We start from the raw sequence: 72,089 nt of genomic DNA, 5'->3' as shown, positions 1-72,089 counted from the left end.
GTCACCTTTTAACATGGCTCCTGTCTATCATGAAAAGATAGAATATCTATCACCTGTATAAAGTTACAGACTTAACCACATTGATAGGTATTCTCTTCGAACTTGATGGGCATCTGTATGACCCAGTAGTGTTTCTCCATGGTGTTTTTCCCAAGGCTCCATTTACCACTTCCTTTGTAGCTCCTTTGTATTCTACATTGTTATTCTCTTCAAGCATCTTTTGGGAATAATTTCCAATTTTTCTCTTTTCTTGTGAATTTCACGATTGAGTTTCACGGGTGCAGCGGTAGGCTTGCTGCCTGCCTTACAGCGGAACCCGACTACTGGTGCTGTCTGTGCGTCTGATGGGTCTGGGAACAACTAGGTTGGAGGTTGTGGAGGGAACATTCTCAGAGGGACGAGATCTGTGATGGTTTGGGAGGTAGTGGTCTGGTGTTTGTGGCAGGATCATGGTCAAGGGGAAGTTATGAGGAGGTGTACAAGAGCTGATGCCAGGCCTTGGCACAGTAGAGTTCTGTCAGCCACATTATAACAGCACCATCCTTGTCCGTTCCCTCCATATATGCTGCCTGCTCGCTGACTTCCTCCAGGACTTTGTCTTTTACTTAAGATTCCACCATTTACAGTCTCTTTTGTCTCCACATTCAGAACTACTGTTGTTTGCTATCTGGGGCCACATGATTATCATCACAGCACAAGGTGATTGATCATTGCCCTGAGAACTCTGCACCCACCACCCATGCAGGAATGTGCAGCATTTTCTGTTTGTATTTAAAATCTTCAACATCCACAGTATTGTTGGTGGAGCTACAGCCATATAATAATAATAATAATAATACATTTTATTTGTGGGCGCCTTTCAAAAGTCTCAAGGACACCTTACAGAATTTAACAAGAGTAAAAAACATATAATCGGAATAAAATAAATAATAAAGACATCACCAATACACAAATTAAAGACAGAATTCGATCCAAAGACAAAAAAATCAAAAACACAATGTGAAGAGAGAGCAGCAGCAGCTAAACCGCGCCAGCGTCCACTCTCCCTTCCGACAGCCATCTTGGACACAAACTAAAATAATCACTTACACACAAAAATCACAATGGTTGCCACTGTGGGGGAAGGCACAATGTCCCGTCCCCATCCATAGTTCTCCCAAAGTCAGGCCTATGGAGGCCTCCGCTATTGCCTCTACGGAGGCCCGATGTTCCTGGCCGTTCTCGCCGGGTGCTGTTGCCCCGGCGTCGGGAGAGTCCTCTCAGCGGCTGGGCCACCTGGAATGGCCGCTTCCTGACTGGGGACCGCGGCTTCCGAAGCCGACAAGGCCGCGCCATTTGGAGCTCCCAGGCTCCCGATGTTGAAGTCGGCGCCGCCCGCTCCGCTCCGCAGACCCGCAGCCCGGAGGTGTTGAACTCGGCGGTCACAGCTCACCGGAGCTCCAGCGCGTCGACCCAGGCAAGGCATCGCCCGCTCCGCGATAGCGCTCCAGCGCTGTGCCGCCACCGAAGCCGAGGTGCTGGGCGGTCCCCGCCAGGAAACGGCGCTCCACGCCCGCTGGTAGGCCACGAGGACGGGTTGACTGCTGCCTCACCGACCAGGTAGGGACCTAGAAATATAGTTACCCCCTTCCCCCCACATTAAAAAGTCTATTTCTCCCACAAACAAAACACAGGACTCACTAGAACTACAAAAAAAAAGTGAATTAAACGGACGGCTGCTGGTTAGCAGCCGTTCCCCAAGATGGCTCCTCCTCTTATAGCGCCGGATGCTCGGGTTCAATCCTGACTACGGGCACTGTCTGTACATTCACCATACAAAGTTAATGCTAGCTGGGTTATGGGAGATTTCAACATATAGGTAGACTGGGAAAATCAGGTTGGTACTGCCTGGACTCCAAGAAAGGGAGTTTGTGGAGTGCCTCCATGATGGATTCTTAGAGCAGCTTGTACTGGAGCCTACCAGGGAGAAGGTAATTCTGGATTTAGTGTTGAAGAGGAAAAATTAGTTAAGACAAATGTGGGTCCCTTGAAGACAGAAACAGGTGAATTTATTAAGGGTAACAAGGAAATGGCAAACGAGTTGAACAGGTACTTTGGATCTGTCTTCACTAAGGAAGACACAAACAATCTCCCAGATGTACTAGTGGCCAGAGGAACTAGGGTGACGGAGGAACTGAAGGAAATTCACATTAGGCAGGAAATGGTGTTGGGTAGACTGATGGGGCTGAAGGCTGATAAATCCCCAGGGCCTGATGGTCTGCATCCCAGGGTACTTAAGCAAGTGGTGATCATCTTCCAATATTCTGTAGATTCAGGATCAATTCCTGTGAATTGGAGGGTAGCTAATGTTATCCCAGTGAGGGAGTGAGAAAACAGGGAATTATAGACCAGTTAGCCTGACATTGGGGAAGATGCTGGAGTCAATTATAAAAGATGAAATAGCCGCACATTTGGATAGCAGTAACAAGATCGGTCCGAGTCAGCATGGATTTACGAGAGGGAAATCATGCTTGACTAATCTTCTGGAATTTTTTGAGGATGTAATGAGGAAATTGGACAAGGGAGAGCCAGTGGATGTAGTGTACCTGGATTAGTGGGCAAAATTAGAGCAATGGTATTGGATGTAGGGTACTGACATGTATAGAAAATTGGTTGGCAGACAGGAAACAAAGAGTAGGGATTAACGAGTCCCTTTCTGAATGGCAGGCAGTGACTTGGGGGTTCCATAAGGCTCGGTGCTGGGACCGCAGCTACTTACAATATACATTAATTATTTTGATGAAGGGATTAAAAGTAACATTAGCAAATTTGCAGATAACACAAAGCTGGGTGACAGTGTGAACTGTGAGGATTCTGAGGGTGCAGAGTGATTTGGACAGGTTGGGTGAGTGGGCAGATGCATGGCAGATGCAGATTAATGTGGATAAATGTAAGGTTATCCACTTTGGTGGCAAGAACAGGAAGGCAGATTATTTGTCTGAATGGTGTCAAGTTAGGAAAAGGGGAAGTACAACGAGATCTGGGTGTCCTTGTCCATCAGTCACTGAAAGTAAGCATGCAGGTACAGCAGGTAGTGAAGAAAGCTAATGGCATGTTGGCCTTCATAACAAGAGGAGTTGAGTATAGGAGCAAAGAGGTCCTTCTGCAGTTGTAAGGGCCCTGGTGAGACCACACCTGGACTATTGTGTGCAGTTTTGATCTCCAAATTTGAAGGACATTCTTGCTATTGCGGGAGTGCAGTGTAGGATCACAAGGTTAATTCCCAGGATGGCGGCGGGACTGTCATATGTTGAAAGAATGGAGCAACTGAGCTTGTATACACTGGAGTTTAGAAGGATGAGAGTGGAGCTTATTGAAACATATAAGATTATTAGGGGATTGGACACGCTAGAGGCAGGAAACATGTTCCCGATCTTGGGGGAGTCCAGGGACCACAGTTTAAGAATAAGGGGTAGGTCATTTAGAACCGACATGAGGAAAAACGTTTTCACCCAGAGAGTTGTGAATCTGTGGAATTCTCTGCCGCAGAAGGAAATGGCGCCGATTCTCTGGATGTTTTCAAGAGAGTTAGATAGAGCTCGTAAAGATAGCGGAGTTAAGGGATATGGGGAGAAGGCAGGAACGGGGTACTGATTGTGGATGATCAGCCATGATCACAGTGAATGGCAGTGCTCCTGCACCTATCACCTATTAGATACACAGATCCAAAAAGTATATTGTCTAAATAGTTGGAGACTGCACTAATGTATGATTCACAAAAAGCTAGTTTGCAAATAGAACGTAGGAAAGCTGATAGAATAGTATTATTTATTGCTCAGCAGACTAAAAACAAAAGTAGAAAGGTTATGAAGTTATATGATGGATTTGTGAGTCAACAAATGGAGTAGCATGTATAGTACTGATAATAATAATAATAATAATACATTATATTTATGGGCGCCTTTCAAGAGTCTCAAGGACACCTTACAAAAATTTAGCAGGTGGAGGAAAAACATGTAAGGGGACTGAAATAAATAGTAGAGACATGACTAGTACACAAATTAAAGACAGAATTCAATTCAAAACACAATATGAGGCAATTCATGCACAGATGAAAAGGGAGGGGGACGTGGGGCTAAGGATAGGCAGAGGTGAAGAGATGGGTCTTGAGGCGGGACTGGAAGATGGTGAGGGACACGGAATTGCGGATCAGTTGGGGGAGGGAGTTCCAGAGCCTGGGGAGCTGCCCTGGAGAAGGCTCTGTCCCCAAAACTGCAGGAGGTTGGACTTGTGGATGGAGAGGAGACCGGCTGATGTGGATCTGAGGGATCCGTGAGGGTTGGTAGGAGGAGAGGAGGTCAGTGAGTATGTGGGGGGCCAGATGGTGGAGGGCTTTGTAGGTGAGGACCAGGATTTTGTAAGTGATCCGGTGGGAGATGGGAAGCCAGTGAAGTTGTTTGAGGACTGGAGTGATGTGATGCCAGGATTTGGTGTGGGTGATGAGTCGGGCGGCTGCGTTCTGGACCAGTTGGAGTCGGTTGATGTAGGTGGAGCTGATGCCAAGGAGAAGTGAGTTGCAATAGTCCAGTCGGGAGGAGATGAAGGCATGGATGAGTCAGCAGCGGGAGGTGTGAGAGAGGGTCTGAGTTTGGCGATGTTGTGGAGATGAAAGAAGGAGGTTTTAATGACATGGCGGATGTGAGGCTCAAGGGAGAGGGTGGAATCAAAGATCACGCCAAGGTTGCGGGCCTGGGGAGATGGGAATCAGTGGTGCCGTCGATGGTGAGAGTGGGGTTATTGATTTTGCTGAGTGTGGATTTGGAGCCTACGAGGAGGAATTCTGTCTTATCGCTGTTGAGTTTGAGGAAGTTATGTTGCATCCAGGTTTTTATAGCTGACAAATAGGAAGCAGGACTGGTAGCAGTCCTGCTGGAGGAACTGCATTGGACACAGTTCAGAGAATGCTTAGTCGACCAATACCAAGTTCAAATTCAGGTCTTCTATCATATGCATGAGTGCAGTGAAGTAGCTGCAAGAAAAAAATCTTGCTTACAGCAGCATCATAGGCACATACACACAAACTATGCATAAGTTATATATAAATTACACATACAATTTCTAAAAGGAAGAATGTGCAAGTACACAAGATATTCATGCAAAAACAGAATGAATAAAGAACAATTCTACAGTAGTGCAGGAGATGGGTAGTCGTGTTCTGGTGATGAGGTAGGGTTCGGGTTGTATAGGTTACTTCGAGAACCTGATTGTTGTAGGAAAGTAGCTTTTCTTGAACCTGGTGGTGTGGGAATTCAAGCATCTGTACCTCCTGTTATAAAAAGTGAAAATAGTCCAGATGGTGGGAATCCTCAATGCTAGCTTCTTGAGACAGTGCCTCATGTAGACACTTTTGATGGCGGGGACGGCTGTGCCTATGATGGACGGGGCTGAGTCCACCACTCTCTGCAGGCACTTATGTTCCCTGCAAAGGAATTGTCATGCCAGGCCCTGACGCAAGCCAGGATATTTTAAATAGAACATCTGTAAAAGTTTAGATAGCCACAAAATGCTGGAGTAACTCTGTGAGTGAGACAGTATTCTGAATTCTCTGGGGTGGAACCCACTCCAAGACAGACGTGAAGCTCACCGTTTGACCTGTTTTTACAAAATGTTAAATGGTCAGCTCGACATAGATTACAAGACCTACACCAAACCCAAACCAATTAGGAGCAGACGAGGGCATTCGATCCAATTTGTGATCTCAGCTACAAAGACAGATGTATACAGCAATTCGTTCTTCCCCCGCACAATTAAAGCATGCAATAATCTCCACCCAACTATAGTTACCCAACCAGATGCAACTAAATTTAAAGTAGCTCTTTCTTCCCAATAACCCTTTCTGGCTTAAGCCCTCCCTTCACCACCTCCAGTTTAAATTCCATTGGAATATTTTGGAGGACCAAGAAACCAAGAAGAACCAAGAAGAAGCATCTCTGGAGAAAATGGATAGGTGACATTTCAGATTGGGAGCCTTCTTCAGACTAATTTCTTCACTCCGAAGAATCGCAACCCGAAACATCACCTGTCCATTTCCTCACTGAAGAAGGGTTTCGACCCGAAACGTCACTCGTCCATTTTCTCCGGAGATGCTGCCTGACCCACTGAGTTACTCCAGTATTTGGTCACAACTTTGATGTAAACCAGCGGTTCTGCGGTTCATTTTTTAATACATCTGTAATTTATTTGAGTATTCAGAGGCATACTGAATCTCTTTGAAATTCTAAAAAGTAGTCACTGTCAGTTGGTCTCGGCGAGCTTCACGTGGTCAAAGTCTTCTCGAGCTGTGGCCATAACCCCTGGTCCTGGTTCTGTAGGCCTGGTTCGCCCATCACGGAAACGGGAGAGGGAAGCCATGAAACCCGGCCCCTGCTCACTCCCAAACACCGGGAAGGATGTGGAAGGAGTCGACGACAGCAGCAGACATTGGCCAAGAGACGGTAGGAAGACCCAAGGGAGCCTTACCTTCCTTGGCTTCAAGGTCAGCTGCAGGAGGTGCTCCAGGGCACAAAGGTTGAAGACGGCCGGGCAAAGAAAGAGATAACAATTCCGGGCTGACCAGATGGAGGCGACACCTGCAACAGGGCTTTATGGCCAGCTGTAGTTGGGACTGTGAAATGATGTCAAAACCTGCCGACTCTTGCATATGGACTCAGTGGGCTGTTTCTATGAATGATGTACGTAATCGGGGATTGTACTTATGCATGGCAATAATATTACTGATCGGTATACAAAAAAATCTCACTGTACCTTTGTGCGTATGATAATAAAGGAATCATAGAAACATAGAAAATAGGTGCAGGAGTAGGCCATTCGGCCCTTCGAGCCTGCACCGCCATTCAATATGATCATGGCTGGTCATCCAACTCAGTATCCTGTATCTGCCTTCTCTCCATACCCCCTGATCCCTTTAGCCACAAGGGCTACATCTAACTCCCTCTTAAATATAGCCAATGAACTGGCCTCAACTACCTTCTGTGGCAGAGAATTTCAGAGATTCACCACTCTCTGTGTGAAAAAAGTTTTCCTCATCTCGGACCCAAAAGATTTCCCCCTTATCCTTAAACTGTGACCCCTTGTTCTGGACGTCCCCAACATCGGGAACAATCTTCCTGCATCTAGCCTGTTCAACCCCTTAAGAATTTTGTAAGTTTCTATAAGATCCCCCCTCAATCTTCTAAATTCTAGCGAGTACAAACCGAGTCTATCCAGTCTTTCTTCATATGAAAGTCATGGCATCCCAGGAATCAGTCTGGTGAACCTTCTCTGTACTCCCTCTATGGCAAGAATGTCTTTCCTCAGATTAGGAGACCAAAACTGTACACGATACTCCAGGTGTGGACTCACCAAGACCCTGTACAACTGCAGTAGAACCTCCCTGCCACTATACTCAAATCCTTTTGCTATGAACGCTAACATACCATTCGCCTTCTTCACTGCCTGCTGCACCTGCATGCCAACTTTTAATGACTGGTGTACCATGACACTCAGGTCTCGTTGCATCTCCCCCCTTCCTAATCGGCCACCATTCAGATAATAGTCTACTTTCCTGTTTTTGCCGCCAAAGTGGATAACCTCACATTTATCCACATTATACTGCATCTGCCATGCATTTGCCCACTCACCCAGCCTATCCAAGTCACCTTGCAGCCTCCTAGCATCCTCCACACGACTCCTTCCCCCAGCTTTACTTCATCCGCAAACTAGGAGAAGTTGCATTCAATTCCCTCGTCCAAATCATTAATATATATCGTAAATAGCTGGGGTCCCAGCACTGAGCCTTGCGGTACCCCACTAGTCACTGCCTGCCATTGTGAAAAGGACCCATTAACTCCTACTCTTTGCTTCCTGTCTGCCAGCCAGTTCTCTATCCACATCAATACTGAACCCCAATACCGTGTGCTTTAAGTTTGTACACTAATCTCTTATGTGGGACCTTGTCGAAAGCCTTCTGAAAGTCCAGGTATAACACATCCACTGGTTCTCCCTTATCCACTCTACTAGTTACATCCTCGAAAAATTCTATAAGATTCGTCAGACATGATTTACCTTTCATAAATCCATGCTGACTTTGTCCAATGATTTCACCACTTTCCAAATGTGCTGCTATCCCATCTTTAATAACTGATTCTAGCAGTTTCCCCACTACCGACGTTAGACTAACTGGTCTGTAATTCCCCGTTTTCTCTCTCCCTCCCTTTTTAAAAAGTGGGGTTACATTAGCTACCCTCCAATCCTCAGGAACTACTCCAGAATCTAAAGAGTTTTGAAAAATTAACTAATGCATCCACTATTGCTGGGGCTACTTCCTTAAGTACTCTGGGATGCAGCCTATCTGGCCCTGGGGATTTATCGGCCTTTAATCCATTCAATTTACCTAACACCACTTCCCGGCTAACCTGGATTTCGCTCAGTTCCTCCATCTCATTTGACCCCCGGTCCCCTGCTATTTCCGGCAGATTATTTACGTCTTCCTTAGTGAAGACAGAACCAAAGTAGTTATTCAATTGGTCTGCCATGTCCTTGTTCCCCATGATCAATTGTTATCAATCAATTGCTAACTTCCTTGATTTATTTTTTTGCCAAACTGGGATGAACAATTGTTGTAGTTCATCCATGCAGTCTTTAAATGCCTTCCATTGCATATGCACCGTCAACCCATTAAGAATCAATTGCCAGTCTATCTTGGCCAATTCACGTCTCATACCCACAAAGTTACCTTTCTTTAAGTTCAGGACCCTTGTTTCTGAATTAACAATGTCACTCTCCATCCTAATGAAGAACTCAACCATATTATGGTCACTCTTGCCCAAGGGGCCACCCACAAGGCTGCTAACTAACCCTTCCTCATTACTCAATACCCAATCTAGAATAGCCTGCTCTCTCGTTGGTTCCTCTACATGTTGGTTTAGAAAACTATCCCGCATACATTCCAAGAAATCCTCTTCCTCAGCACCCTTGCCAATTTGATTCACCCAATCTATATGTAGATTGAAGTCACCCATTATAACTGTTTTACCTTTGTTGCATGCATTTCTAATTTCCTGTTTGATGCCATCCCCAACTCCACTACTACTGTTAGGTGGCCTGTACACAACTCCCACTAGCGTTTTCTGCCCCTTAGTGTTTCGCAGCTCTACCCATATCAATTCCACATCCTCCAAGCTAATGTCCTTCCTTTCTATTGCGTTAATCTGCTCTCTAACCAGCAACGCTACCCCACCTCCTTTCCCTTTCTGTCTATCCCTCCTGAATATTGAATATCCCTGGATGTTCAGCTCCCAGCCTTGGTCACCCTGGAGCCATGTCTCCGTGATCCCAACTATATCATAGTCATTAATAGCTATCTGCACATTCAACTCATCCACCTTATTACGAATGCTCCTTGCATTGAGACACAAAGCCTTCAGGCTTGTTTTTACAACACTCTTACCCCTTATACAATTAGTCTCCCTCTCACAATGGAGTCTCCCACCACAATGGCGTTGCCTGACTTTGGCCTTTTTGGTTTTGGCTCAACAGCCCTATTCGCATCGCAAGCCAGTCCGCCGCTCAGTGTAAAAGCGTCTTCTGTCCCGACAGCTTCTAATTGGGTGAACCTGTTCAAAAGAGGTACAACACCCGGGGACGTTTGCATTCCATGCTTCCCTCCCTTTCTCACTGTCTCCCACCTTCTCTCTTCCAGTGCCTTAGGTGTAAGAATAGAATAGTTTCTTTATTGTCATTGTAACATGAACCATGTACAACGAAATTGTAAAATGTCAGCCAGTCAGTGCACCATTCAAACATTTCTAAAAGCTAACGATACATACAAGGTAAAATATTTAAAAAAAGATAAACAACTAAAATAAATATCATGAAAATAGCACGCATAAACACCCAGCCCTACATCCTTCTGTCGATTTCACAGTCTCTTAGTATGTATCGCCCCTGCGTTCCTTGGCGGCTACATTTAGTGCCTTTATAGCAGTGGGGTAAAAACTGTTTTTAAGTCTGTTTGTCCTTGTCCTTGTAGATCTGTGCCGTCTGCCTGACGGTAACAGTTCAAACAGGGAGTGTCCGGGGTGGGAAATGTCCTTTATAATACTCTGGGATTTTTTGATGCAGCGGGAACTGTGTAAGTCCTCCAAGGTAAGGAGAGGGCAGCCGACAATCCTCTGGGCGTTGTCAATGGCCCTCTGGAGCGCTTTCCTCTGAGCCGCTGTGCAGCTGGTGTACCATACGCATACACAGTATGTTAGGATGCTCTCAATGGAGCACCGATAAAAGGACAGCAGCAGTCTCTGAGTGATGTTATTCTTCCTGAGCACCCTCAGGAAGTGCAGTCTCTGCTGGACCTTTTTCAGCAGCGCAGAGGTGTTCACGCTCCACGTCAGGTCCTCCTCAATATGGATTCCCAGGAAGCGGAAATCCGCCACCCTCTCCACACAGTCCCCTCTGATAATTAATGGTACCATGTCCGTTTTATTCTTTCTGAAGTCTATTATTATTTCCTTTGTCTTTAAGGTGTTGAGGAGCAGGTTATTTTCTCCACACCACACTGTCAGCTGCTCCGCCTCATCCCGGTAGGCGTACTCGTCCCCCCCGGAGATGAGTCCCACCACTGTAGTGTCATCCGCAAATTTGACAATGGTGTTGCTGTGGTGGGCGGGGGTGGTCATGTGTGTAGATGGTGTAGAGCAGGGGGCTCAGCACGCAGCCCTGTGGAGAGCCGGTACTGAGGCTGAGGGCCGTGGATGTGTGATGGCCCACTCTGACTCTCTGGCTGCGACCCGACAGGAAGCTATTTATCCACATGCAGGTGGAGTGTGGAAGTCCCAAGTCCCCCAGTTTGTCCACCAGTTTGTGGGGAAGGATGGTATTAAAGGCAGAGCTGTAGTCCACAAAGAGCATCCGCACGTAGCTCCCCCGCTGCTCCAGGTGGGACAGTGCAGCATGGAGAGCTGTGGCTACAGCGTCCTCTGTAGATCTATTCGCTCTGTACGCAAACTGGTGGGGGTCAAAGCTTCGGGGCAGGAGTGATGTGATATGACCCCGGACCAGTTTTTCAAAACACTTCATCACCACTGGTGTGAGTGCGACTGGCCGGTAGTCGTTGAGGCTGGAAATGTGGGGTTTTTTGGGCAAGGGGACTATGGTTGCGGACTTCAGACAGGGTGGAACAGTGGACTGGGCCAGAGACTGGTTGAAAATCCTCGTACAGACTCCAGCCAGCTGGTCAGCGCAGTCCTTCAGTCCTAACAATCTTACTGTAGGACTTGTCGAGGAACGACTCCATTTCTCGGACGAACCTGAGGTCATCCACTTGCTTCTCCAGTTCCCCAACACGGTCCTTCAGGAGCTCTACCTGGATGCACTTGTCACATTTGTAGCAGCCAGAGGCACCAGCAGTGTCCTTGACCTCCCACATACTGCAAGCATCACACTGAATCAGCTTGCCTGACATCCCCTTCTTCCGTCTCTCCCTCTGCAGTATTTTGCGTAGCCTCCTCTCCTCAGCCTCCTCGCCGAAGACTCACACTTTACTCACAGGGCCGCTCCCTCACTGCCGCTCCCTAAGAGCAGTCTTGCTTATATTGACTGATAAATTGCCTAATTTACCAATTTACAAACCAAGTTCCTCAGTTTTCAACTGTTTTCCCCGCTCTGACTCACTTCTATCCTCCCACTTGGGCTAGAAATCAGTGTTTTCTCTTGCTTATCTTCTCCTGCTGTTGCTTCCAAATCTACAGCAGCTCTGATCAATGATCATCTGGGATGTTAGCACCCAGGAATTTGAAGTTGATAACTCTCCCCACTACCAACCCACCAGTGAAAACTGACTGGTGGTCTGTGGACTTCACTTACTGAATGTAATAAAAAATAAACTTCAGATGCTGGTTTATACCAAAGATAGACATAAAATTTCAGCTCAGCATTTAACACGATAATCCCCCAGCATCTGGTGAGCAAACTGGCACCCCTAGGTTTCAATACCATACTATGCAACTGGATCCTGGATTTCCTTTCTGAAAGACCCCAGTCTGTGCAGGTGGGGAAGAACACCTCCTCGGTCATCACACTGAGCACCGGATCCCCTCAGGGCTGTGTCCTGAGTCCGCTGCTCTTCACATTGATGACACATGACTGTGTCGCCAGGTCCACTACTAACCATATCATCAAATACGCGGATGACACAACAGTAGTGGGCCTCATCCGCAATAACGACGACCAGGCATATAGAGAGGAGGTGGAACAGCTCGTGAGCTGGTGCAGCAGGAACAACCTTCTCCTAAATGTGAACAAAACCAAGGAGATTGTCGTCGATTTCAGAAGGAAAATTCAGCCCAGTCACACTCCACTTTGCATCAACAACTCAGCAGTGGAGCAGGTGAAAAAGATCAAGTTCCTGGGGGTGCATATAACGGACACCTTAAACTGGTCCACAAACATTACATCTCTGGCAAAACGGGCACAGCAGCGGTTGTACTTCCTCCGCAGGTTGAGAAGTTTACACCTCCACCCTCCCATCCTCGCCACTTTCTACAGAAGCACAATTGAGTCGGTCATGACCAGCTGCATCTCTACGTGGTGCGGCAGCTATACAGCTGCGGACTGGAAGTGCCTTCAGAGAGTGGTGAGGACAGCGGAAAAAATCATTGGGACTTCTCTTCCTTCAATCATGGACATGGGGTACAAGCGCTGTCTGATTAGAGCTAAGGGCATTACCAGAGCCCCCACACACCCACAATTCGGACTGTTTATACTGCTTAACTCTGGGAGGAGGTACCGCAGCATGAAGAGCGGGACAACCAGGTTCTGCAACAGCTTCATCCCCCAGGCCATAAGATTACTGAACAATCAACAAAACCGAGGCTAGAACTTTTTAAATATCGACACTTTTTAAAAAACTTTTTATATATATTTATTTTACAGAACCATGCACATGAGGCATTTTTATGGACGCACCTAGCACTTTTACTTTTACTATTTACCTGATTGGAGAGTCAAATGCAACGAAATTTCGTTCAAGGTGCACTGTGTCTAGGTGTATATCTGAATGACAATAAAGTTTTCATTCATTCATTCATTCATTCATTCATTCATTCAAATGCTGCAGTAACTCAGCGGGTCAGGCAGCATCTCTGGAGAAAATGGATGTGACATTTTGGGTCGGGACCCTTCAGACCAATTGCAGTGGAGGGGAGTGGAAGCAAGAAAAGACCAGGTCAAGTCAGGGCCGGCAGCAGGTGACATCAGGCAGGCTGCTTTGCCTGATAAGCCAATTGTTGGCTAGGGATGGTGTGATCCAAAGAGTTGCGAACTGTGGAACTGTTTCACCGACTTTTAGTGGAGGAAGAGGGGGAGGGGAGCTTGGGGTGGTGGGAGGAGGGTGTCTGTAGAAGTGACATTGAAAAAGGCACCACTCAACCTGATGTTCCATCTCTCGCCTGTGTGCTGACTCAGCACCACTGGCGACTTGGCCAACAACAGTGGTGTCGTCAGGGAATTTATAGATGCCAATGGAGTTGTGCTTAGTCGCAGTCATGGATTAAAAAAGAATAGAGCAGCGTGCTAAGCATGCATCCTTGAGGTGGCCCTGTGTTGAAGGCCAGTGAGGAAAATATGTTGAGTGATGCGCACAGATTGAGGACTGCCAATGAGGAAGTCAAGAATCCGGTAGTAAAGGAGGGTAGAGGCCCAGATCTTGGAGCTTGTTGATGAGTTAGGGAGAATTATAGTTGTGAAAGCCAAGCTGTGGTTGATGATCAACCGCCTGATGTATGTGTTCCTGTTATCTAGGTATTCTAGAACAGAGTGGAGAGCCAGTGAGATAGCAGCTGCTTTTGACTGGTAGTGGTGACAGGCAAATTAAGACAGTCCCAGATCACTTCTGAGGCAGCTATTAATTTACACCATAGCCAACCCTTAAAATTACTTCATTACGATAGATGTAAGTGCTACCAGACAGTTGTCAGGTCACTGTGCTCTTCTTAGGCACCGGTACAACAGATGCCCTTTTGAAGCAGATTTGAACCTCAGACTTCAGAACAGGGTGAAAATGTCCCCGAATATTCCAAGCATCCACTTATACCATCTGGGTCAGACACGTTCCGTGGATTTATCCTCTGGAAGGATGCTCTGACATCAACCTCATTGAGATCACAAAGGGTCCAAGTTCGTAGTTCCCTAAAAGTGGCAATACGGGTAGATAGAGTGGTAAAAGAAGGAATGTAGTATGCTTGCCTTCATCAGTTGTAGCATTGAGTATAAAGGTCTGGATGTCATGTTGCACCTTAATAGGACTTTGGTTAAGCTGCATTTGGAATATTTTGTGGAATTCTGGTCACCTCATTACAGGAAGGATGTGGAGGCTTTGGAGATGATGCAGAAGACGTTTACTAGAAGTTCAGTCAGTTTATTGTCACGTATCAGGGTACAGTGAAAAGCTTTTGTTGTGTGCTATCCAGTCAGTGGAAAGACAATACATGATTACAATTGAGCCATTTACTGTGTATGATAAGGGAATAACTTTTAATGCAAGGTAAAGTCTGATCAAAGATAGTCCAAGGATCACCAATGTCGCATTGTCCCGCCCCGCCAGCCGGTGCGTTTCGTACCTCGGGTTCTGGGGGGGGTCCTGTGGCGGCTCCCGAGGGTCGTGCCATCATACCTGTCGAACCCCTTGGCACGGGAGTGGTCCAGTCCGGAGGCGGCCCTTAGCCGGAGGGTTTAAAGGCAGGGGTTTGGGTGCCATCTTTCTCTTGTTTGGTCTTCCCGACAACCGGGAGGAACATAATTAAAGGTGCCTCTCAAAACACTGGACTTCGTGCTTCCTTTTGAGACCCACGCACCACAGGGTAATATATAAAGATGAAGTGCGGGGCCACATTATTTTGAGTGCTGCCAGGGGTAGGGATGTGAGACATATAAGATGGGGCTTATGAGCTGTATGTTTTATGGTTGTCAAGAGCTGAGTGGCCTTGGTAGGTGTATCACTGTTTAGTGTCCGTGTGCGACACCAGATTAGCTTGAAGTTGTCTCGTGGATTTCAGCAAGTCATGCCTGGACTTGAATGAATGAATGAATGACATGTGACAAGTCGCAGTGAAATTCTTTGCTTGCATACCAAAGGTATGCAAATAGTTGCCACATGAGGGCGCTGACAAAGTTACAAAGTATCTGCGCCAGGCCCCCCTCGAACGGCAGTCCCCCCACGCCGGATTGTCCATTGTCCTCCCCCAAGGCGGTCCACCCCACATCAGCTCCTCCTTTGTTCCTTTCCCTCAGCAGCAGCGTCCTCACTCCACGTGGTCCGTCCTCGTCCATCGGTACATTGACTGCTGCACCGACCTCTCCACTATCGCTGACGGGCCTCCGTGGCGCCAACCAGGCCCCAAACACATGGCTCCGTCGTCTCAGGGCACACAGGCTCCGCCGACCCAGGCTCCGACCTCGGCCATGGGCTCCATCAGTTGCAGGCTCCGACCTCGGCCATGGGGTTCATTAGCCGCGGGCTCCAACCGTGGCCATGGCCTCCGCTAACTTCGCTGGCCGCGGGCTCTGACCCACGGGAGCTCCGGCCTCAGCTACTCCGCGGTTCGCCAGGAGCCGTAGCAGCTCGCCGAGCGGATTCTTGTATGATACTTCTTTGCACGATATTGGATCGCCAGTCGTAAACAGCATAGATCTCGCCCTCTAGCAAAATACCAATCTCTTAGTTCATCCAGGGCTTCTGGTTGCAAAGACACAAAATGGGCAGGTTGTCTTATGAGGAAAGGTTGCACAGGTTAGGCTTGTAACTGCCGGAGTGAATTAAAGTAAAGTGGAGAATATCCTAAAGGGTCTTGATAGATTGGGCATGGAGAGGATTTTTCCTCTTGTGGGAGTAGCTAGATTTTTTGGGCAATTTTACAGCTTCCCACATTATTTTCTATTTGCCAGATCATTTCCTACTCACTGAACATCGGTATCCCTCCATTTCCAGCCCACTTACACCCTCTTCACAACTTTCCTATATACCTTTGTGCCATTGGGAAATTGAGCAATCATACCTTCAGCATCTTCACCCAAACTTCATTATAATCTCCTTATATCTTTCCAAAGGTATCTTTCGTAAAATACTTACTTATGTCCATTATTTTTCTTATTAACAAACCAATCCTTGCCCCCAATGCCATGTCATTTTATTTTCTTCAACAGATTTTGACACATTGCCTTGGACTTATATAGCATGGAAACGGGCCCTTTGGCTGAACTTATCCATGTCAACTAAGATGCCCCATCTAAGTTAGGCCCATTTGCCCGTGTTTGGCAAATATATGGGACCTCACTTGAAATTGCCCCCCCCCCCCCCACCCCCACCTATGCCAATCTCAACCTCATTGGGACTTTCGTGGCTAGGCTTCCGATCGGTGGGTTGAAATTCCCCCTTGCAGCCGGGGCTCTGGAACTCTGGCTCAGCTGGAGCCAGTGGATCCGTTCCCATAACCGACTTCTGAGGCTGACATTGCATTAAATCTTACCCCCCTCTACTTAAAACCTATGTTTTCTGGTTCTTGATTCCCCTACTCTGGGTAAAATACTTTGTGCATTCACCTTTATCTATTCCCCTTATGATTTTATTTATTTCTGCAAGATCGCCCGTCATCCTCCTGCGCTCCAAGGAATAAAGGCCAACCTCTCTCTACAGCTCAGATTTCTTCTGAAAATCTTTGCAGTGCATCCATCCCACACATTTATGTATTACCTTTGTAGAGAACTACAATAAATTAGATAACATGATTTTACTTTCACAAAACTGTTGATTTTTCCTGAATATCTAGACTTTCTCTAAGAATCCTGCTTCAACACGGAATCATAGTGTTACAGGACAGAAAACGCCCTTCAGCCCACCGTGTCTGCACTGACCATTAACACCAATCCTATATGAATCCCTTGTTTTACATTTTCCCCACATTCACAACTCGCTCCTGGTTCTCCAACTCACCTACACACTAGATGCAATTTACAGAGGCCAATCGATTGACCAACCTGCATGTGTTTGGGATATGAGAGGAAAGCAGAATACCTAGAGGAAATCCATTAGAGGAAACACACACAACACATAAGATGGGGAATGAACCGCGACGTGCTGGAAGGAACTGCAGATGCTGGTTTAAACCGCAGATAGACACAAAAAGCTGGAGTAACTCAGCGAGTCAGGCAGCATCTCTGGAGAAAAGGCATAGGTGATGTTTTGGGTCGAGAACCTTCTTCAGACCCATTCCTTTTCTCCATAGATGCTGCCTGACCCGCTGAGTTACTCCAGCTTTTTGTATTTATCTTCTATTATGTGTTGCTATTCTTTAATGATATCTATCTATTAATGATGTCTAGGCCTGTAGTTTCTTGCTTTCCTCGTTCTTTGATCCTGTTCTCCAATACAATGAAATATTCCCCAAATAAAGGGAATCTTGCGAAATTAAAACAAATACATCAACTATGTCACTAACAGCTGCTTGTAGGACTCCAGGATGAGTTGCAGAGATTTTTCAATAAGCAGCTTCAACAATTTGGTTCCCTGGTGATTGTATTTTTCCTGGGTTCCTGATGATGGATTTAGGTTGCACGGGTGATGGGGAGAATCAGATGATTGTCCTCCTTCAAAGCAGGAAGCTTGCAAAAGTACCCAACAAGTTGTGCAGGACGTGAGGCTGAGCGCAAATTGAAGGAATATCACCTCATATTTCACATGGGCAACTTACACCCCAGTGGTATGAATATTGACTTCTCTAGCTTCAAGTAACCTATGTATCCCATCTCCCTTCCAAGTTCTCCAACCAGTCAGTCACCCTGATTAAATTGTATCTCTGTATGCTTCGTTGTCACCTTCTCCTAACTAACAATGATCTATTCTACATTTTCCACCCCTTTAATGTCTCGTTCTCTCAGCTGTGTCTCCCTCTCCCCTGACTCTGTTGGAAGGGTCTCGACCCGAAACGCCACCCTTTCCTTCTCTCCAGAGATGCTGCCTGACCAGCTGAGTTACTCCGGCATTTTGTGTGTATCTTCTGTGTAAACCAGCATCTGCAGTTCCTTCTAACAAAGTAGCCAACAAAGTTGGCTGGTTCTTGATGCTACAGTGGCCGCTCTTCCTACTCCGGTGCCATAGATGGCGCTGCGTCGGGAGGTCAGCCTCTCCTGCCGCAGGCCCGGTTCCCTCCGCGGCGTCTGTTTACTCCGGGACCCATGGGCGAGAGCAGTGGACGGAGTGGCGGTAGCGCCGGTGCTGGCGGTGGCCTCCGGGCTAAGGGGATAAGCGATGAGTACTTCGGGAGCGCGGCGGACTGGGAAGAACAGGATGGCTCCATGGTGAGAAGCGTTCTTCATTCTGGTTGAAAATGAGAGGCGGATAGAGAAGAGGCGCGGGCCTGTCGGCGGCGAGCGGAGCGGGGAGGCAGTGGGGGCGGGGCCGAGATGGGGGCGGGGCTGAGCAGGGGCGGGGCCGAGCAGGGGCGGGGCCGAGCAGGGGCGGGGCCGAGCAGGGGGCATGGATGCAGTGGGGGGGGGCCAGGGGTTTGGAGGTACACAAAAATGCTGGAGAAACTCAGCGGGTGCGGTTTGGAGGCGGGGTCGAGATGGGGGCGGGGCTAAGCAGGGGCGGGACGTGGATGCAGTGGGGGCGGGGCCAAGTAGACCAAAGGTGGGGGTTACATTCTATTTCAAGACCTGCGCCGTTCATTTGCTGACACCAGGCCACCGCAACCAAACAGCTGTGCAGGAAGAAGCTGCAAATGCTGGTTTAAACCGAAGATATACACAAAATGCTGGAGTAACTCAGAGGGACAGACAGCATCTCTGGAGAGAGGGAATGGGTGACGTTTTGGGTTGGGGCCCTTCTTCAAACAACAATGGACAACAGCTAACAATGGCCTTTATCTAGCAATGTTACAAAATTTTGAGATTTTAAAAATCAAGTCTGCAATTTATCCCATCAGATAAAGCATAAAAATAAGTTTAATTTGACACCTAATTCACTTTCATATCTCAAGTATTTAAAATGTTATGGCCATTTTCATACTCGGAAATTAGCATCTTGTTCCCTATTGATTTTCTATGGACATAACAAAAAAGCTGTGATCGTGGACAGTCAAAAGCCCATAACTTTCTTAAAAATTAAGAGAACTGAATGAAATTTTCAGTTATCATAGATTGAAGCATTCTGAAACAAATATTAAATAATCTTACTTGGATGACCTGAAATTAAAGCATATAATTAGTTAGTTACCTAATTGTAGCTAATTTCAAACTTCAATTACTAGATCTAAACATCTATCCATTTCTTAATAAATGATTAACATTTTTAAATAGCCTAAGTGTCCAAATAATATTCACAAATAATTCAGAGTAAAACATGATTTTTAAATCTCATTTACATTAATTTATAGGCCAAATGGAAGTAATTTAGTGTTTAATTGCTGTAAATTAAAGTCCATTTAAATCAGCTTTCTAGTGGGATCCTGTGAACGCGCTGGTTTAGAACGTTCACATTGCGGTAGATTGCGGTCGGGGGTTTAGAGGTTAATTTTTAACCTACCATAACAATTTAATAAAGCCCTTAAAACTAATAATAGCTCAAGCGAGGGAATCTTCCAGCGATTTTTCGTTAATAATTAACTAGGCTGAAAAACCTCGATTTGAACAGCCTAGGGAAAATCGCGTATTAAACCCGCCCCCTTCTAAACGGCGCCAAAATCGCGCACACGGGCTGGGACAGATTTTCAGCGACGCTTCAGGTATGTTTTGCAACATACCTACTTTATCATTGTTTAAGAAGGAACTGCAGTTGCTGGAAAATCGAAGGTAGACAAAAGTGCTGGAGAAACTCAGCGGGTGCGGCAGCATCTATGAGGCGAAGGAAATAGGCAACGTTTCGGGCCAAAACCCTTCTTCAGACCAATCTTCGGCCCAAAATGTTGCCTATTTCCTTCTCTCCATAGATGCTGCCGCACCCGCTGAGTTTCTCCAGCACTTTTTGTCTGCCTTTATCATTGTTACATGTTTACATTTTTGCATATCTTTCATTCAGTTATTCTATACCTCGCTACATCATCGTCTATATCTCGTTTCCCTTTCCCGTGACTTTCAGTCTGAAGAAGGGTCTCGACCCGAGACGTCACCCGTTCCTTCTCTCGAGAAATGCTGCCTGACCCGCTGAGTTACTCCAGCTTTTTGTGTCTATTTTCGGTTTAAACCAGCATCTGCAGTTCGTTCCTACAGTCAAAGAGTCACGTAGCCAGTATGTCACATAGAAACATAGAAAATAGGTGCAGGAGTAGGCCATTCAATATGATCATGGCTGATCATCCAACTCAGTATCCTGTACCTGCCTTCTCTCCATCCCTTGATTCCCTTAGCCTTAAAAGCTTCGCACTTACCTGGCGTTCTTTTGCTCACCAACAACCTACTCCTTCATCTTGAGCTCTTGTCTAATACGATCAAAATTGGCCTTGCCCCAATTCAGAATTTTAACTAGGAAAGAACTGCAGATGCTGGTTTAAATCGAAGGTAGACACAAAATGCTGGAGTAACTCAGCGCAACAGGCAGCAGCTCTGGAGAGAAGGAATGGGTGACGTTTCCGCTGAACTAGCCAATTTCCAGCTAGTAATACCCTCCTCCGCCTAGCAGAGCGGGTCCCTACTCTTAACAACTTCTCGTTCGACTCTTCCCACTTCCTCCAAATCCAAGGCACCCTGCCTCTTTGTAGGGCACGTCGAACAATCACTGTTCCAGGCGTACACCTGGCCTATCTCCGAAACTCTAGCTCCGCTACATTGACGACTGCATCGGTGCTACCTCCTGCACCCATGCAGAACTCACTGACTTCATCAACATCACGACTGATTTCCATCCTGCACTCAAATTCACTTGGACCATCTCCGACATCTCCCTACCTTTTCTAGATCTCACCGTCTCCATCACAGGAGACAGACTATCGACTGACGTCTATTACAAACCCACTGACTCCCATAGCTATCTAGACTACACTTCTTCCCACCCTGCTTTCTGTAAAGACTCTATCCCCTAGTCCCAATTCCTCCGTCTACGCCACATCTGTGCCCAGGATGAGGTTTTCCATACCAGGTCATCGGAGATGTCCTCATTCTTTAGGGAACGGGGTTTCCCTTCTTCCATTATAGATGAGTCTCTCACAAGGGTCTCCTCTATATCCCGCAGCTCTGCTCTTGCTCACCCTCCCCCGATTCGTAACAAGGATGGAGTCCCCCTTGTCCTCACCTTCCACCCCATCAGCCGTCGCATACTGCATATAATCCTCCAACATTTTTGTTACCTCCTACGGGATCCCACTACTGGCCAGATCTTCCCTCCGCAACTCCCTGGGCAACTCGTCCCTTCTCACCCAAAATACCCCCTCCCCAGGTACTTTCCCCCACAACCGCAGGAGATGCAACACCTGTCTCTTTACCTCCCCTCTCGACTCCGTCCAAGGACCGCACTTGCACCTCCTCCAACTTCATCTACTGTATCCGCTGTTCCAGGTGTCAACTCCTGTATATCGGTGAGACCAAGCACAGGCTCGACGGTCGTTTTGCTGAACACCTCCGCTCAGTCTGCCTTAACCTACCTGATCTCCCAGTTGCTCAGCACTTTAACTGCCCCTCCCATTCCCAATCTAACCTTTCTGTTCTGGGCCTCCTCCATTGTCATAGTGACGCCCAGCTCAAATTGAAGGACAGAATCTCATATTTCGCTTGGGTAGCTTACACCCCAGTGGTATGAACATTGACCTCTAACTTCAAGTAGCCCTTGCTTTCCCTCTCTCTCCCTCCCTTCATCCCCTCCCCCTTCCCAGTTCTCCAACCAGTCTTACTGTCTCCGACTACATTTTATCTCTGTACCGCCCACTTCCCTGACATCAGTCTGATGAAGGGCCTCGACCCGAAATGTCACCCATTCCTTCTCTCCAGAGATGCTGCCTGTCCCGCTGAGTTGCTCCAGCATTTTGTGTCTGCCTCAGAGTTTTAACTCGCAGGCCCGTCCTGTCTATATCCATAACTATCTTAAAGCTAACGGTGGTCACTGATTTCAAAAGGCTCTCCCATGAACACTTCAGTCTTTTGCCCTTACTAATTTCCTCAGAGTAGATCAAGGTTTGCCCTGTCCCATGTAAGGCTCTGTACATATTGCCTGAGAAAATGCTCCTGAACACATTTGACAAATTCCACCCCGTCTAAGTCTTTTCAACTATGACAGTCCAGTCTATATTGGGAAAGTAAAAATCTCCTATGATAACAACCTTGTTAGTCTTGTAGCTGCTTGCAATCTCCTAGCAAATTTGCTCTTCTAATTCCTGTAACTATTTGGGGGCCTGTAATACTCTCCCAACAATAGATAATAGGTGCAGGTGTAGGCCATTCGGCCCTTCAAGTCAGCACCGCCATTCACTGTGATCATCAAAAATCATAGAAGGCTCTACCCATCTCCACAGTCTTCCGCAGAGATGGTTCCCTTCGCAACTCTCTGGTTAACTCTTGCTCTAGAATCTTTGGTGATCATGGCTGGTCATCCACATTCAGTACCCCGTTCCTGCCTTCTCACCATATCCCCTGACTCACTATCTTTAAAAGCTCTATCTAACTCTCTCTTGAAAGCACCCAGAGAATTGGGCTCCACTGCCTTCTGAGCCAGAGAATTCCACAGATTTACAACTCTCTGGATGAAAAAGTTTTTCCTCATCTCTGTTCTAAATGGTCTACCCCTTATTCTTAAACTGTGTCCCCTGGTTCTGGACTCCCCCGACATCGGGAACATGTTTCCTGCCTCTAGCATGTTCAATCCCTTAATAATCTTATACGTTTCAATAAGAATCCCTCTCATCCTTCTAAATTCCAGAGTATACAAGCCCAGCCGCTCCATTTTATCAACATATGACAGTCCCACCATCCCGGGAATTAACCTCGTGAACCTACGCTGCACTCCTTCAATAGCAAGAATGTCCTTCCTCAAATTTGGAGACCAAAACTGCACACAATACTCCAGGTGTGGTCTCACTAGGGCCCTGTACAACTGCAGATGGACCTCTTTGCTCCTATACTCAACAAGATGATCATCCCCTTTGTATTTCTCAGCTCCACCCATACAGCCTCACTGGACAAACCATCAGTATGACATCTCAGACCACCGCCATGACGTTCCCCTTAAACAATTAAAGCAACATCCCCTTCTCTTTTACCCCAACCTCAACCTCTCTGGTAGCAGCTGTACCCTGGAACATTAAGCTGCCAATCCAGTTGTATAGTCAGTAATTTACATTATTGAACTTACTCTTGAGGATGAACCTTACTTTTGGGCCTTGAAGCTTTCAGTTTGAAATTTGTCAACATATTTAGGAGAGGGGTAGGGAAAACTAGGAACAGTAAGAGATTGAGGGATATTTTGCATTACAGGCCTGATTAATTTTTAATATGCCACTCAGCACGATGAAGACGATGGGGATGGTGAAGATGATGCGGAGGTGCAGCAGGAATGCCTGCAGAAGTTCTCCAGTCGAGATTACATAATGGAGCCACCTATTTTCAACACATTGAAAAGGTAACCGACCTATGCAATTATAGACAAGTAAGAAACACAACCCTAATAGGACCCCCACCATCCTGGCCACACACTCATCTTCCCGCTACCATCAGGTAGAATGTACAGGAGCCTGAAGACTGCAACATCCAGGTTCAGAAACAGCTACTTCCCCACAGCCATCAGGCTATTAAACTAAACTCAAACAAAACTCTGAACATTAATAGCCCGTTATCTGTTTATTTGCACTTTATCTGTTTTATTTATTCATGTGTGTATATATTTATACAATGGTACATGGACACACTGATCTATTCTGTATTCATGCCTTCTATATTCTGTTGTGCTGAAGTAAAGCAAGAATTTCATTGTCCTATCTGGAACACATGACAATAAACTCTCTTGAATCTTGAATCTTGAATAGGTAAAAGCAACAAATAGACCCGGTGATTTAAAAGGATTGTGGGGGAGAGGGCACTTGTGGGTTTAAAAGGAGCACAGGAGATTTACTATGAATTTAAAAGGAGTGTGTGAGGCAGACCTGGCGAGTGTAAATGAAGTGTGAGAGGCACAATCTTGGTGAGCACAAAAAGCATGGGATGCATAGTTACATTAAATAATCAAGTATGGGATAAATTAGTTTAAACAAGAGCTGGAGATCTTAACAATTTTGTTCAAGGTAGTTAAAAACATTGTAATCTACTAGTGGCAGTACTTTAAGAATATTCCTAATCTAATACATAGAGCCAGGATACATCTTGTATTCTGAACAATCACAGGTTCAGAAGTGTCAGCAGGAGGAACCCATCAGACATAGCAATTAGGGAACAGCTGATCTGACTATTGTCCATCCATGATGCTGAATGTTTCATAAATAGCACATCTCAGTTGGGACAAGTGCAGTCAGAGAGGGAATGAATAATTGCTAGGCAGATGAAAAGGAGCAGGCATAGACCATTCATAAGTTCATAAGTCATCGTCTCCCAAACTGTAGGTTGAATTGCTTTTACCGTAGTGAGTTTGACTGCAAACTGCTCGAAGATGCCATCTCGTAGAGCATTCTACAAATTCCTTCACTTGCTCCAGTAACAACCAGATTTTCCCAGTCTACATGCATGTTGCAATCCCCCCTGACCACTGTAACATTGCCCGTCTTACACCCTGTCTGTATCTCTTGATGTAATTTGTAGGCTACATCCGGGCTACTGTTCGGAGGTCTGTATGTAATTCCCATCATGTCTTTTTACCCTTGCAGTTTCTTAGCTCTATCTACAAGGATTCTACATCATCTGATCCTATGTCCTGTCTTGCTAAGGACTGAATTTTGTTCCTTCCCAGCAGAACTACCCCATCTCCTTTACCTACCTGTCTGTCGTTTCAATACGATGCATCCATCCATACATCCCTCATGGTTGTTTTGTCTTTTAACAAGGTTGTGGCCAATGTGATCATACCTCAACGCTGCATTCTGGACAACCCACAGTGTCCTTTTCCTCTTTTACTATCAAGAATCTATATACCCTGCATTAAAAGTACACAATTCTGCTTCCAGCATCTTTTGGGAAAGAGGGTTCCAATAATTAATAATCTTCTGTGAGGAAAAAAACATTGTCTCACCTCTGCCTTAAATGGGCAACTTATTTTTAAACAGTGATCTCTAATTCTAGATTCTTCCTCTGGTTGAAACATCCTATGCACATCCAACGTCAAAACCGTGTGGGAACCTTTATCTTTCAATCTAGTCTCCTCGCACGCTTCCAAAACCCAGCAAATTTAAACCCTACCTTTGTAACCTTTCCTCGCTAAGAAATCATTAATTTCAGTTATCAATCTAATAAACATTTGAACTGCTTCCATTGCATTAACTACCTTCCTTACAACAAGACAAATATTGTGCCCTGGTCTCCCGGATAAGGCATTACAGGTGCACAACCTTTTATCCGAAAGCCTTGGGACCAGACACTTTTCGTAATTCAGAATTTGTCGGTCTTCGGAATGGAATTTTTTTAGCGTAGATTTTAATGGCTGGCTCAGTGGTAGAGTGCTCGGCTCATATCCGCAAGGTCGCTAGTTTGCACCTTGATCCTGGCAGTTACTCGATCGCGAGTTTGAGTCTTCAATGTCGTTTTTTCTTGCAGAATAAATGTTTGTATGAAATACAGTGTAGGAGAAGTGTACTGACTGTGTGGGCAGAACTTTGGAAGTGATTGCCCACCAGTCTAAAAAGCCGCTGTGTCTCCCTGTCCCTGGGATAGCAGGGGGCGATCAAACAGCACAATACCCCCCTCCCCCTCCAACTCCAGAGGAATCCGCTCCCCGATGGGCCACTACCAAAGATCATAGAGGAGCTCCTCTATGATCTTTGGCCGCTACAGCGACAAGTGGCAGTTCGCCCACAGCCCGAGCTGCGCCCCCTCATCCGCCACCCCAAGAACAAGACGTACCTTGCACACCATCAGCTTCTGCCCCTACGTGTTCCTCTGGAGTTGGAGCGGGGCTGGGCTGGAGTTGCTGCTGGCTGTGGGTCTCTGGGATCTCCGTGCTTGCAGTGGGCCTGGGGGTCGGTGGGCGGCGGTGGGAGCTGTGGAGCTGTGGACCTACGGACCTACCTCCGTGGAGCTAGCCAGCTTCGGAGCGTGGAGAGCTGCGGGGGCGAGCTGCTGCGACCCGACTCCGGTGGATGGTGACACCGGGAGCTCGCGGGTCTCCGGTGGGAGACTGCTTTGCGGGGCACCGGCAACGGCGACTTCTCCCGCCCGAATTACGAGGTTGAGAGCAAAGATCATAGAGGTTGAGAGTGACCTGGAGGGGGGCCTTACAACGCCCGGCGCGGCTGTAAATTGCCGCGGACTTGCTAGCGCCCGCCGGGGGCTCCAACATCAAGGCCGGGGCAGGGCCCTACATCTCCCGGCGTGGCTTTGAGTGGCCGCTCCCCGATGGGCCCCTACGACGCCCCGAGCTGCGCCCCGTCATCCGCAACCCAGGTTCCTCTGTAGTTGGAGTGGGGCTGGGCTGGGCTGCTGTTGGCTATGGGTCTCTGGGATCTCCGTGCTTGCGGTGGGCCTGGTGGTCGGTGTCCAATTGGTCCTGACACGGTCCTGCTGCAATCGCCGCCGTGAAGACAGTGCAAAGCCCCCGCGCCGGTGCAATGGGCGGGGTGCTGGAGAGGGGAGGGAAGGGGTCACACACATGGCCGGGAAGCAGAGGGTGTAGGTGGGGTGATACTGAAGCGAGCGACAATCTGCTGCTGCCTGCCCCGCTGAATTAAAAAGTTCCCACGCAAGACTCACGAAACACTGTGTATCGTGAGTCCACCGTGGGAACTTTTTAACTCAGCGGGCAGGCAGCAGCATATTGTCAATTATTAACCCTCCCGCGCAATATACCCTCATCTTCTCTTTTATGAATGGGGATTTAGTTCCCCTTTCTTCGAGGACCGACCGGAGGTTCCGCTGTCACCTCTGCGGGCCGCCCTCGGCGAACGTTTTCAAGGACCTTTCTTCAAGGACCGAAAAAATGGCCGCTATTCGGAGGTTTTCGTTATTTGGATCTTCGGATAAAAGGTTGTGCACCTGTACCAATATTCCTGTAATTGAAGCATAAGCTCCTACTTTTGTATTCAATTTCCCAAGCAGTTAATTATGAAATTCTGTTGTTTTTCCTGTATACTTCTTGTACCTGCATGCAAACCTTTCATGACTCGAGCACCAGAAATTCAATTTAGTTTTGGATAACATCTTAGACTATTTTTCAGTGAGGGCACCAGAACAGAATAACTGTCATAGCTTCTGCCAACCATTCTTGGAAACTATTTGAAACTGCAACTTAATGCAAACTCATTTGACATTTTTTATCCCCCCCAAAATTTAACTTGCTTCTTTTATCCTCTTTTCAGACTGCTTGCTGGCTCGTGCTGTCTCCCTTAATGCATATCAAAAGCTGGTTCGCTGAAAATCGTGTGAATTTGTATTCATGACCACAGTGTGGCACCAAACCTTCTGCCATTTTATCTAACATCAGAATACCAATTCTATTATTCAACAAAATCCATAATGGATTTGTCAATGAGTGAAAAAACAAAACAAAATTAACAACATATACATTCCAGATTGATTTATAACCCTCATTGAATAATCACCCTCATTGAATAAAATGATTGATTGATGACCAAATACGTTTGCAGAGGTGTTGGTTAGGTGTAAATTATGAGATGGTCAAAGTTTTTAAATCTCTTCCAGTTGAGTTATTCCTGATATGCAGATATCAATGTTGACCCTGTGAAAAATATTGTGCCCACCTTTTCTATAAAACTGTCTTTGATATGTAACACATCTTCTGGATTGATTTTCAACCAGCTTTTTAACAAAAGTCACAAAGTGCAGGCAAGTCACATCACGTCACTCACATTCGGAGTTATCTTCTACTTTAATATACACATGCTAATCCCTAGAGCTGATGTAAAACTGTACAAGAGTCATGTGGGGGCATGGTGGCGTAGCGGTAGAGTTGCTGCTTTACAATGCCAGAGGCCCGGCTTTGATCCTGACTACAGGTGCTGACTGTATGGAGTTTGTACGCTTGGGTTTTCTCCGGGTGCTCCAGTTTCCTCCCACACTCCAAAGACGTACACGTTTGCAGCTTAATTTGGCATCGTAAAAAATTGTAAATTGCCCTTAGTGTGTAGGATATCCTAGTGTACGGGAATTGCTGGTCGGCGCAGACTCGATGGGCCGAAGGGCCTGATTCGGCAATGTATCTCTAAACTAATATGATATTGATTAGCATGAACGGATTGGCATGATTGTTGTGATTTAGTAAGGTAAAGTGGGATATGATAGTGGCTGAGATCAGGCCAAATGGGACTTTGGGCTAATAATGTCCGAGCATGACGTCTCGTAAGGCGAGAACTTATGATGCATGGGACTAATTTGAGCCTGGAGCATAATACTGACAAAACAGAGGCAAATAGATTTGAGATTAATGATTCTAATCTGTGTAGTATATATTACTGATTTAGCCTGAATTATGTGGAATATGATGTTGACTAATTTCTGGTCTTGGATGATGAGCTAGTGACTTACCCAGACTGTGTCTGCTTTGCTTTCTTAGATATTTCCAGGCAGGGGGCTCTCCAGAGCATGTGATCCAAATGCTGTCCGAGAATTACACGGCAGTAGCACAGACTGTAAATCTGCTGGCAGAGTGGCTTATCCAGACAGGTAATCCTCAATTAGCACTGGCTAAACTGGAACAACCAAAGTTTTCAAAATGAACTTCCATTTTTTTACTACAACTCACTAATCCTCTGGTTACCAAATTCTACCTCCTGGGTCACTCTTTTGAGATGATGTTTTGTTTGTGTTTTGGCTTGTGCCGCATTGCCCTCAGCAATTAGAGTGTGTTTCATGTACAACCCTCCTCTCCCTCAATCAACCTTTAAGGATGAGTGAAAAGGCATGTCACCCTCTTCCAGTGTGATTTTGTTTTCTCTCTGTTCTAGCTATGTCCCTGGTAATACACTAACTGTGTAATGCCTCCTTATCAGATCCTCAGTCTTGAATGTTAAATTCCAGATAAAATTGTTTTAGTGACATTGTTTATTTGATATAATTCCCCCTGCTAGACATGTTCAAATTATGGTAGAAGTAACAATGCAATATGGAATTTTATTAAAAAATGCTACCACTGAAGCAGAAAATAATAGTTTTCTCTTTCAAAGAATGTTGAATCCATTATTGGTTTATTCTAATTTCTGTTACTATTTATGTTGCAATGTGATCCTTTGATTTAATTGTGTTATAGAATCCTATAGTCTCAGTGTGTTGTTTGTAGAATTCTTGCTTCTAGACAAAATATGTTTTATCTGCTTTTTTGCTATTCTATCTCTAATTTCATGGATCCCCATGCTTTTATTATAATTCTCTCAATTTGTATTTCATCTTCAATGAAGTAATTCCCACTGTTCCTGTCCCGCTTCAGAAATGTTCCAGTTAGTTTAGTTTAGCTTATTGTCACGTGTCACTTTGGCCACATTTCCAAATGTCATATCATTTGCAAACTCTGAAGTTATCTTTGCTGTGCCTCTATACCTAAAGGTTATTAAATTAGATCAATAATGACTGATGTACTTTTGTTGACCCCTGAGAGACATCATTCTTAATAACTATTTATTATTTTTCATACCTTTTCTTCTCTTAATCAATTTTGAATCCATTCTGCTACTTGACCTTGACTCCCCATGGTTATAGTTTTGGTATTATTTAGCATGTACCTGAAATTCCTGTTTCAAGGAGTACCGGTCTACATAATAGACTGTTTGGGTTATTCTGTCCACTTGAGAAGTGCCTGTGAATTTGCCTCATGAGATCATGTCTGTAGAGCCCTTCAGTGTACGATCCTTTCCTTAGGCATCAGTGGGTTGAGTTGGAGATGGCGGTTCTATTAATGCCTCATATCCAAGCAATGATTTTTCATGCAGAAGCCCTAATGGTGAATGCTGGAGACTAAATGTCTAGGAGGAGAGAAAATAGACTAAGGAATCATATTGCATTATCATGCTTTTTCCCACACGTCATCAAAATTAAAATGTGGGCTCAGAATCCTAACTTTTTTATCCTTCTGGAAATTGCAGGATGTAAAGAAACATACTGTACCTTTTCTCTGTGATTTGGTGAAACGATTTGGGTTTTATTGACCCCTTGTTTATCCTAGATTATGAAGTACAAAATCTTAGTTTTGATTAAGTAAGGTTGCTTCCACTCCAAATAAATCCTTAGACTTTCATGGGTCAGACTGTATCCTGCAAGTTGTATTTGGTTGCATAGAGCATTTGGGTAGTTAAGCTTATACTTCTGTTTTGTTTTCACTCAGCAGGTCAGGTGGCTTCCATGGAAAGAGAATCAGATTTAATATTTCAGGTCAAAGACCCTTCACCAGAACTGGTTTGTTGTCTGAAACCTTGTGGTCTGTATCATCTTTTTCAGGGGTGGAACCATCACATGTACAGGAAACTGTGGAGAACCATTTGAAGAGTTTGCTCATTAAGCACTTTGATCCTCGGAAAGCCGATTCCATTTTCACAGAGGAGGGGGAGGTAATTTTCGAAATGCTTTTCAAAAGTAGGACACATACAAAACACATACTGGAAAAGCCATGCAGGTCACGGGAGAATGTACAAACTCTGTACAGACCGCACCCGTAGTCAGGATCGAACCCGGGCCCCTGGTGCTGTAAGGCAGTGACTGTACTGCTGCGCCACCGTTACACCCCCCTTGATTTAGAAACAAATTACAGTTACAATCATCATAACTGCTGTCACAATTTTCTTGCAATGGATTAGTCAGTAAATTAATTAATTAATTAATAAGTTTATTGGCCAAGTATTCACATACAAGGAATTTGCCTTGGTGCTCCGCCCACAAGTGACAGTTAGAAATGACACATAAAACATTAAACATTAATAATAAAACATTATTGATTAAACGTGTGAATTAAATAAAATACCAGAGCAAAAGGAGGCTACAGATTTTTGGTGGGACACAAAAATGCTGGAGAAACTCAGTCTGACTGAAGAAGGGTTTCGGCCCGAAACGTTACCTATCTCCTTCGCTCCATAGATGCTGCTGCACCTGCTGAGTTTCTCCAGCATTTTTGTGTACCTTCGATTTTCCAGCATCTGCAGTTCCTTCTTGTACAGATTTTTGGTTATTGAGTAGAGCTACAACTCGTGGGAAAAAAAGCAGTTTTTATGCCTGGCTGTGGCAGCTTTGACAGTCCGGCGTCGCCTTCCAGAGGGAAGTGCAATGCCTCAGCATCAGGCATGTTTTTCAGGTTTTCAAGCTAATCAATGTGCCAAGCATGAAGGTTCCATCTGAACAAGCTCTCCTTCATGGTCCAAGTTCATCCGTTGTGCATGAACTTAAATATCCTATTTCAGGCAACTGGAAAATACTTCCTGTCCATCATTATCCTAATTACCCATTCTATTAATTAACCACCCATAAAGAAACAAGGGCACAGCGGCGCAGCGGTAGAGCTGCTGCCTCATAACGCCAGACACCCGGGTTTGATCCTGATCTCGGGTTCTGTCTGTGTGGAGTTTGCACCGTTTCCCTGTAACCACTTTGTTTTCTCCAGGTGCTCCGATATCCTCCGACATCCTAAAGATGTGCGGGTTTGTAGGCTAATTGTCTTCCGTAAATAGCCCCAGGAGTGTAGGGAGTGGTTACGAAAGTGGGTTAATATAGAACTAGAATGAATGGGTCGGCATGGATTCGGTGGGCGAAAAGGCCTGCTTCTTGCTGTATATATAAACTAGCCTAAAAACCCAGCTTCTTTGTTTGTAGTTGTGTCTCTTCCTCATTTTTGGCTTGATACGAGTGGTGTTGGTTATCCTGTTGAGACATCTGTTGCAGATGGGCAGTTCAGCCCATTTTAAAAGCACCAATTTAAGTGATATGATGGCTTTAAATATATGACGATGTCAACACCAGACTTGCCCTTTCTCTTATCTCAGTTAATATGAGGCATTTACTAATTTCTTGGAAGAGTGTGGCCAGGCCTCATTAATTCACCAAGAAACCAAACTGTTGCCTTTAGGGCATTGGTTAAATACTATTGAATCTTTTAAAGTTTGCTATTTCTGCTTATTTCTTTTTTTGTACAATTTCCTCTCTGACCAAACTATCTTGACGAATTGGTTGAAGTACCCATATATTGAATAAAATATACTACAAAATGTAGTATATTACATTTTGTAGTATATTTTATTCAATATATGGGTACTTCAACCTTTCAGCATATGCTACTACCAAATAATGCATAATCCGACAGTCAACATATTAATGCTACTTATCTGCACAGTTTGTTGCCACAAGGAGACTCTTTGCTTTGATCCTCCGCAACTGCCTCCTCCCAGTGACCTAGTTCTTTCTCCGTGACTCGACCAAAAGATAGAGATTAACATGATTTTTATCAAATGTTTACTATAAAAAAACTGCGGCAAGCCAGATCAACAACTGGACTTGGTCTTTCTCAAACTCACAATAGCCTTCAGTTCTCTTGATGGGGAACCAGTGGCAAATTCCTCTTGGCTAACCTCAGAAATGTATCTCCATTTTATGTCCACTATATGATGACAGGCCATTTGGTCCACGATTGACTTAATCCCAATGCAGATGGGGTTGAAGCAAAGCTGTATCATTACTGCAGCATTCTCAAACCTTCCTGCCACATTATTCCACGCCATCTTCTGCAAACAGCCTGCTGGAATGGATCTAATCTACAGGACAACTAGAGAATTGTTCAACCTTTATCCACTCCACTTGTAAACCAAGGACATGCCAACTGCAGCCATTAAGCCACAGTATGCAGATACTTGGAGGCTGAGCTCTAAGACATAGTTTACTTATTTCACTGAAATATGAGAGAATAGGATCTGCACTAAACACACATAATATGAAGATCTTCTACCAACCTATCCCTACTGCACTACTTTGTTTCCTGTTTTTGAAGGTCAATGATGAAACCAGATATCTGCAGATCATGTGCCATATCACAGGAACCATCAGAATGAAAACGGAAGTCGATGATAAAATTTGCCACTACTTCCAGTTTGACAGCTGTAGCCATTTGCGGTCTATTGAGGGGCAGGCTTTGTACAGATCTCATCTTTCCCCCGAAAATTGTTCTGATTCAATCTAATACTCCCCTCTTACTACATTTATCCAGCCACATTTTCATAATGAAACAAAGTAAATGCCCTTGAATGCCCACTGGATTAGGAAACTACATACTCTCTATTGTATACAAAGAGTTTGTGGGGTTTTAGTTTAATGGTATATACAGAAAATGAGAGGGCAGGTTCTTTTTTAATAGAAATTCATCACAACCATTAGCTGCAAAGAGTGCAGAGAAGATTTACGAGGATGTTGCTAGGACTATGAGCTATCGAGAGAGGTTGGGTAGGCTAGGAGGCGCGCAGGAGGATAAGGGGTGATCTTATTGAAGTGTATAAGACCCTGATGGGAATAGATAGGGTAAATGCATAGACACAAAATGGTAGAGTAACTCAGTGGGACAGGCAGCATCTCTGGAGAGAAGGAATGGGTGACATTTCAGGTCGAGACCCTTCTTCAGACATATTGGTCTTTTACCCAATATAATAGAATCAAAAACTAGGGGACATAGGTTTAATGTGAGATGGGAAAGATTTATTCGATACCAGAAAGGCAACTTTGTCACACAGAGGGTGGTGGGTATGTGGAACAAACTGTTGCCTTTAGAGCATTGGTTAAATACTATTGAATCTTTTAAAGTTTGCTATTTCTGCTTACTTCTTTTTTTGTACAATTTCCTCTCTGACCAAACTATCTTGACGAATTGGTTGAAGTACCCATATATTGAATAAAATATACTACAAAATATATTACATTTTGTAGTATATTTTATTCACTATATGGGTACTTCAACCTTTCAGCATATGCTACTACCAAATAATGCATAATCCGACAGTCAACATATTAATGCTACTTATCTGCACAGCTAGTTGCCACAAGGAGACTCTTTGCTTTGATCCTCCGCAACTGCCTCCTCCCAGTGACCTAGTTCTTTCTCCGTGACTCGACCAAAAAGATAGAGATGAACATGATTTTTATCAAATGTTTACTCCAAAAAAACTGCGGCAAGCCAGATCAACAACTGGACTTGGTCTTTCTCAAACTCACAATAGCCTTCAGTTCTCTTGATGGGGAACCAGTGGCAAATTCCTCTTGGCTAACCTCAGAAATGTATCTCCATTTTATGTCCACTATATGATGACAGGCCATTTGGTCCACGATTGACAATCCCAATGCAGATGGGGTTGAAGCAAAGCTGTATCATTACTGCAGCATTCTCAAACCTTCCTGCCACATTATTCCACGCCATCTTCTGCAAACAGCCTGCTGGAATGGATCTAATCTACAGGACAACTAGAGAATTGTTCAACCTTTATCCACTCCACTTGTAAACCAAGGACATGCCAACTGCAGCCATTAAGCCACAGTATGCAGATACTTGGAGGCTGAGCTCTAAGACATAGTTTACTTATTTCACTGAAATATGAGAGAATAGGATCTGCACTAAACACACATAATATGAAGATCTTCTACCAACCTATCCCTACTGCACTACTTTGTTTCCTGTTTTTGAAGGTCAATGATGAAACCAGATATCTGCAGATCATGTGCCATATCACAGGAACCATCAGAATGAAAACGGAAGTCGATGATAAAATTTGCCACTACTTCCAGTTTGACAACTGTAGCCATTTGCGGTCTATTGAGGGGCAGGCTTTGTACAGATCTCATCTTTCCCCCGAAAATTGTTCTGATTCAATCTAATACTCCCCTCTTACTACATTTATCCAGCCACATTTTCATAATGAAACAAAGTAAATGCCCTTGAATGCCCACTGGATTAGGAAACTACATACTCTCTATTGTATACAAAGAGTTTGTGGGGGTTTATTTTAATGGTATATACAGAAAATGAGAGGGCAGGTTCTTTTTTAATAAAAATTCATCACAACCATTAGCTGCAAAGAGTGCAGAGAAGATTTGTTGAGGCAGCTACTATATCAACATTTAAAAGGCATTTGGACAGGTACATGGATAGGAAAGGTTTAGAGGGATATGGACTAACGCGGGCAGGTTTGACAAGTGAAGATGGGGCATCTTGTTCTGCATGGGCTGAAGGGCCTGTTTCTGTACTCTATGACCATATTTTCTCAGATACCAGAGTAAGAAAACATTTATGGCAAAAACGTGCTGGTTCCTATTTTATAGAAGAATAATTAAATAACAAAACATTACATGACAAGGATAGGACAGGTTTGGAGTTATATGAACCAAGCGCAGACAGGTGGGACTAGTGTAGCTGGACATGTTGGCCGGTGTGGGCAAGTAGAGCCGAAGGGCCTGTTTCCACACTGTATCACTCTGACTCTATGACATGGCTGAACACCTGTCCCGCTGAGGTACTCCAGTTTTTTGTGTCTATTTTCTGTTCATTTTGTGGGCTGCGATACCAGAAGCTTATAATAAATGATGCCAGCCATGGTTCAGACTGTAGTACTCTCTAAACATTGTGGGTTTAGTATTTTACTCCATTCACTTGAGTAAGTCACCTTAACGGATGCTGTACGGTCTTGCTTTCCACCCCCACCCTAAACTGCATTAATAATAATAATGGATGGGATTTATATAGCGCCTTTCTAATACTCAAGGCGCTTTACATCGCATTATTCATTCACTCCTCAGTCACACTCGGTGGTGGTAAGCTACTTCTGTAGGCAGATTGACGGAAGCGTGGCTGCCAATCTGCGCCTACGGCCCCTCCGACCACCACCAATCACTCGCACACATTCACACACAGGCAAAGGTGGGTGAAGTGTCTTGCCCAAGGACACAACGACAGTATGCACTCCAAGCGGAATTCGAACCGGCTACCTTCCGATTGCCAGCCGAACACTTAGCCCATTGTGCCATCTGTCGTCCCAGCCATTTTAAAATTACCATATTACCCCTGCGGCTGCACAATTTTAAAGCTGCACAAATCAAGTCAAGCTCTAGACCACAATGTCGCAGCCACCCCACAAAGTGGAGCAGCGACAGGGCCTTGGCTGGCAGAGCACGAAGCAAGGCCTGCTTCCTGGATTTCCAAACGTCTTCAAGACGTATTAAATGTCTCGTTATCAGACATTCGAAAACAGTTGAAATAAATTTAAAAATGTTTAATTACTTAAATTATTTTAAATGATTAAAAAATAATTTTACTTAACACATAATGAAGTTTCAGAAATTAAATAAAACTGAGGAAACTAAAGAAAACAAAACAAACGAGATACCCACCCGCTGCCTTAACCTTTACAACCTCTTGCAAGTACTTCAGCAAAAGCAGTTTCCATTCCCACCCCCCCACTTGTTTCGTGGGTGGAACGCTCACCGGTGTCTCCTGTTTCTGCAGCTTTGCTGTCGCTCTCACTCCCTCCCCCCGTACAGGCACAAGAATATTCAGCTAGTCCTCGCCTTTCACCCCACCGGCCTCTCATTCGAACATATTATTCTCTGCCAATTCTGCCATCTTCAACGTGATGCCATCACCAATCACATCTTTCTGCTGAGAATTGAATTGAATCCTTTATTTGTCATTCAGACCTTTCGGTCTGAACGAAATGCTGTTTCTGCAGTCATATTGAGACCTCTTTCTCTGCAATTCTTTGGTTTGCCCCTATCTCCTCACCCAACTCCCCCTCCCCCCCCCCCCCACCACCTTCTTCCACAGGAGAAGTAACACCTGTCCCTGTACCTCCTCCCTCACTTCCAGTCAGGGACCCCAGCAGCCCTTCCTCATGAGTTTCACTTGCATCTCTTTCAACCTTGTCTGTTACATTTGGTGCTCCCGATGTGGCCTCCTTTACATCTGCAAGACAAAGCAAAGACTAAACGACTGTTTTGCTGAAGATCTGTACCCCGTACACCAACATCTGCTGGAGCTCACGGTTGCCAGCAATTTGATCTCCGCTTCCCATTCCCATATTGACCTTTTGTCCTTGACCTACTCGACTGACCAAATTAAGCCACATGAAAACTGGAAGAACAGCATGTCATATTCAATCCAATGGTATAAACATAGAACTCTCCAATTGAAACCCCCGTTCCCATCCCCTGTTGCACACCTTTAAAACCGCTACCATCGTCAATCTTTTCTTTCCCCTCCTCTGTCCACTTATCTCCTATCCCTCCCTACTCCATCCCCCATTTTCATTTTATTCCATCACCTTTCCCTTCCCCATGTACCCTTCTGCCCGTCTCACTCACTGTGGCTTTACAATTCACTCCTCTTCCTCATCCGCCACCTTTTTGTCTCCATTTCACCTTTAGTCTTTGTTACTATCTCCACCCATCTGACAATCAATCATCCTCACCTGTACCCTGTTACACCCCACCCCTACCTCTGTGTACCCGTCCACGCCATCAGTCAATAGACAATAGGTGCAGGAGTAGGCTATTTGGTCCTTCGAGCCAGCACTACCATTCAATGTGATCATGGCTGATCATCCCAAATCAGTATCCCGTTCTTGCCTTCTCCCCATATCCCCTGATTCCGCTATTTTTAAGAGCCCTATCTAGCTCTCTCTTGAAAGCATCCAGAGAACCTGCCTCCACCGCCCTCTGAGGCAGAGAATTCCACACACACCACTTTCTGTGTGAAAAAGTGTTTCCTCGTCTCCGTTCTAAATGGCTTACTCCTTATTCTTAAACTGTGGCCCCTGGTTCTGGACTCCCCCAACATCGGGAACATGTTTCCTTCCTCTAGTGTGTCCAAGCCCTTAACAATCTTATATGGTTCAATGAGATACCCTCTCATCCTTCTAAACTCCAGAGTGTACAAGCCCAGCTGCTCCATTCTCTAAGCATATGACATGTTAATTATGGCGGTTTACCTTGTAAACCTATGCTGCACTCTCTCAATAGCAAGAATGTCCTTCCTCAAATTAGGGGACCAAAACGGCACACAATACTCCAGGTGTGGTCTCACTAGGTCTTTGTACAACTGTAGAAGGGCCTGAAGAAGGGTCTGTTTATTTCCCTCCCCAGGTGCTGCCGTACCTTCTGGATTTTCTTGGAAAACAAACCATTTACCTTCCTTTAACTTACTGCTTTAGATCCTATTTCAAATAAATGGGGTTGTGCCACATGTGCCAGCCAAGGGTGGTGTAAAGTTACTGGATCAGATGCAAACTGACTGGCCACGCAGTTCCATATTTCTGAGCACAAATCTTGGAGTTAATGCTGCATCCAGAGAGGTTAGATGACCCAACATTTGACCTGTGTTTCCCTGACATCCACATCGCACAGTACAATGTGGAATTCAGGAGCACATTGGCCCATGAACTGCAGCTAACGAGGTGATCTCTGTATAACATCCAGTAGCAATCGTCATGATATGTCCTCGATTATATAAATATATAAATTAAATCACATACGTTAATGCAGGTTAAAGACTTTTGACAAGCAATTACTATTATCATGCATGAAACTTATAATTTAATTTCTGCACAGCAAGTTGCCATAAACATTGAAATAAGGACAAAGGTTATCAGCATCCGTTGTTGGTTTGGGCAATACACTAGACTGCAATCCTGCGGCCACACATCTAAATGACTTACTTCCTTGTCTTAAAAAACTTTCCCAAGTGGTAAAAGTTAATATTTAAATTCCATGATGTCTTTTGCTGTGTTTTAAGCACCCAAGTATCCATTGTTTGACCGTTGGGTAGATGTGCCACTACACTTCATAGCTATTTGAGTTGATTGAGACATAATAGTTCTTCTGCAGTTACGAACATGATTCCTTGATTTAATCATTGTGTGTTTTTTGTTGCAGACACCAGCTTGGCTAGAGCAAATGATTGCTCATGTAACTTGGAGAGACCTCTTTTATAAACTGGCAGAAGCTCACCCCGACTGCTTGATGCTCAATTTTACCGTTAAGGTAAAACCAACTTGGTTGCAATGTTTTTCCCGCGCTTGTTTTTGAAATATGGGCATCACTAGCGAGGCCATTATTTGTTACCCTTTCCTAATTGCCCAAAAGAAGGCGGTGAGTAATTCTTCACTCAAAAATGAAGGAGGCTACAGAAAGTGCGGAATATTGCCTGGTCCATCACAGGTACAGCCCTCCCCACAATCGAAGGGATCTACGGGAAGCACTGCCTCAAGAAGGCTGCTAATATCATCAATGACTCACACCTCCCTGTCCACGGTCCCTCCTTGCCACTAGTAATCTGGAAGAAGCTACAGGAGCCTGAGAATCATTACTTCCTGGTCCAAGAATAGCTTAGCACTACTAAAGTTGTGCTATGTATTTGACTTGCATTATCAAGGTCTGATTTACCTAGAATATCTGTTCATTTATTTTATTTACTTGTTGTTTGTAATGTTTAATGTACCTATGAAGCTGCAGCAAGTAAAGCTTTCACCCTATGACATACATTCTTGAACTCCAATTTGTCTCCCCCCCCCCCCCCCCACTATTTAGTTTAAACCCACCCATATAGCAGCGGCAAACCTGCCTGCCAGAATGCTGGTCCCCCACCTGTCAAGGTGCAACCCGTTCCTTTTGTACAATTCACCCTTACCCCAAAACAGATCCCAGTGGCCTAAGAACCTAAATCCCTGCCCCCCTGCATCATCTCCTCAGCCACACATTCAGATCCCCTATCTTCCTGTTCCTGCCCTCACCAGCACGAGGAATTGAAAGCAAACCGGAGATAACCACCCTGGAGGTCCTGCTTTTCAGCCTTCTTCTGAGCTCCCTGAAGTCACGCTGCAGAATCTCTTTCCTCTTCTTCCCGACATCATTTGCACTACCACTTCCGGCTGCTCACCTTCACCCTTGAGGATGCCCTGCAATCGGTCCGTGACGTCCTGGATCCTGGCACCAGGGAGGCAACACATCATCCTTGAATCCAGCCTGTTGCCGCAGAAACCCCTGTCTGTACCTCTCACGATGGAGTCCCTGACTACCATGGCTCTGCCTGACGTCTGTCTTTTCGGCTTTGCTTCAGCGCCACGTTGTGACTCGCAGATCTGTCCCCCACTCAAAATGGCAGTGTCTTCTGCCCCAGCAGCTTCCAAGAGGGTGAACCTGTTTTCAAGAGGTACATCCCCCGGGGTCTCCTGTACTCCAAGCTTCCTTTCCTTCCTCATCGTCACCCACCTTCTCTCTTCCGGTACCTTCGGTGTGACGATCTAGGAAACTCGTTTTCCCGGATGATCCTGAGGTCATCCAGTTGCCTCTCCAGTGCCCCAACACGGTCCTTCAGGAGCTGAACCTAGACACGCTTTCCACAGTTGTAGCAGCCAGAGGCACCAGCAGTGTTCCTGACCTCCCACATCCTGCAAGCATCACACTGAATCAGCTTACCTGTCATTTCTTCACTGCGTCTCCCCCTCTCCAACTTTTGGAGTCATCTCCTCATCTCAGCCTCCTCGCCGAAAACTCTTAAGCCAAAGACTTGCACTTTTCTTAGATAAATTGACTAATTCGCTAACTTACCGATTTGCTAATTACATTTCTCAGCCAATCCCCGCACTCACTCCTTCACCTGCCACTCCTCTGCCGTCCTTGAAGGTATGTGGAGGATGATCGCAGCCACGTTTCCTATTTCAGAGAAACTCAGCTGTGAGATGTGAGTAATAAGCTCCTAGTGGACCTCAGCAGGCCAAGCAGCATCTGTTGGGGCCCTTCCACTGGATTGAAAGATTGGAGGGAAGAAAATCAACATAAAGAGGAGGTGGGGTGGAGCAGCAACTATTACCCCACCAAGCAGATTGTTTTTTGCTCAAGATTCCAACATCTGCAATCTGCTGTGTTTCTGTGAGATACGAGTGCCTAATTTAGCAATGTGAAGACACCCCAAAGAAACAGCTTATAGAAACTAGGTGCAGGAGGAGGCCATTCGGCCCTTCGAGCCAGCACCGCCATTCATTGTGATCATGGCTGATCGTCCCCTATCAATAACCCGTGCCTGCCTTCTCCCCATATCCCTTGATTCCACTAGCCCCTAGAGCGCTATCTAACTCATCTACACTCTCATCTAATCTAACTCATCTCATCTAACTTATCATCTACCCTTCAAAGCAACTTTGGGAGGAAGGTTCAACACTGGGTGCTCTCCCTATGGGAATTGGGACCTGAATGCAGAACAGCTCAGCATGCTTGGAACTTGCATGGACTCGGGACAGATAGACAGCCTCGTTTCAGCCTACTTATGCTTTCCATTCTCAAGCAGACTCTTTAAGCACACATCTCATATTTAACCACAAGCATGGCTTGTGATAACATCTTCATAATAAAGTCTGCTTTCACATTTGACGGATTACAGTAATCTTTCAATACTGTAGAATGATTCTCAGTTACATTCTCACACCTAGATAGCGCATATGTCCAGTGAGCTGTGAACAATTTGAACTACATGCAAATTTCACCACAGAATTAACAAGTTGTTACAAGTGAGTGAAAGAGTAAAGGGTCATCCATTTATAACAGTGCAGTAGAATTTTTGCATTCAGAGGGTTGATCACCTTTGGAATTCACTACTCCATAGAGCTGTGGAGGTGAAGTCATTGAATTTACTCAAGGTGGAGATTGATTTACATTTTAACTCTGAGGGAGTCAAGTGGAATGGGAAGTGAGCAGGAGAGTTGTATTCTTGCTATGTTAGGATCGACCATAGTCCTATTGAAAGACAGGGCGGGGGCGGGGGCTGTGGGGGGAATTAGCCTACTCCTAATATTGTTAGGAAAAAATGATTCCAAAGAAAGACAACTTTCCTTGTCAAATCTGCTGCATTATGTCCATGACATTTTGATGCACATTTACTTTGGCTCTGTCACCTTCCTTCAGGACAGGCAGCATCCCTGTAATGGATCCTAGAACTGCTCCTTACCCTGTAGGAGAAAGATAATGCACAGCGTACCAGTGGAAATTGAATATGAGGATGGACTATCTAACGATTTAAAACAAAGATTAAGTATAATAAGAACCAAATCTCTGGCTAAATCAAAACCAATTTAATGGGGTAAAAAGTCACTTTCCTTTTATACATTTATTCAGGAGGTAAATTGTTTTTATGTTTTTGTCTCCCCACAGCTAATCTCAGACGCTGGATACCAGGGTGAAATAACCAGCGTGTCAACGGCCTGTCAGCAGCTCGAGGTCTTCTCCCGTGTTCTCCGCACCTCTCTTGCCACACTTGTTGATGGGGGTGAAGAACATTTGGAGAAAAACCTGCCTGAATTTGCAGTGAGTGCCTTTCTATTCAGTTTGTTGCGATAGCTGAATTATTTGGGATGTTGGTACAAAGCAGTTCACTTATGAAGAAGCAAACTCATCAACAGCCCCCACTTTCATGTCTCCAGGTTTGCAATCCCCTCCGCCAATTCATATGAGATTTGCGTCAGATGGTTGACTTTTTATGGGTGATACATCATAATCACAGCTTGCCCTTTGATCTCACACTACATTTCGCACATCCCCTCCCACGGGAGATCAAATCCCTCTCTTCCTCTCTCCCTCTTTATTTTATTTTATTTTCCTCTCTCTCTCAAAAATGTTTCCCAACCCCGGGTCAGTTCCTGTGCTGGTTTTCCCAAGGTCAGGAGGTCTCACAGTACTCTCCGTTTCCCTTGAGGGCCAATCCCACAAGGAAGTGTGGCCTATAGTTACTGTCATTAAACCCACACTCTGGGGTCGTGTGCTCTGTAATGCTGTCAGGCAGAGAAACATTGATCTGATTACATCAGCTTGTCTCATCCACTTTCACTTCATCATCTGATGGAGCATCTTGCTCTTTTATCAGGTGGTATTCTTCAAATTACTAGTTGTATTGTCATTATATATGAACTTCAAAGGTACACAAAAATGCTGGAGAAACTCAGCAAGTGCAGCAGCATCTATGGAACGAAGGGAAGAGGAAAAGGAAGAGGCAGTGACGCGCTGCGCCCCAGGATTTTGGGATGTACAAAATCTTTGCGCACCATCTGCGTGACACGCAAATGACGCCCAAGTGGGACAGGCCCTTTAGATTCTAGTACTTTTGCAGCTTCTCCAGCTTTATTTACATTTCTAAAGATGTATTTTAGTTAGCGGCTCTCTGACAACAAGACTCCCTGTTGTTCCTTTTGCTGGTTTTAATTTAAGATTCCCATTTGTATGCATATGTGTAAGAGATTTTTCACTAACATTGTTTTTGACAATATTCACAGAAAATGGTATGTCACGGGGAGCATACATACCTTTACGCTCAGTCTATAATGTCTGTGTTGGCTCAAGAAGAACAAGGTGGGGCAGCTGTCCGAAGAATTGCACAGGAAGTTCAGAGATATGCACATGAGAAGTAAGAATACAATCAATCCTTTGGAACTTTGGGACTTTGGAAAATTTCCAAGGCATTATTTCAAAGACATGCCGCTGTATTTATTGAAATGATCCCCTTCCTACTATTCCTAAAGTGCTCAAGGATTCAGTTACACTTTCATTGGTCACCTTGTACCACATTGTGCATGGGGATCTTCCACATTGTCGGATGTGGCCATGGGTCATCATTCTCATTCGGACAAAGATAGATACAAAAAGCTGGAGTAACTCAGCGGGACAGGCAGCATCTCTGGAGAGAAGGAATGGGTGACCTTTCGGGTCGAGACCCTTCTTCAGACTGGTTAGGGATAAGGGAAACACGAGATATAGATGGTGATGTGGAGAGATACAGAGCAATGAATGAAAGATATGCAAAAAAGTAACGATGATAAAGGGAACGGGCCATTGTTAGCTGTGTGTAGGGTAAACATGAGGAGCTAGTGTGACTTGGGTGAGGGAGGGATAGAAAGATAGGGAATGCCAGGGGTACCTGAAGTTAGAGAAATTAATATTCATACTACTGGACTGTAAGCTGCCCAAGCGAAATATGAGACGCTGTTCCTCCAATTTGTGTTTAGCCTCACTCTGACAATGGCATTCTGCTAAACTCTCATTTGGGCACTGTTCACGCTCTATCTATGAGCACTATTCATCTGATGTATGTCTACTTCTCATATTCCATTATCCATTAGATGTATACTGGTCATCATTAACTCACCCATGGGCATCTACAGTCATTCATGCGTTTGTGCAGGTCACTTTACACCATTTTCATTGTCATGGTATTTATATGGCTGGTACAGGTGGCTTTCTTGTCAATGTCTCAGGATAATAACTCAGCTATAGTAACGTCATTGAATAAGAAGGGTGAGCAGTTAGAATCTGTGGTTGGGAATGGCCACTGTATGGCAATTCATGGCATGAATGTTACTTGCCACTTAACAGGGCCTGAATATAGTTGTTGTCTTGCTATATGCAGGCATGGGCTAATTCATGAACTGAGGAGTTGCAAATGGAACTGAACATTGTTCTATCAACAGCGAACATCACAATTTCTCTCTTTTGAAAGTTGGTTATGGATGTATGAGCCAGAGATCGCCAAGCCTTGGAAACTGCCTTGAGGAATTCTTGCAGTGGCAGTCTAGGGTGATTGACTCCAACAATAACAACCATCTTGCTTTGTGCGAGGCACAATGCAAACCATTGGAATGTTATCCCCTTGATGCCTAATGTTCAGTTTCACCAGAGCATGTTGATGCAATACTCAGTTGAAAGCTGATGTCAACCAAGGGCAGTCAATGTCACCTCACTTCTATGATCCAGTGTGTCTGAAGACGTGATCCTGGTGAAACCTAAAATGGGCATTGGTGGACAAGTTATTGATAATGCCATTTGATAGCAATGTCGAAGATGCCTTCAATATTTGTTGATAATTGACTGATTTAGCCAAAATAGATTTGTGAATGGCTAATTTTCGATGTGGTTGGTTAGAAGCCAGTCCCATTATTGAACTTGAACAGTTTGCAAGAGCCGAGTCTGGTCCTGGAGCCCAAGTCGTATATTACTAGAGATGGGATTTTGGCCCATCCCATAGATTCTGCTTTATCTTAGGCACTACATCACTGGTTCCCCTGTCTATTCTATAAGCCCGATCCTCAAAAAAACTCGAATAGTCAAACATGATTTCCCTTACTGACTCTACTCAATCCTACTGCTCTTCTCAAGATTTCTGTTATATCCTTGTAATAGATTTCCAACATTTGCCCTGCTACTGATATGAAGCCAGCATATCGATTGTTGCTTGTTTTCCCTCTATCTTCTCTCTTAAATAATGGGTTCATATTTGCTACTCTCCCATCTACAGGAACAACTTCAGAAATCTATGGAATTTTGGGAAGAGACACGATCTGTAATCACCTCTTTCAAAACTCTGGAATGTAGAGTGTCAGTTCCTTGGGATTTGTCAGCTTTCATTCTTGCCATCTTATCTTGCACTGTTTTTTACTTTCACTTCAATTTACACAAGATTACCTTTCATTTTTCTAAACTCAGGTTTTCTCCAATCTGCTTAATCTTTCCACTTTCAATGAACTGCTATCGAAAGAATCAATTCGTGAATTTTTTGCCAAATTTCATTATCACAGGTACGCCCTTCCTTAGTTGGGAAGGTTAGACCAAGACACCATGTTTCAAATCTGATCTCACCAGAGCTCTGTACAATTGGAGCAATTGTTCAAATTGTATTCAAATCCTCTTGCATTAAAGACCAATTATGCTGAGAGCCAAGGAAATCTGCTGTACAGTTTATTGTTTGCCTGTGTAGAAAGGAATTGCAGATGTTGGTTTATACCGAAGATAGACACAAAGTGCTGGAGTAACTCAGCAGGTCAGGCAGCATCCCTGGAGGAAAAGAATGGGTGACGTTTCTGGGTCGGGACCCTTCTTCAGACTGAAAGTAGAGGGGAGGGAACTGGAGGTAAGAAAAGGCCAGAACAAAGCAGGGTCGGCAACAGATGATCAAGGAAGGGTGGAGCTCATAATGGTCCATTGTTGGCTCGGGAAGAGGTGATAATGAAGGGATACAAGGAAGTGAACGGTGGAACGAGCAGGATGACACGGGAGGGGAAGGGCATTGAGAGACAGAATGCAGGGGTTACTAGAAATTAGGGAAATCAACGTCCATATCGCTGGGTTGTAAGTTGCCCAAGCAAAATATGCGGTGCTGTTCCTCCAATTTGCGTGTGACTACGGAGAAGGCTGAATTGGAAGTGGAGATAAAATGTTTGGAAACCAGGAGATCACATCGGCCAAGGTGGGCTAAGCATAAGTGTTCAGTGAAACGATCACCCAGTTTGCTCTTGGTCTTGCCTTCCTGACTGATTCTTGTATCTACATTTTAACTTTTTAATAAATTGTTCCTAAGGCCACCTAGGTTTCTCTGAACAGATCTTTGGTCTGTCTGTCATCATTCAACGCATAGACTTCTATTTTTTTTCCCCATCAAAGCAAAGATCTGGTTGGTCATCTTGCAGGATCACATTCCTCCTTCCCCCATGACTTTGAATTGAATTGAAATTCATGCAAAGGGCTTCATGAAACTAGAAGGTTGCCCTGCAACAAAGCTCATGTTCCCACAACACCCTCCCTCCACCTCTATATTGTTGATTGGTGCTGGATCCACAGATGCTGACCTTCCTTCAGTATCTCCACCTAGCCACCAAATCTGAAGTCTGAGCTGAAGAAAGGGCTCGGCCCAAAACGCCACCCATTCCTTCGCTCCAGAGATGCTGCCTGTCCCACTGAGTTAGGTTATTTGTCCATAGGGACCCCCCCCCCCCCCCCCACCCACCTACCACCCCTCACAAGGACCAAGGTCAATGTTGATCCATTTCCAACAAGGATTACTGGATAGCTGACTTTCACTTCACTAATTCTGGGATGATGAGGTTCTTGCTGTTTTTGCTGTGGTTGATGTAATTTGTTTTTGTTGTTTGCTTGATGTAATCGCTGTTAACTCAGCACAAAGCAAGTTTCCAGTCTGTTCAGTTGTGTGTCACGCTATACTGCTCAGCAATGTCCACACAATTTCACAGCCCTTGTGATTTCCTTTCAACTCAAGGAAACTTAATTCTCTTTACGCTATCTTCCCACAGAGGTCATGATGCCAGTCAGATTACCCTGGCGTTGGGCACAGCTGCATCCTACCCCCGAGCTTGTCAGGCACTGGGTGCCATGCTGTCCAAAGGAGCTCTGAATCCTGCTGATATCACAGTTTTATATAAAATGTTCACCAGCATGGATCCACCACCTGTAGAATTGGTAAGAAATGTCCTCGGCCACATGTTTTATATGACAATCTTTTCAAGCACTGGGCTCCGGGCTCCTTCAATTTCTATGGGACACTGAATGAAATATTATTGAATGGTTGGCAGAAGTGTTTGCAAGAGATTACATCCTCCGCCAGCTCAGACAAAGAGTTTGAGTAAGGTGTCTCTCTGATTGGAGTGTCATGTCTAACCCAAGAATCCTATCCCAGTGAATTTTCAAGCAGATATCATTGAACTCTATTGATTGAGACCTCTGATGAATTGGTGGAATATAAATGGCCGGGGTGGGCAAGATGGGCCGAAGGGCCTGTTTTCACACTGTATCACTATGACTCAATTTCCTGTAAACTCTATTAATAATGAGACCGATCCCATTTCATTTATTATTTATGTAGGATGGAACTGCAGATGCTGGTTTAAACCGAAGATAGACACAAAAAGCTGGAGTAACTCAGCGGGACAGGCAGGATCTCTGGAGAGAAGGACCCTTTCCTTCACCCATTCCTTCTCTCCAGAGATGTTGCCTGTCCCGCTGAGTTACTCCAGCTTTTTGTGTCTACTCATTTATTATTTTTGTGTCTACTCATTTATTATTTTTGTGTCTACTCATTTATTATTTTTGTGTCTACTCATTTATTATTTTTTTCTAATTTGCCAAAATCCAGATTTAGAACTTTATAAAGTGTGGTTCATTGCCACATTTGAGGGCTATGTTTAAAGAAATAAGAGCTGATTTGTATTTCACATGGAGCTCTGCAAGCCAGTTTGAAAACAAGTACTTCAGGAAAGTCAGTAAAATCCTTCTGTTCTGTTCGATTAGTGATCTTCTCACTGGAAAGTGTATTACAGCTTTGTTCTGTTGTACCAGGGTTGCCCATATCTAACTCTGCTTGTTTCCTTCTCTTTCCAGATTAGAGTCCCGGCTTTCCTTGATCTTTTTATGCAATCTCTCTTCAAACCGGGCTCCAAAATCAATCCCGAGCATAAGCACAAGTACATCTACATCCTAGCTTATGCAGCCAGTGTGGTGGAATCGTGGAAAAAGGTTAGCTTTATATTTTGCATATGGTCATAAAAGCGGGGCTAAGAAACATCGGCTCACACTGGATTCCCGTGATTGTTCACTGGCTGAACCCAAAGTACACCATGTTTGTTTAATTGTTGAGGCTGTATCTAAGGGTGTGCCATCTTTATGCCATTCCATGGCCACATCCAGTCCACGAGTTGTTTGTTCCTGGTCCATCCCTGTAACTTCGAACGTGGCTGTGAAATTCCTGCATGTTTCTTCCGGAGCCTCCACTTTGGGTTCAGCTAGTGATTGCTGGGAAATCACTGGGTTCATACGGGAATCCAGTATGAGCCTCCACTTAGTTATATCTATTAATTGTGCTGAGGGTCAAGAGAAATTAAAGTAGCTAACATACCTAGTTGTGTGGCTTTCCAGTTACACTGCTTATGTTTGCAAAGATGAAAAATATTTTGAAAATTGCACAATTTATAGAAACACATTGGAAATTCATTTGTTTGCATGTTTTTCCCGAACATAGCTGTCATCTTATAAAAGGAACATTCAGAAGTCTGATAACAGTGGGGAAGAAACTATTTCTGAACTCTGAATCATGCTTGCGTATAGCATGTGCTACAGACTTTCAAGCTTTTGTGTTTCTTGCCCAATGGCAGAGGAAGAAAAAGGTTTAGATTGACAGAATATGGGCCCAAATCCTGTCAATCTATATCTTTATTCAATGGTTCAACCTTCACAGCATTGTGTGGTGGAGAAAGCTAAAAATACATGGCTTACTGAGCAAGGTCATTTTTTTCCTCATCTCCATTTTAAGTTTGCTGACCCCGATTCTAAAATTCTGTCCTCTAGTTCAAAGTTCCGCAGAAGGGCAAACTTTCAACATCTATCCCGTATATTTCAATGGAATCATCTCTTTCATTTGCGATCGTGTTTAACCATTCCTCATAAGACAGTTCCTTCATCCCAGGAGTCATGCTTGTGAACCTTCTCTGAACAGCTTCCATTTCGAGTATATACTTCCTCATATTGGAAGATCAAAACTGCCTGTACAGTTAGTGTAAGACTTCTACACTCCACCCTTTTGCAATGATGGCCCACAATTCATTGGCTTTCCTAAATACATCCTATACTTACATCTCTCAGCAGGAGATTTACAAAATAGGACGTCCAAATCGTGTGGGATTATGTAACATCTTACCACTGATTTTCTGTTTTTCCCAGCAAAGTAGATAACTTAATATTTCCACTTTTTTATTTTTCGACCATCTGCTAAATGTCGCCCCTTGCCTAACCTATCTGTCCATTTACAGACTCCCTGTGTCTTCCTAACAATTTGTTTTAGATGAATCTTTGCAAATCAATAAATCATCATTGATATCAATACAAACGACCCTCACATTATGGCACTTTGGGTAACAAAATTCACCCTTACTGAATTCACAAACCACTACCAAAAAATGTGAAATAGAGAAATTTATATTTATGGAATTTATGTGAAAATGGTAACCACAAAATGTATACTTGTAACTTCCCAGCAATATCAAACAGACCTTACAGCGCCAGAGACCCGGGCTTGATCCCAACTATGGGTGCTGGCTGTACGGAGTTTGTACGTTCTCCCCGTGACCGCATGGGATTATTCCGAGATCTTTGGGTTCCTCCCAAACACCAAAGACGTACAGGTTTGTAGGTTAATTGGCTTGGTATAAATCTAAAATTGTCCCCAGTAGAACAGTGTTAATTGCTGGTCAGTGTGGACTCGGTGGGCCGAAGGGCCTGTTTCCGAAATTAAACTAAAGTAAACTACACCTCATTGTCTGTAAATATCGCAGTTGTCAATCTGCTTGTTAGTGATGATGTGAACCCCAGTTGATGTGTTTTCAACAAGTGGCAGTCAGTTGGCTGCAATTTTTGTAGATATCGGGGAAGGGGGGATATCGGGGGGGGTTTGGAAAAAGCCTGAAGAGAGGAGAGGGAGATTAAAGCATGACAGGTAATAGTATTTTTGGCTGTAATTTTTGTCTGTATAAATCTGGTTTCATAGACCAAATTTGGTGCTGTGATTACCAATCAGGATACGTTTCATGTTACAATAACATAACTTCCATCAGCTTGTTTATATACATCTGATCAGGAGTTTTGATTTTTCGCATATTCTTGGTCTATAATTTCTACCTCCTTTGCTTTTCCCACAGATCTTTGGCAGGGGAGTGGGATATATTTTGAAGAATAAAAGAAATTATCACATTAGAACCAATATAGTTAATTTCCTGGCTGAAATATCTGCACAGATGTGTTGTTGAATGTGGCAGATATTATCCCGCGGGATAATCACTGTTGTGAGAAAACCATGCTGTAGCACGCATTTCCGCTTATAACGTGGGATTCAATGGAAACTGAGAGTTTGTGTTAAGGAAAATCACAGTATCCTATGGCACTGAACTTCCCAACCTGAAAATGACCCATTCATCCTGGCTGTTAGTGTTCTATTAGTTAATTAATTGTCGAACCATACTAAAATGCCAATGCAAAAGCCTCTTGTCCAGCAGCTGAACAAAAGTCTTTTGGAAATCGTAATGCGGTATGTCTACATTTTCTCGTTTATCCAGTGTGCTTGTTATAAACTCAACAATGCAATTTTGTAAAAAATATATACATTTGTTAAACACCATTTCCCTTAATCAACTGTTCACATGAAACAGTTTTTGATTGTGTTCTGATATTTCTACTATTACTAATTTTTGTACGTAATGATTGCAGAACTAACTAATGACAAGTGTCAGATTAATTATAGCCTTAAAGTTTCTTGCTTTCTGCATTTCCTCTTTCTTGAGAATGGGGGTGGCATTGGTGGTTTTGCAATAGTTTTTTTGCTGGAACTTACCTTAGACGTTAAAAGATCACAGCCAATGAGTTCATTATCTTTGCAGCTATTTCTTTTAAAGCCTTCAGTCCCATTGGTTTCCTTACTACATTTTTTCTATTCGTATTGGTTTATTATTGTCACGTGTTTTAAGATATAGTGAAACTTTTTTTGGCATTGTTCAGTCAAATCATACCATACATAAGTACAATCAAGCCATTCACAAATACAATAAATAGTACAAAGAGAAAAACACCAGAATGCAGAATATCGTGTTGCAGCATTATAGCATTACTATTACAGAGAAAAAGTCCAAAGTCCGCAACAAGATAAGTTGGAAGATCGGGACTGCACCTTGGCTTTTGGAGATTCAATATTCTGATAACAGCAAGGAAGCAGATGTTCCTGAATCTTCTGTACAGAAACATAGAAAAGGAGGAGGAGGCCATTCGGCCCTTCGAGCCAGCACCACCATTCATTGTGATCATGGCTGATCGTCCCCAATCAATAACCCTAGAGCTCTATCTAACTCTCAAGTCCATCCAGTGATTTGGCCTCCACTGCCCTCTGTGCAGGGAATTCCACAATTTCACAACTCTCTGGGTGAAAATGTTTTTTCTCACCTCAGTCTTAAATGGCCTCCCCTTTATTCTATGACTGTGGCCCCTGGTTCTGGACTCGCCCAACATTGGGAACATTTTTCCTGTATCTAGCTTGTCAAGTCCTTTTATAATTTTATATGTTTCTATAAGATCCCCCTCATCCTTCTAAACTCCAGTGAACACAAGCCTAGTCTTTTCAATCTTTCCTCATATGACAGTACCGCCATCCCAGGGATCAATCCTGTGAACCTACGCTGCACTGCCTCAATCACAAGGATGTCCTTCCTCAAATTAGGAGACCAAAACTGTACACAATACTCCAGATGTGGTCTTACCAGAGCCCTATACAACTGCAGAAGAACCTCTTTACTCCTATACTGAAATCCTCTTGTTATGAAGGCCAACATTCAATTAGCTTTCTCCACTGCCTGCTGTACCTGCATGCCAACTTTCAGTGACCGGTGTACAAGGACACCCAGGTGTCGCTGCACCTCCCCCTTACCTAACCTAACCTCATTGAGATAATAATCTGCTCCCTTGTTTTTGCCGCCAAAGTGGATAACCTCACATTTATCTATATAATACTGCATTTGCCACACATCTGCCCACTCACTCAACCTGTCCAGGTCACCCTGCAACCTCCTAACATCCACTTCATGTTTCTCACTGCCACCCAGCTTTGTGTCATTTGCAAACTTGCTAGTGATGCTCCTAATTCCCTCTTCCAAATCATTAATATATATGGTAAACAGTTGCGGCCCCAACACCGAGCCTTGCGGCACTCCACTCGCCACTGCCTACCATTTTGAAAAGGACCCGTTCACTCCTAATCTTTGCTTTCGGTCTGCCAACCAATTTTCAATCCATGTCAACACCCTACCCCCAATACCATGTGCTCTAATTTTAGTCACCAGTCTCCCGTGCCGGACCTAATCAAAGGCTTTCTGAAAGTCTAGATACACTACACTCACTGGCTCCCCTTCATCAATTTTACTTGTCACATCCTCAAAAAAATTCCAGAAGATTAGTCAAGCATGATTTCCCTTTCATAAATCCATGTTGACTTGGACTAATCGTTTTACTACTATCCAAATGCCCCATTATTACCTCTTTAATAATTGACTCCAGCATCTTTCCTACCACCGAAGTCAGGCTAACTGGTCTGTAATTCTCCGTTTTCTCTCTCGCTCCTTTCTTGAAAAGTGGGATAACATTAGCTATCCTCCAATCCACAGGAACTGATCCTGAATCTATTGAACATTGGAAAATGATCACCAATGCATCCACTATTTCTAGAGCCACCTCCCTGAGGACCCTGGGATGCAGACCATCCAGCCCAGGGGATTTATCATCCTTCCCAATTAGCCTACCCAATACTATTTCTCGCCTAATGAAAATTTCTTTCAGTTCCTCTACCCCCTTAGATCCTCTGTCCTCCAGTACATTTGGGAGATTGTTTGTGTCTTCCTTAGTGAACACAGATCCGAAGTACCTGTTCAACTCTTCTGCCATTTCCTTGTTACCCATAATAATTCCACCCGTGTCTGCCTTCAAGGGACGCACATTTGACTTTGCTACTCTTTTTCCCTTAACATATCTAAAGAAGCTTTCACTGTCCTTCTTTATATTCCTGGCCAGCTTCCCCTCGTACTTCATCTTTTCAGCCCGTATTGCCCGTTTTGTTTCACTCTGTTGTCCTATGAAAGTTACCCAATCCTCTGGCTTCCGGCTACTCTTTGCTGTGTTATGCATCTTTTCTTTTAGTTTTATTCTATCCCTAACTAATCTTGTCAGCCACGGTAGCCTCCTACTCCCCTTAGAATCTTTCTTCCTTTTTGGAATGAAATCATCCTGCGTCTTCCGGATTATGACCAGAAATTCCTGCCATTGCTGTTCCACCGTCATTCCTGCTAGGATCCCTTTCCAGTCTACTTTGGCCAACTCCTCTCTCATGCCCTTTGTTCAACTGCATCACTGACACTTCCAATTTAACCTTCTCCTTCTCAAATTGCAGATTAAAACTAATCATATTATGATCACTACCTCCAAGCGGTACCTTTACCTCGAGTTCTCTTATCAAATCTGGTTCATTAGACAACACTAAATCCAGAATTGCCTTTTCTCTGCCCAACAAGAGAAGGGAGTAGAGGGAATCACAGGGGTAAAATAGATCCTTGATTTTGTTGGCTGCTTTCTAGAGGCAACGTAAAGTGTAGATGGAGTTAGTGATGATGAGGCTGGTTTGTGTGAGAGACTGGGCCACATCCACAGCTCTTGGCAGTCACTTGGGTAGAGCTGTAGCCAAACCAAACTCTGATGCCTTGTACGATAGGATAACATAATATTTATAGGGGAAGGGAAGATGATCCTTGGAAAAGGCCAAGTAAATCTGTAATCAACAATAAAATGACTTGCATTTTGTACATTTATATATTGTACTTAGCACAACACATACTCCAAACAGATCAGTTAATTGCAGATAGAAAATGGTCTTAATGGGGGAAAAAATCCAGACTTTGACCAGAAATGTTACATTATGTTGTTCATTTACTGTGTTCTGATAGATGAGTACAATAATGACGATAATTATCTACTTTGAAAGGATTAGAATTTTAGTCCCAGTGTCGTGATTAAAGACAGGTTTATTGTTCAATGTGCAAAACTGACAGGTTTATGGAAAAACAAATCCTGATAACAACTTTCAAAAATTTGATGGACTGGGGTTTTGCGAACTTTTCGACTTTCTAGGGCTTGTGTTGCAGTTTAACTCAGAGCTGTTATTTTATCTGATAGAACAAAAGATTTAACATCAACAAAGATGAGCTGAAATCCACCTCAAAGGCAATTGAGACCGTCCACAATCTGTGCTGCAATGAAAACAAAGGGGCTTCAGAGCTGGTTGCTGAGTTGGGAACGCTTTATCAATGTATTCGGTGAGTATCACAGTGCACAACTTACCCGTTGGCAGATCAGTTGAAAGCCATTGGATATGAGGGGCTATGGACATGTTTGGTGAGCATCTTGGGGCACAGAGTTGCTCTGTCAGAGTAGATGGACCGTACTCTTTATTTAAGTAGTGCAGCAACTTCACAGAGGAGCACTGTGTGAGTAGATTTGCTCAATGGTGCATCTATGACAGATCATACCAAGCGTTCAACACTCCTGCCGCCCATTTGGATAATGGGTGAAATGCTGGATGAATGTTGGATGTTGGGCAGAAACTTTCCTAAGCTCTGACAGTGATCTTCTTCTTCGACAGCTACCAGGTTCAGAGATTTGTATTAAGAAAAGGCAGGTGTGTCTCACTCATGATTCTCAGATTCTAAGGGTGTCAGGGGTTATGGGGAGGAGGCAGGAGAATGGGGTTGAGGGAAAGGTAGATCAGCCATGATTGAATGGCGGAGTAGACTTAATGGGCTGAATGGCCTAATTCTGCTCCTAGAACGTATGATTCCCAGAACATGAAATTCAATTTAGCAGTGGAGGTTGTTAGAATATGGGCACCATATCTAAGGAAGGATGTGCTGGCTCTGAAGAGAGTCCAGAGGAAGTTTATATGAATAACCCCAGGAATGAGTAGGTTAACCTATGTTGAGCGTTTGTCAGTACTGGGCCTGCACTCGCTGGGGTTTAGAAGGATGAGGGGAGACCTCATTGAAACATATAGAATAGTGAAAGGCTTGAATAGAGTGGATGTGGAGTGGATGTTTCCACTAGTGAGAGAGTCTCGGACTAGAGGTCGTAGCCTCAGAATTAAAGGACGTCCTCTTCACATCCACTCTATCCAAGCTTTTCACTATTCTCTATGTTTCAATGAGGTTCCCCCTTTATATCACTTATGACAGTGGTGACAAAATGTTTTGGCAGTCGCTGTGCAATGAAAAGCAGAGGACTTGGCTGTGTACCTCGTCTGGTAATAACATTTTCTGATTATTAGGTTTCCGGTGGTGGCGATGGGAGTGCTGAAATGGGTTGATTGGACTGTGTCTGAGTCCAGCTATTTTCAGTTGCAGACGGACCATACACCCGTTCACTTGGCCTTACTGGATGAGGTAACTAATCCTCTCACACCATTTACATGACTTTGGTTCCCATTTTCTCTTGTGTTAAAACACAGTGTGGTGAAAAGTCTAACTCAGTGTTCGCAGACTGTCCAAGGTTATTCAATCTTACCTGAGTCACTGTTTCATTACTGTCAATCTTGCTGCCTTGGTTTAGGAAGATGGAAACATTGGCGGGATTCCTGCTCTTGATTGACATCTTGGAGACTGCATTGATAGATGGCAACTAATCTTAAATATAGTCATTTGCACTTCAAACAGCCAAAAGTGTAAAGCTCTTATAAACCTCTGCATTGAGTTGCACACATTTCAAAGATGGATTTTGCTGTCCATTGTAGATGTGGGAGCCTGATTTGACTTTATCCATCATACGTTAATAAGCTCTCGGAGCAGAATTAGCCAATTCGGCCCATCAAGTCTACTCCGCGAGTCAATCATGAATGATTTATCTCTCAACCGTATTTTCCTTCTCACCATAACCCCTGACACCCTTACCAATCAAGAATCTGTCAATCTCCGCCTTGAAAATGTCCATTGACTTGGCCTCCACAGCCATCTGTGGCAGTGAATTCCACAGATTCATCATCCCCTGTCTAAAGAAATTCCTCCTCATCTTCTTTCTAACGTTATGTCCTTTTATTCTGAGGTTATGGCCTCTGGTCCTAGAATCTCTCACTAGTGGAAACATTCTCTCCACATTCATTCTATCTAGACCTTTCACTATTTGGTAAGTTTCAGTGAGGTCCCCCGTGAAATGAACAGCTTCTTCCCCACAGCCATCAGACTATTAAACACAACTTCAAACTCTGAACTGTAACAGCCTATTGCACTTTATCTGTTTATTTATGTGTATATATATATATATATATATATATATATATGGTCTATGGTATATAGACACACTGATCTGTTCTGTATTTATGCCTACAATATCCTGTTGTGCAGCAGCAAGCAAGAATTTCATTGTCCTATCTGGGCCACATGACAATAAATTTTCTTGACTTGACTTGAAATTAGATAGGCAGTTTGCTGGTCAAGACCGTGGGTTTGGGCTTTGCAGCAGACAATGAGACACTAAAGAGTTATTTTTCTGGTGGATGCAATAATCCAGCAGCTATTCGAATAACATGTAATAACAACTTTCACATAGAGCAAAACCTTTAACATAGCAAAACCTCATTGGAGTACGATCAAACAAAATTAACGTTAAACCACAGGAAGATCAAATTCTTGGTCAGAGGTGGACTTTAAAGAATCTCTTCAAGGAAAAAAGAGAGACAGAGAAACGCAGAGGCTTAGGGAGGATCCCAAACCGTTGTAATTTACCCAAGTGGAATATGAGGGGCTGTGCCTCCCGTTTGCAAGCGGCCTCACTCTGGTAATGGAGGTGATCCAGGACAGAAAGGTCACTATGGGAATTGTAAATGCTCCTTTGTATGAACATTAAATTCTCCAATTTTAGGTAACAAATCTATAAGCACACCCCACTCCTTTCCCTTGCCCCTTTATTTATTCCTCTCTTCCCTATGTCCCACCTGAATGCACACCCATTTCTCCCAATCACCTCCCCCCTTCCCCTGTCCCCTATCACCTATTTTCTTTTTCGGGCTTCACATTTTGCGCATCTTCTATCCTTATCTTCTTATCTTATACTTTTTGTCTTTTCATCTCTGGTCTTTGTCCAACCATCTACAAATCAAAGCCTTATTCACTGTATCCACCCACCATTTGCCAGACTTTGTCCCACCCCTACCATCTTCCTTCCTGCTTTCTCCTCCCCACTAAAATCAATATGAAGAAGGGTTCCGACCTGAGCTATCACCTATCCATGTTCTCAAGAGATGCCGCCTGGTGCACTGAGTTACTCCTGCAATTTGTGTCATTGTTTGATGAAAATGTTATGTTCACAAGTTATAGGAGTAGAATTAGGCCATTCGGTCCACCGAGTCTACTCCGCCATTCAATCATGGATAATCTCTGCCACCTAATCCCATTTTCCTGCCTTTTTACCATAACCCTTGACACCCGTTCCAATCAAGAACTTGTCTATCTCTGCCTTAAAAATATCCACTGACTTGACCCCCACAGCCCTCTGTGGCAATGTTCCACCTGTGATGATATTTAATCAGGAAACACTTTAGATCAGGAAGATTAGTGAATTAGGGCAGTGAGTTGGTTATGTCAACTGAGTCTTGGATGCCCTAAAGTATTAGGAGTATTGTGGGAAACGTTGATTCCGCTTTGTGGGGATGTTCATGTTAAATTCTATCGTGTGTTGTGTCCTTTTTATTTGTATGGCTGTATGGCAACCCAAATCTCGCTGTACCAATTGGTGCAGTGACAATAAATGTAAACTTGAACTTGAACGTGAAATTTAAAGATGGTATTGTGGGAGGAACTGGGTTGCCAATTCATACTGATTGCAGTCTGATTCAAAATCAGAAAAAGCTATAGGAATAAATTACTAGGTTCTAAGTAATTAAGAATTCCACAGACAAATAATTAACAAAAGGGATTTATAATAAAAATTGGATTCACTAAGGAATACAGAAGATAAATTTGTTGGGATTTAAACTAAAATAGCCAAACTATTGAACAAGTCAGATTAACTTGCTGAATATAACTAGCAAAACCAGACCGCTGCACATGTCTAATACTACACTTTGCAACAGTGGGTGAATGACTGCTGTTTAGATTCCATAGTACGGTACCAAATCCATGCTGGTCACATTGATGAACATTGTGTGTTTGCCAGCATTGAATAGTGATCAAGAGCAAGCTCGACGCCTGATATTTTATTCCCTCACATTTAGGAGTGATATTATAGAGCTTCTACTGCCCAATCTTGATTGGTTAACTTAAGTTTGGCCCATACCCTCGCTAGGGAGGTTCAGCTGTTTCATTTCCAGTCTTTGTGGGACCACGGTTGTCATGATCTCGCTTTTGTCTTCTTCAGATCAGTACCTGCCACCAGCTTCTCCATCCCCAGGTCCTGCAGCTGCTTGTTAAACTGTTTGAGACTGAACATTCCCAGCTTGATGTCATGGAGCAGGTAATCCTTCTGTTACATGGGGAAGGAACATGGGGGGTGGGTGGATGCAAAGGTGAAATAATCCGTGGTTTGCATTTTGCATTAACTTCTGGAATGATGGAGTTAAATGCAGTGGAAGTTCTACTTTATTGAAACTGGGGAATGGATTAGCAAGGTTCTGGCTTTCTCCTGTTGTTACAGAGAGGACTAAAGGCTCCATTAATATCTGGTCTATGACCAATGTTCACCAGCTATGAATCCAAGGGATTAATTTCCATGTGTCAATGAGGAATGATACATATTTGCAGAGATATATATTGTGTTAAACGCAAATTCTAGCTGGTGTATTATGCATAATTTTTAGCAAAAGTGCATTGTGATAGGTGAGGTTCATAGAGGAATAATATTATAGCATGGAAACAGGCCATTCAGCCCAACTTGCCACACAGGCCAACATGTCCCATCTGCATTAGTCCCACCTGCCTGCATTTGGCCCATATCCCTCTAAACCTGTCCTATCCATGTACCTGTCTAAATGTTTCTTGAACGTTGCGATAGTACCTGCCTCAACTACCTCCTCCAGTAGCTCATTTCATATGCCTACCACCCTTTCCATGAAAAAATTACTCCTATAGGTTCCTGTTAAATCTTTCCCCCCTCACCTTAAGTATATGTCCATTGGTTCTCAATTCTCCTACTCTGGACAATGCGTTTACTCGATCTATTCCTCTCATGAGTTTGTACAACTCTATAAAATCACCCCTCATCTTCCTGCATTCCAAGGAATAGAATCCTACCCTGCTCAACCTATCCCTAAAGCTCAGGCCCTCGAGTCCTGGCAAGATCCTCATAAATCCTCCCTGCACCCTTTCAAGCTTGGCAACACCTTTCATATAATATGGTGCTCAAAACTGAACATCTATATTACTAAAAGTCTTACTTGACCGCTTTTGGCCCACTGTGCTGCGATTTCCGAGAGAACGCCGCCGCCTATGGCCGTCATTTTTGGCCACCTCGATCAGAGCCCACGTCTGCCTTCCTGGACCAGAGTGTTTTACACATCGATGAAAAATCAGAGAGAAATTAATGTTTTTAAAAAATTCACCATTCTCTCTGCTGTCCCTGCTGGACGGAGGGGGAGGGACTATAAAACCAGGAAGTGGTGTGCCTCAATCAGTCTCTGCAAGCTGGAGGGCACTCTGAGCTTTGAATGACACTGAACAAATGTGTACACAACTGTGAGTAAGTACCCTTAATGTGGTTTGAAAATGAAAATATGGTTAGTTTGAAGTAAAAAAGCACTGCCTGCAAATGGTTGTTTGGGGGGTTTGGGTTGAAGTAAAAAGGCACTCTCTCTCTCTCTCCCCACCTCTCTCTCCCTATCCCTCTCTCTTTCTCTCTCTCTCTCCCCCTGTCTCTCTCCCTTTCTCTCTCTCTTCCCCCTCCTCTCCCTCCCCCCCCCCTCCTCTCTCCCCCCCCTCTCCTCTCCCCCCCCTCTCCTCTCCCCCCCTCTCTCCTCTCCCCCCCTCTCCTCTCCCCCCCCCTCCTCTCCCCCTCTCCTCTCCCTCCCCCTCTACTCTCGCCCCCTCTCCTCTCGCCCCCTCTCCTCTCTCCCCCTCTCCTCTTCCCTCCTCTCCTCCCCTCTCCTCTCCTCCCCCTCTCCTCTCCTCCCCCTCTCCTTCCCCCCCTCCTCTCCCCACCCTCTCCCCCCCCCCTCCTCTCCCCCCCTCCTCTCCCCCTCCTCTCCCCCCTCTCCTCTCCCCCCTCTCCTCTCCCCCCCTCTCCTCTCCTCCCCCTCTCCTCCCCCCCTCTCCTCTCCCCCCCTCTCTCCTCTCCCCCCCTCTCCTCTCCCCCCCTCTCCTCTCCCCCCTCTCCTCTCCCCCCCTCTCCTCTCCCCCCCCCTCTCCTCTCCCCCCCTCCTCTCCCCCCCCTCCTCTCCCCCCCTCTCCTGCTTCCCTCCTCTCCTCCCCCTCTCCTCTCTCCTCCCCCTCTCCTCTCCTCCCCCTCTCCTTCCCCCCTCCTCTCCCCACCCTCTCCTCCCCCCCCTCCTCTCCCCCCTCCTCTCCCCCCCTCCTCTCCCCCTCTCCCTCCTCTCCCCCCTCCCCTCTCCCCCCTCTCCTCTCCCCCTCTCTCCTCTCCCCCCTCTCTCCCCCCCCTCCACTCCCCCCGTCTCCTCTCCCCCTTCTCCACTCACCCCCCTCTCCACTCCCCCCCTCTCCTCTCCCCCCCTCTCCTCTCCCCCTCTCCTCTCCCCCTCCTCTTTGTGTGCTAGTCATGTCTCTACTATTTATTTCATTCCCCTTACATTTTTTTCCTCTACCTGCTAAATTTAGTTCCATTTGTGATAGTTGGAGTCCGCAATGCAATCCCTCGTTTTTTTTTGTTTTTATTTATTTATTTATTAGTAGACATATTATACAATGTAGTTACATATTATAGTAGAAAAAAAACTTTTCATATACATCAGTCATACATTATTAAAATTTTCCATTATCAATTACTTCTGCTTCTAGTATTTTTATTTTTTATAGAAAGCGAGAAAAAGAGAGGGTAGAAAGTTACAAATAAAAAAGAAAGCAAAAAAAAAACACAACAGAAAAACAAGGGAGGTGGAATGGGTTACCTGTGATACATCAATGGAGATAGGTTCGTAGGTTATAAAGTATAGAGTATAGTTTTTCATCTGTTCCTGAGTTCAAGTTTCAGCTGGGTCCTCGTGCTGTGCCAGTCTATCCCTTCAGATAGTTAATGAATGGAGCCCAAATTTTATGGAAAAGATCTTGTTTGTCCATTAAGACAAGTCTAATTCTTTCTAAGTATAGGGTCTCCGACATTTCCGTAATCCACATTTTGATTGTGGGGGTTGTAGGGCCTTTCCAAAATTTTAATATTAATTTTTTTCCGGTTATTATACTGTAATTGAGGAAGTTTCTTTGGTTTGTTGTGAGTGTTAAGCTTTGTTCTGATATTCCAAGTATTATTAATTTTGTGTCTGGGTCCAGTTTTGTATTAATAACTTTTGAAGTTATTTCAAAAATATCTGTCCAGAAATGTTTAAGTTTTATACAGTTTGCAAAAGTATGTGTTAAATTAGCCTCTAAATGTAGACATTTATCACAAATAGGAGAGATTTGTGGGAAGATTCTATTTAGTTTTATTTTAGAGAAGTGTAGTCTATGTAAGACCTTGAATTGTATTAAAATATGTCTGGCATTTAATGAACATTGATGTATTTGTTGTAAACTTTCGTCCCACATATCTTTCGTGATAGGATGACCTATTTCAATTTCCCATTTGTATCTATGTAGTTCGGTCGGTGGTACCTCGTTATTTAGTAGGGTGTTATAAATATAAGCTATTAGTTTTTCAGTATTAGGATGCTTGTTCAGACACTCATCAAGAATTTCTGATTCCCTATTCTTGTAAACTTGTGTATTAGATTTAACATAATCTCTAATTTGTAGATATCTGAAAAAATTATTTGAGTGCAGTCCATAATTCAGTTGTAACTCTTGAAATGAAAGAAAAGTACCTTTCCCATAAAGATGTCCTATATTTTTGATTCCATGATTTTTCCATTGTGTGAAACCTTTGTCCATAAAGGATGATTTGAACAAAGGATTATTTACAATGGGAAGGCAGAGTGGTATATTATTCAATTTTAAATCTTTTTTTATTTGTTTCCAAATTCGTATTCCACTATGTATTATGGGGTTTTCTTTATAGGTTTTTTTGTGCTGTTTTGTGGGGGCAAATATGATCGGTCCAATTTCAAAAGGTAGACAGTCTTCCTTTTCCATCATTAGCCAATCTGGTTGTTGATCCATTTCTTCCAGCCAAAAATTCATGTTTTGAATATGTACTGCCCAAAAATAAAATAAGAAATTTGGCAAAGCCAGACCTCCATTTATCTTTGATTTACATAAGTGTTTTTTACTTATTCTATGATTCTTATAATCCCAGACAAAACTTGTAACAATGGAGTCGACTTTTTTGAAAAAAGTTTTTGGGATATATATCGGAATTAATTGAAGTAGGTACAGTAGTTGCGGTAAAAAAATCATTTTTATAGCATTAATTCTCCCAAGCATTGAAATGGGGAGTGTTTTCCAGTATTGAATATTCTTATGTAGTTTATTCAGTAAGGGTGGGAAATTTAGTTTAAATAAAGAGGTATATGTCTTAGTTACCCAGATTCCTAAGTATTTAAATTTATCTTTAACTATTTTAAAAGGGGATTGTTGTATTGTATGTAAATTAAATTTTGTTATTGGCATGATTTCGCTTTTATTCCAATTGATTCTATATCCCGAAAACTGACCAAATTGAGTTATTAGATTTAATAGGTTTGGAATACTAGTTTCTAATTTTGTAATATATATTAGTATATCATCTGCATATAAGGAGATTTTATTCCTTGTGTCTCTAGTATTGTATCCAAATATTCCTGGATGGTTTCTAACGCTTTCTGCTAGGGGTTCGATTGCAAGAGCAAATAATAGTGGGGATAGTGAGCATCCTTGTCTACAGCCTCTAGAGAGATTAAATTTAGTTGATAACATTTTGTTTGTTAATATTCTAGCTGTTGGGTTAGAATATAACAATTTAACCCATGTACAGTACTTCTCTCCTAGTTGAAATTTTCCATCACCGAAAATAAATATGGCCATTCTACCTGGTCAAATGCTTTTTCAGCATCTAACGAGATAATTGCTAGCTCTGCGTTGGGGATTCTATTGGAGTATATAATATTAAATAATCTTCTCAGATTAAAAAATGAATATCGTTTGGGGATAAACCCTGTTTGGTCAGGATGTATTAATTTACTGATCACTAAGCTCAATCTATTAGATAGAATCTTAGTTAATATTTTCTGATCAGTATTTAAGAGGGCTATAGCTCTGTATGAACCTGGGTCTTCAAGATCCTTGTCCGTTTTTGGTATAAGTATGATTGTTGATTCATTTAGAGTTTCTGGGAGTTTCTGTTGAGTATAAGCATATTTGTACATTGTCTGTAGGCGTGGGGAAAGCAAGTCATAATTTTTTTTATAAAATTCCGAATTTAGACCATCGGGTCCTGCCGACTTTCCGTTTTTTAAGGACTTTATTGATTCTTCAATGTCTTTTATCGTAATTTCAGCCCCTAGCAATTCTCTCTCTTTCTGATCTAGACCCACCCTCTCCTCCCCCCCCTCCTCTCCCCCCTCCTCTCCCCCCTCCTCTTCCCCCTCTCCTCTCCCCCCCTCTCCTCTCCCCCCCTCTCCTCCCTCCCACATCTCCTCTCCCCCCCTCTCCACTCCCCCCTCTCCCCCATCTCCTCTCCTCCCTCTCCTCTCACCCTCTCCTCTCCCCCCTCCTCTCCTCTCTTCCCCCTCCTCCCCCCTCTCCTCTCCCCCTCTCCTCTCCCCCCTCTCCTCCCCCCTCTCCTCCCCCTCTCCTCTCCTCCCCCTCTCCTCTCTTCCCCCTCTCCTCTCCTCCCCCTCCTCTCCCCACCCTCTCCTCCCCCCTCTCCTCTCCCCCCTCCTCTCCCCTCTCCTCTCCCCCCTCTCCTCTCCCCCCCCTCTCCTCTCCCCCCCTCTCTCCTCTCCCCCCTCTCTCCTCTCCCCCCTCTCTCCTCTCCCCCCTCTCTCCTCTCCCCCCTCTCTCCTCTCCCCCCTCTCCTCTCCCCCCCTCTCCTCTCCCCCCCTCTCCTCTCCCCCCCTCTCCTCTCCCCCCCTCTCCTCTCCCCCCCTCTCCTCTCCCCCTCTCCTCTCCCCCTCCTCTTTGTGTGCTAGTCATGTCTCTACTATTTATTTCATTCCCCTTACATTTTTTTCCTCTACCTGCTAAATTTAGTTCCATTTGTGATAGTTGGAGTCCGCAATGCAATCCCTCGTTTTTGGGGCATCTATTTACAATTATTTGGGCAAAGAATTCTTCCTGGTTCATTAAGAAGAAATAGTTAATGGATACTCTGCACCTTGTTTTTGGTGAGATGTGGTTATGTTACCACCCACTCATCTTCTCCTTATCGAGTCCACACACAAGATTAGAAGTTGTTCAGCCAAAGCTGAGCACACTTCTCGGCATCTGCGTACAATGGTGTCTGTCTTGTTGCTTCTTGTGCGTAATGGTGGAAAGATTGGTGGAAACAGGGCTACGAAGTGAACGCTCTTTCCTTGACCCCTAACCACATAATAATGACTCATATTCCAGTGTGCTGCTGTACGCTGATGGCCATCTGTCCTTTTTCTAAAGGACTTGCAGAAAGCCGATTCCATGACCACGTAATCCACAAGACAGAACCCTCTTTGTGTCTGTACTCAGAGTCATACTGCACAGAGCCATGTCCAACTATCTACACTAATCTGATTTACCCACATGAGGTCCAAAGCCTTCTACGTATGGGCTATTCAACTAATTGACGATGAAAGTAATTGCTTCCACCACTTCTTAAGTAGCCTGTTCCAGAATACAACCACCCTCTGTGGGGAAAGAATTACCATTGCATTCCCAATAAATCTCCCACCTCTCATCTTAAACCTACACCCTTTTGTCTTTGGCACCCCTGACCAAGAAAAAGCGATGTTTACTCTCTATCGTATCTATCCCTCTCATAATTTAACACCTCTATCAGGTCATCCCTCAGCATCCTCCACTCCAGCCCATCCAGTCCCTCCCTATAATCAACTTTAATGCTCCACGCCAGACAATATCCCGGTGAATTTCCTCTGCACCCCCTCCAGAGCATATCCATCCAATAATCTCCAGAAGTCTTGCACCCTTTTTCTGGCCATGACTTCCACATGTCTATCTGCCTGGGGAAATGGAGGAATCAATGGGAACTTTACCCAGTGTGTGATATGTTTTATTTGGCTTTTCCCACTAGTTGGAGCTGAAGAAAACCCTGCTGGACAGGATGGTTCACCTGCTGAGTCGTGGCTATGTCCTGCCCGTGGTCAGCTATATGCGCAAGTGCCTGGAGAAGCTCAACACAGACATCTCACTCATCAGATACTTTGTGACAGAGGTTAGCTTGCGGCATGTCTGGTGATTTACAAAACACACATGGCTCATGGATGCACAAATGCTTTGGGCAGACAGATTGACTACCTTTATCTGGTTATTTGTACAGTGCTGACTCAAGGAGGAGGCACAATCTTGAATATTAGCTCCCCTCCATCACCTGATCTTTTGCTGATGAATGAACCCAGTAAATATTAGCCCAGCAAAAAGCAAAGCTATTGGAGGAACAAAATGGGTCAGACCGCATCCGTGGAGGGAGATGCACTGATGGTATTTCGGGTCAGGACCCTTCCTCGGGCTGATGGAGAAGAGGGCAGATAGCTAGGGGTAAATGGTGGGGCATGAGCTGCCAAGTGATAGCCCTGCCTTGTATTCCATTGGATGGGAGAATTTGCTGGATGGGGGGGAATCCCAACCAGGCCTGACATTGTGGAAGTTCAATCCCTCGTTGTGTTACCTCGAGAATGTCAGAAACTGGAAACAGTGACTGATTCCAGGTTTGGGACATTGCCACCAGGCATCTATCCCCATGTAATTGTAGGGTTGGGCCCTCATAATCCCACCTTTACTTTCACTGTAATATTGAAGCCCATGGAATTAAAGAGGCAATGGATATGAAGTTGACAGAGGAGCAGAAAATAAAGGAATATTTGGCAATGAATCATCACAGAAGTAAACAGTGGTATACCCCCTCGTAAATTGGACTTAAAAAAAGGATCTAGTATCAAAGTCTGCAGAGTAAACCAGAAATATGCAATCAATGAAGGGAATTTTAGGAATACACAGACTAGTGAGAAGTTACATGGCAGTCTAAATTGAATCAGAGAACTGTGACATGATATGTTTTATTATGGAGATAATTGCAACATCAATTAAATTATACAGATTTAAAGGTTGTGCAGGAAGATGTTTATTTAAGACTTTGAATGTGGTAGGACAGAAGGAATGTTTATAGAGCAGGATGAAGGTGGTGAAATCTGGATTCTAACTTGTTGGATTGCTCCACACACAGGACAATGGGCTGAATGGTTTCTTGTTTGTAATGTTTCATGTGCAATTGTATTCCACGCGTGCAGGTCCTGGATGTCATTGCCGCACCGTACACCTCAGATTTCGTCCACCTCTTTCTCCCAATTCTGGAGAACGACAGCATTGTTGGCACAATTAAAACTGAAGGGGAGTGTGATGCTGTGGCAGAGTTTATCGGTAAGTGGGGGAATGCAATTATCCAGAATTGTACGGTCAAGGAATGTTAGTCAGACTTTGGTGGGATGCTGCATTAGAAGCACCAAAATTCAGACTGATAGTGAGGGAACGCTACATTGTTGGAGATACTGTGTTTCGGTGAGATTAATATCTCTAATATTAATAACTGAAGCCTGATTGATCTCTCGGTTGAAATATCACCTAAAAGAAAAATAATTTAATGTCATCCTAGTCACATTGCTGTTTCCGAGTCTTTGCTGTTTGCGAATTAGCTGCTGCATTTTTTCACTTATGACAATCAGTCACTGATAAAATGCTTTGGGAGGTCTAAAGGTCACGAAAAGAGCAAAATAATGAAGTTAATTCTTCTTTCTGATTCAGCTGGTTTTCTGTGATCGACATTCTATGTTAAGGCGCTTGTTAGATTTGCTCAGTAAAGTTCATTTTGCTAGATAGTTATATCTGCAGTTCCAGAGCTGAGCAGAAGCCTGCTATTTTGTGAACACAGGGAACTGCAGATGCTAGTTTACAAAAGAAGACACAAAGCGTTGGAGTTCCTCAGCGGGTCTGGCAACATCTGGCCCTTCTTCAGACTGATTGTGGTGATGGGGATGGCAGGGAGAAAGCTGGAGGAGAGGAGGGACAGACAGAGCCTGGCGAATAAAAGGTGGACACAGGTGAGGGGGGTGGGGGTTGATAGGCAGATGGTTGGAAAACGGTCAGAGATGAAAAGACAAAAGTTGTGAGACTTGGATAGAAGAGGTACAAATTGTGAAGTCAGAGGAAAGAATATGGGAGGAAGGAGAAAAATAGGTGCATGTCCAGTGGGGCACAGGGAAGAAAAAAATGGGGCAGGGTTTCGGGGTTGGTGGTTGGTTAATTACCTAAAATTTGAGAATTCAGTTTTCGTATCATTAGCTACACAGCGGAATATGAGGTGCTGCTCCTCCAGTTTGTGTGTGGCCTCACTCTGTCAATGGAGGAGGCCAAGATCAGTATGGGAATGGGAAGGGGATTAAATTTGTTAGCAACGAAGAGATCCAGCAGGCCTTGGAGGACTGAGCACAAGTGTTCAGTAAAACAGTTACCAATTCTACGCTTGGTCTCCCCAATGTAAAGGAGGCGGCATCGGGAATGCCAGATGCAGTAATTGAGGTTTGAGGAGATGCACGTGAACCTCGGTCTCATCTGGATGGGCTGCTGGGATCCTTGGGTGGATGTTAAGGGAGGAAGTACAGTTACAGGTATTACATCTTCTACAGTTGCAAGTGAAAGTACCTGGAGAGGGGTTGGTTTGGGTGGGAAGGGATGAGTAAACCAAGGCGTTTCAGAAGGATCGGTTCCTTCAGACGATAGAAAGGGATGGCATTGGAAAGTTGCGACTTGTGGTGGGATCACGTTGAAGGTGGCAGAAATGTCTGAGAATTACTTCACTCTCAGTCTGAAGAAGGGTCTCGACCCGAACCATCACCCATCCCTTCTATCCAGAGATGCTGCCTGTCCCACTGAGTTACTCCAGCATTTTGTGTCCGTCTTCTGAGAATGATAATTTGGATGCAGAGGATGGAGGCAAATGTTACTCAAATGTTGCTGTTCAAGAAGGGAGTGAAGCAAAAGAGTGGAAACAATAGGCCGGTTAGCTTGACTTCAGTGGTTGGTAAGATTTTATAGTCCATTATAAAGAATGAGGTTTCCAAGAACTAAGAAGCACATGATAAAATAGGCCAAAGTCAGCATGGTTTTGTGAAGGAGAGATCTTGCCTGGGGAATGTGTTGGAATTCTTTGAGGATGTGAACAGCAGGATAGACAAAGCAGAGTCAGTGGATGTTGTTTACTTGGATTTTCAGAAGGCCTTTGATAAGGTGCCACACGAGGTTGCTAAAGAAGATGAGAGCCCATGGTATTTGAGGGAAGATACTGAGATGGATAGAAGGCTAGCTGAATGGCAGAAGGCAAAGAGTTGGAATGAAGGGCTTTTTTCTGGTTGGCTGCCAGTGACTAGCAGTGTTTGCAAGAGTCGGTGCTGGGCCGCTACTCTTCATGTTATCCATCATTGATTTGGATGAGGGGATAGATGGCTTTGTGGCCAAGTTTGTGGATGATATGAAGAAAGGTAGTTAATGTAGAGAAAGCAGGGATTCTGCAGAAGGACTTGGACAGGTTGGGAGAGTGTGCAAAGGAGCGGCAGATGAAATACAGTGTAGCAAAGTGTGGAGTCATGCATTTTGGTAATAGGAATAAAGGCGCAGAATATTTTCTAAATGGTGAGAAGATTCAGAAATTGGAGGTGCAAAAGGGACTTGGGAGTGCTGGTGCAGGATTCCCAAAAAGTTAATTTGCAAGTCGAATTGGCAGTAAGGAAGAGAGCAAAATGGAATGCAGTATAACAGTTGCAATCTCACCAGTGTCCTGTAAAGTTGCATCTAAACTTAATACCCTTTCCAGTAAAGGCCAATGCTTTATTGGCCACCTTCACTATTTGTAGCACCTGCAGGCTAACTTTTTGTGTTTCATGACAGAACCAGCAGATCCTATTGTACCACATTGGTTTGTGGCCATTGAAAGTTGATAATCTGACATTTCTCCCACATCACATTTCATTTTCCAGCTTCTTTCCCACTGACTTAACTGCAACATCAGTATGTCCTGGAGCTACAGTCCTTTGTAAAGCCTGCAGCATGGTGGTGTAACTGGCTATATTTCACGCAATGAAACACAGATAATGTTGTGAATGAGGCAGAGGCAATTATGCATATCGCCTAGCAGCTGTGTCAAAGTAACAGTAAGAGGCTTTTGGCTGAGGGTAAGAAATGGGTTATTAGCATGATGTGACTAACTGCTGAATAAAAGTTGCATGCAATCTGTACTTTCAGCACACTGCAAATCCAACTTCATCATGATGAACTAGCACAAGGACGGATACAGGTCAATACCAAGATTGGCCACAGGAGGATGCGCAAGATGATTCTGAGAGATATGGGACAAGGTGGAACACCCTGTACGGTGATGTGAAATTGATTGAAGAATTATGACCTGGAGCCAGCAGTAGCCGAATAGAGGAATAATAAGTAGATTTTGTATTTTTTTACATAATTGATGTCTAAGGTTAAACATATATAGAAACTTTTTTCTGCAAACAAATTGAGAAGTAAATTGAGTTTGGAACTGATGTAGTGCAAATAAATAATGGTGCTGCACTTTTACGAATGATTGGGCTTACATTTTTTTGAAAATAAATTATCCAGTTTGATTTGCAAACTCAGTGGGTCTTATAATCCAGATCATTTGACTCAACTGCTCATCCTGGCCATGGGGCATTGATTCAGGTGGCATTCAGGTTGAGAAAGACATTTTTAGAAGAGGAGATTCCACTTTACATTATAGAGCTGTGAACTCTATATTCACAGACACAAAATGTTTGGAGTATCTCAGTGGGACAGGCAGCATCTCTGGAGAGAACGAATGGGTGACGTTTTGGGCCGGGATCCTTTTCAGATTCTTGGTTCTAATAATAGGCTGTCCTTCTGCCCTGTTAGATACCTTTGATCAATTTGTTCCCACATTTAGACAGGTACATTGATAGGATAGGTTTGGAGGGTTATGGACCAAATGCAGGCAGGTAGGAGTAGTGTAGCTGGGACATGTTGGCCAGTGTGGGAAAGTTGGGCCAAAGGGCCTGTTTCCACACTGTATCACTCAATGATTCTATTTGCTTCATCAGTCAGTCCATCTCTATAATTATAAAAATCTGATCTTGGATGTGTGTGTGTGTGTGTGTGTGTGTGTGTATAATCACATCTGCTTGGAAAAAAACGACGCTCGAACGGTAACATTTTTACATATTCCTGTAGAGTTTTATCCCGTGGAGTCCAAAATCGTCTTATCTGAAAAATGTATGCTTTATTTCTCGAGTTATTTATGAAAATATTTACAAATCTGAAATATCTTTAAAAATAAATGAGCTGATGAAGTCACAATGGGTCTGCTCCGCGCTGCTTTCCAGGCGCTGCGAGTAACGTCACCCCCCCCCCCCCCCCCCCCGACTCGCAGTCCTTTGGTCGCCGCCCGCTCGCCGTGACCCTGCTTGGCTGGCCGTCCACCCCACCTGTCTCTGCCCTCTCCCTGTCTCAAAAAGACGCCGCAAATCGGAAACCCCAGCTCCAAAAGCAGCAAACTCCCCTCGCCCTGTCTCTGCCCCCTCCCTGTCCCTGGAGCCTGCAGCAAGGGAGTATTGCGTTCAGGAACCAGCCCTCCCCTGTGACGACCCCGCCCCCCCCGGGTTCTGGATTGAAGCCGCTGAACACGCAGTCCTTTGGTTGATGCCCGCCACGCTCCCCACTCCCCTCCTCCTCTCCCCCCCCTCTCCTTTCCCCTCCACATCCTCCTCTCCCCCCTCCTCCTCTCTCCCCTTCTCTTCCTTTCCCCCCTCCTCTTCCTTTCCCTCCCTCATCTTCCTTTCCTCTCCTCATCTTCCTTTCCCCCCTCCTCCTCCTCTCCCCCCCTCCTCCTCTCCCCACCTCCTCCTCCTCTCCCTCCTCCTCCTCTCCTCCTCTCCTGCAGGTCCAGAACCAGAGTATCATAGGTGCAAAGATGATTTCCAAAATTTAGATTGATGATCCTTGTGGATCTCCTGCTGGGAATGTAGGTGTTTTTTTTTAATGTCATGAGAATAGTCGTAAAATAACCCCATGGCTCCATTTTGTAATAGTTAGGAAGGGATTATCAAAGGCTTGGTGTCTGTCTGCTTTGGATGAGAGGGGTTTACATTAAAAGGTCCTTCATACTACAGCTGCTGGCTTTCATGTCACGCTGCTAATTTAATGGCTGAAAATAAAGGCCACGTTAGTTCCTCAAATTGAAGCTTTCGCCTTAATTAGTAGATGAGGATTGTCCAAATACATTTTCTTGTCACAGAC

General features: G+C 44.3%; 1 protein-coding gene across 3 annotated transcripts; it reads left to right on the top strand.

The window, feature by feature from the left end:
* The first annotated feature begins 18,190 nt into the window (after nt 1-18,190).
* Nucleotides 18,191-70,376, top strand: nelfcd (negative elongation factor complex member C/D). 3 transcript variants are annotated; one of them, XM_033042020.1, is made up of 15 exons: nt 18,191-18,366; nt 23,493-23,608; nt 28,697-28,806; nt 30,571-30,680; nt 39,016-39,123; nt 42,286-42,438; nt 43,401-43,531; nt 47,205-47,370; nt 48,289-48,423; nt 54,661-54,800; nt 55,805-55,919; nt 58,885-58,980; nt 65,830-65,970; nt 67,043-67,172; nt 70,047-70,376. In XM_033042020.1, the coding sequence occupies exons 1-15, from the start codon at nt 18,244-18,246 to the stop codon at nt 70,079-70,081; spliced, it is 1,809 nt and encodes a 602-aa protein (XP_032897911.1). In that variant the 5' UTR covers nt 18,191-18,243; the 3' UTR covers nt 70,082-70,376. The 3 variants fall into 3 exon arrangements, with proteins under 3 accessions (XP_032897911.1, XP_032897910.1, XP_032897913.1); XM_033042019.1 differs by having other exon boundaries at nt 30,568-30,680; XM_033042022.1 differs by having other exon boundaries at nt 30,458-30,680.
* The last annotated feature ends 1,713 nt before the right edge of the window (nt 70,377-72,089 follow it).

This window comes from Amblyraja radiata, chromosome 23 (assembly GCF_010909765.2).
Source record: "Amblyraja radiata isolate CabotCenter1 chromosome 23, sAmbRad1.1.pri, whole genome shotgun sequence".
Classification (NCBI taxonomy): domain Eukaryota; kingdom Metazoa; phylum Chordata; class Chondrichthyes; order Rajiformes; family Rajidae; genus Amblyraja; species Amblyraja radiata.
The sequence above is the reverse complement of the archived record's forward strand: the minus strand, read 5'-3'. Positions and strand labels throughout refer to the sequence as shown.

Bases quoted from the DNA above. Each gene is read 5' to 3' on its own strand.
- nelfcd (XM_033042019.1), top strand. From the start codon at position 18,244: ATGGGCGAGAGCAGTGGACGGAGTGGCGGTAGCGCCGGTGCTGGCGGT. The intron at 30,681-39,015 runs GTAATTTTCGAA...TTTTTGTTGCAG, and splicing joins TTTTCACAGAGGAGGGGGAG to ACACCAGCTTGGCTAGAGCA. The intron at 47,371-48,288 runs GTAAGAAATGTC...TTCTCTTTCCAG, and splicing joins ATCCACCACCTGTAGAATTG to ATTAGAGTCCCGGCTTTCCT.